This window comes from Lepisosteus platostomus, chromosome 13, assembly GCF_059453375.1.
Source record: "Lepisosteus platostomus isolate fLepPlt1 chromosome 13, fLepPlt1.hap1, whole genome shotgun sequence".
NCBI lineage: Eukaryota > Metazoa > Chordata > Actinopteri > Semionotiformes > Lepisosteidae > Lepisosteus > Lepisosteus platostomus.
In genome coordinates, this window is record NC_142623.1 from 30,899,153 (window position 1) to 30,971,241 (window position 72,089).

Below are 72,089 nucleotides of genomic sequence, written 5' to 3' on the forward strand. Positions count from 1 at the left end.
GAGATAAGCCAGGAGAATGACAGGTCCTGTGAGAGCTCCGAGCAGGGGGGGGCAGTACCTGTGGAAGATTGCCTCCGGGCCCCCTGTCGTCTCTCGTCCGGCCTGGCGGCAGGAGAGTGTGCCCCGGGGAGGCCTCTGTCCTGCCAGATGGCGTTCCTCTCCCCCTCCGGGGGCACGGTGTGACCTGCGAGAGTGGCCGTGGCGTCTGCCCGGGGGCGGAGCGCTGTCGCCCCAGGTCCTGCAGGTCCGAGCAGGCCTTTGTCCCTCGCTGTGCAGTGGGGCCCACCCGCGTCCCCTGGGCTGCCGGCGTCCAGCAGGAAATAAAGCGAGAGCAAGGGCGCAGGGGCTCCATCTGCAGCCTCCGTTCTGCAGATCTGACACGGTTCGAACGGGTTTTTGTTACTTTTGCGGGGTGGGGGTGAAACATCTCCAGCGATCAAGAGAAGGAACCGAATTGCACAGCCCACATCTCTCTTTTTCCATTTGAGTACATCGAATTCTTGAGCTTGTTTTTTTTTCAGGTCTCGATGTGTTCGGCGCATAACGTCGATTCCCCTGGATTTAACAACAGAAATTATCAGAATTCCCAAGGGCCTGTGCTGTGGGCGACTGAAGCAGATTCAAGAACGTTAGTATGGTCACAACTGAGAGAGGAGATCTTTTGGCCTCTCTGGTAATTGATCCAAGGAACTTATCCAACTGTTTCTTGAAAGAAGCCAGCGTATCGGCTTTAAAAACATGGCTAGGCAGCTTGTTCCACACCCCCACTACCCTTTGTGTAAAGATGTATCTCCTGTCCTGATTGAAAAAGCTTATCCTTCTGTTTTTTTAAAATAAGCCAGGTTATCGGCTTCAACAACATGGCTGGAAAGCTTGTTCCACACCCCCACCACCCTTTTTGCAGAAGTGCCTCCTGTTCTACAAAACATGATGGACCGTCACCCCCAAGGAATGCACTGGGGAGTCCTGAAGTTAGTTGAAAACTTCAGCTTTGGTATTAATCCTTGTCAATAAATTCAGGGCTTCCCAGTTCAGGGGTCAAATGGCCTCAGCGTCTGCTAGCTTCTACTCCAATGGAGCTTTAAAAAGGATCTAATTGAGCCCAAGATTTAACTAATCACTAATTAGACCTTTTGGAATTGTTTCTAGTTTTGGAACCATCAGAGATTTAAATTTACCTGTTCATCATCTTAAGCAGCTTAAACACCACTTGTTAGGAGCAGAAAACAATTAGGTCAAATCAAGTTATTAGTTCAGTTAAGAAAACCGAAAGTCCAGCTGAGTCGAAAAGCATTATTGAACAGCAGTCCTGATCGGAATACATGCTAATTGGGAATCTACCTTGAAGAGCCTGAGTCTGAGAGGGCAGAGGATTCCTACATGAATTAAAGAAGTGAGACAAACTTCTCCATCTACAGCTTTTTTCTTCCTTGTTTTTTTTTTCTATACAAGCTGCAATCCAACTTGACAAGTTGAAAGTCCCAGTGTGGAAATCACTCCTTGAACAGAAAGGAAGAGGAGGGGGGCAGTGGTTTTGAGTTTAAAAAAAAAACTCCATTTGTTTGTCTTTTCTTCCCTTTCTTATAAATGACATGGCCCTCTCTGAGGGCTTCATAAATGGTATATGAATTATTGAGCTCTCAGGTTTGAAGCTGTAAATGGCGTTTGGCTGTACTTATGGTTTCTGACATTCTGATCATGATTACATCTTTAATGCATGCATTGCCCCCTAAACACAGGACTCAAGAGCTTGAGCGATCCCACAGCATTTAAAAGCTTTCAAACTTCAGGAAGCCTTTGCAGAAATAAACATGCATGCACACACACACACACATTAATAAAGAATACTGTATGTGCTGTTTAATACGTAGTTGGCCGACACTGTAATCCGGAGCAAAGGTTATAATTTCCTCTTTTGTACGTGCAGATCTGGGCACCGCTACATACAGTACCTTTCTCAGGGCTCCCTACCTGAGATCTGAGTCCATGGGCTCTCTGGTTAGAAGGAATACCCACACTGAAGTACACACTCTTCATTTTTCAACAGCCCACCACAAACTGGAGCTATTTTTTTCCAGCTCAGCCGATCGACCTCGTCTGTGACACAGCCCTCTTGTAATAATAATAATTGCTTACATGCATATACTGTAGCGCTTTTCTGGACACTGCGCTCAAAGCACTTTACAGGTAATGGGGACTCCTCTCCACCAGTGTGTAGCCCCACCCGGATGATGTGAGTGCTCCAGTATGCTCTTCACACACTGAGGAGACCAGAGTGATGAAGCCAGTTCATAGGTGGGGATTAGTAGGAGGCCATGATTGGTAAGGGCCAGGGGGAAATTTGGCCAGGACACTGGGGTAACACCCCTGCTCTTTTGGAGAAACATCCTGGGATTTTTAATGATCACAAAGGTCAGGACCTCAGTTTTACATCTCATGTGAAGGAAGGCACTTTTTTAAAGTAGTGTCCCCGTCACTATACTGGGGCATTAGGGACCCACACAGACCACAGGGTGAGCGACCCCTACTGGTCCCACTGACACCTCTTCCAGCGGCAGCCTTAGTTTTTCCCAGGAGGTCTCCCATCCAGGTACTGACCAGGCTCACACCTGCTGAGCTTCAGTGGGCTGCCAGCTGTGAGTTGCAGGGTGATTATGGACACCAGGGTATAGAGTGAATCACTGCAGGTCCAGCAGCTTCACACGTGGAGGCACATGGTCCTGCTGGTCACTGCAGCACCCGCATCCCCCAGAGGCTGGCCCGTGTGTCCTGCCACTCCAGCCCCTTACAGGAAGGACGCCGGTCCACAATTTCAGTCTTCTCCAGGCTAACCGCAGACCCCCCCAGCCCCCAAGTCATGTCAACCCTGGCCTCCCTGTGCCCCAAGTCTCCTAGACAGGAGGAACATCAGAGACCATCATCCCCTAGCACTGATCTCATTTGAGAGCCTCAAATTGCCATCTTTTCACTCGTCCCTCTCTGAGCGCGTCTACCCTGCCTTCATCACACCCGTCTCCTGCGCCCTGCCCTGTCTTCCTCCCCTCTGCCTCTCCTCTTCACCCCCTGAGGGAGTCCCCACAGACAGACTGAGGCAGCTCCCTGCTCTATCCTCTCATACGCGTCGAGCTGGTGTTTCCACAAGCGCGGGGACTGTTTGAGGGAACAAACATGTCGGAAGTGAAAAGGGCCCACCCTGCAGTATAAATGGAAACAATTCCTTGAAGCGATCGCTGTAGCTTTACTTATTTTTTTCCCCCGAAACAGGAAAGTGAATGATGGCCAAGTGCTTTACGCACACAGTATACACATGGGACCATTAGTTATTCTGTAGCCATGCAAATTAAACAAAGAGAAAAAAAAATGATGTATGATTAATAACCTTCGAAAAGCTCTTAATGTTTAATCAGTCTCTGTGTCACTTTAATATTGAATCTCTTTGGTAACTTCCTGGGTCAAGTCCGGAGGTGAAGACATTGATTTGTAACCAGGAGACACCCATGCCAATTTTTAGGACCCACAGCAAGACCTCTGGAATTGGGGTTACAAGGACTGGCACGTTTGTATTTCGGAAGGATTAAAGGGTTAAAGCTCGCCTGTGCCTGGGTGGGGTCAATTCGGAATTGAAGTTCCACTGTAATGAATGTGCTCATCAGGGAGAGAGAACTGGGCAATGCTGTGTGTCCCAGATCCCAGACTGGGCTGAGGTCCTGTCCTCATGGGAGGACCGTCAGGGACTTTAAACCTGTTTCAGGACAGTGCAGAGGCAGCTGGGGCTGAAACCACCTCCTTCTCTCCCTCCTGCTCCGTCAGGGTCCGTGCGCGAGGATCTGACAGGGGAACAGAGGGGTTTGGGATGTGACTTCACATTAAAATGGGCTGCAACACTGAGCAGATTCACAGCGGAGAACGGGGGTTGCTGGTTTCCAGGAATCCCAGTCTAAAATGCTCTGTTCACTACACAAAACACCACAAGAGGCCTGATGTCTCCATTACACTGTAGAAGCAGCACTCCGGGCTGTTCAGATCTTGTAGAAATAAGATCTAAAGCCCCAGAGTTTCTTCCGCTTGTTGCTAAAACAGCAGTACACACTTTATCCCGGCACCACAAAGGACAATGGTCACACATTCTGATGACATGTTCCTAGAGCCTACCCAGTCCCAGCCCGATGTAACTGTTTAACAGAGACTCCAGGGGCGACAGCTTCCACAGTGCAGCAGCCACCAGGGAGGGGGGCAAAGCAAGGCCGTGTTTCTCAGGCACGAGCATCGCAACAGCTTAGTTCATGACGGAGGCCCTGTGGAGCTCGTTTCACAGAGGAAGTGAAAATCCCAGTGCCGCCCCTCCAGCAGTAGTGCTCTTTTCCCTAACTCAAGCATTGCTCAGTGAAACCGGGAAAACGAAAAACATTGTTCAACAAGCATTTTTCTGGCTTCTATTTTGACCTGGGGAAACCTGTCCACCGGGACTAGTCCTGTCCAGCGCTACACTAAAGGCCCCTGCTGGTGTACAAGCAGAAGTGAGAGAAGAGGTTCAGACTTATCCCCGGTAATGCCTTCTTTCACATTCCTCCAAGTAAAGAAGTTCCCAGCTGCTCTCGTCTGCAGTAAAACCGATGCACTGGCCAAAATATTAGGAGTTGCCCGTCAAAGTGAACACAACAAGCCCCAGATCCCCATGCGTCTGAAGACTGGCGGGATGTGCTGTACCCCTGCTCTCTGCAAGGAGACTGGAGTGGGACCGGGTTGCAAACAGTTCAGAACTGAATTATTGCAGCCCAGCCTTTGAACTACACATGCTTTGTCCTATTTTAGCTGTTTGCAACAAGTTATTGGGTGGAGGTAGGTGGAGTCACCAGTCAAAATATTAGAAAGCACCAACTGTACTGAAAAGAAAAACATTTTAAAAAAAACAAAACATTATAATCTAGACATTCACCAGCTTTGTGCTGCTGTGTGGTTTCTGGTCTAGAAGTGGAGGCAGACTGTTCACCTGTCGCGGGGATCTGACTGATCCCGGGGGTTACTGGATCCACTTCTCAAAACAAAAAGCCAGTTTCCTAAATCAGCGCAAACACTCCGAGGTTCCAGTGTGCAAGCAGGCAGCGCTGATGGTGTGAGAAACCAATGCCACAGCCTTAAGAATGAGGCGGGGAAGACACTTTGCTTCCACTGCCTCAAAGACGTGATGACCTTGAATAGCACAGCGAAAATAAACCCGTTGCAGACAGCATCAGCGCCACAGCAGAGTGGCAGAGGCTACAGCTTCGCCCTGCTCGCCTTCTCTCTGGACAAGACTCAAGTTTGCTTTGGTACTGATCAAATATCCCTTTCTAGAAAATAAGTGACAGATCCAGTGAAGGGCAGGCCAAGCATCCTTGCTCCCACAGACGCTAATGACAGAGCAGGGCATGGGCAGACCTGCCTGCTCCTCTGCCCCAAGTTCTCTGCTCTAAATAAAAGCCAGGCAGAGGAAATAAAAAAAAGAGCACTTAATACGAATTGTCAACTGTTGATCTATTCAGAGCCCGAATTGCATGTGACAGTGACACTTCACAGCACATTGCCCTGGATCTGTGTTAAAGCTGACAGGCCATCGCTAGGCCTACTGGATTATTAATGAACCGCAGTCTCTTAAGCAGATGCATATTCATTAGCTGACCAGCTGGCACAGGTTTGCAGATGTCAGCAGTCAGACAGTTCTGTCTTATCGGCAGCCCAGCCCCAAGAATAAAGATCTTTAACTGCTAAATGAGGCTACGCAACCCCTCCCCCTTCCCCATCTCTCTCTCCCAAAGAACATCAGTGAGATTCGGTGGAAAGGCTCTGCAATCAATATATTAATGAGCATCACGGCAGCAGTTAGAAACACAATATGCCTGTGCAAATATTAGATTGCATTGTCCCTGCCATATTTCCTCAGCCCCTGAAGCCAAGCCAGGAACAGACGGCTTCCACTTTATTTAAAAATCCAAATACTTGCCAAATGGAACTCCTTTGGAGCCTCAGACAGATTTCACCTATTGCAGGGGGTCTCCAGTGCCGATCCCTGGGGTCTCAGTATGTCTGCAGACTTTTCATTGCTACCCAACATGGGCTCAGTCGGAATTAACTTCACTGGACCCACTGAACAAGTGCTCTTCAGGTGCCGTTGCCATGAGGGATGTAGAAAACCCTCAGACACACTGGCACCTCCAAGACAAGGCCTGCAGACCCCCCCCCAAAACGCATTCCGAATGAGAGGACCAGCACAACATCACACAAAGAGAACCACTCAGCAGCATTTGTGAAGAATGACTCAATTCCACGTCTCCACACATCATATTTCCATATCATAGCAGTGTGGCACACAAATCACAGAGTGGGATAATCATGCTGTGAAGTGCCCACGCCAACTGCATGATGATGCCAATCGGAGGAATTATACAATATACATAAATAACCCACAGTTTTCCCCACCTTCTTGGTTGATCTCAAAATAAGCAAAGCTGGGTCTGGTCAAAACTAGGGTGGAAGGTATCCAAGGAAAACTAGGCAAGTGGAGTTGGTGGACCAGGAGGTGGAGCTCTTCCCCCAACTGGACCAGATCTCCAAACCAACATCCCAGCACGTGAGCAGGGACACTGTGCTACAGAAGGTACCATCGTTCAGAATGAGACAATTCAGCTGAATTCCTGAATACCTCGATTGAATATCCCATTGCTTGTAAGAGAAAGGGTGTTACCCCCGGTTTCCTGCCAAATTTGACTCTTTTGGCTTGCCCAGACTGCTCTATCAACAAGTTCCCCTTTTAATTCAGCTGGTGAAGTAATTTCTCACTTCTCCACCCGATCAAGCGGCTCGCGTCACCCAGGTGGGCCTGCACTTCACCGGTGGATGAAGAGGGACAGCACAGCCAGAGCACTGCAACTTGACCAATGCTGTCCGATCTTCCAGAAAAGTAACAACTGACATGGAAAAACCTGAGACTGGCATCAATACAGTAACTGAGACAAAAAAAAAGCCCAACAAAACAGAGCAAAACCCTTCTTAATGAGCTCTGGTTTACTCAGTCCCAAACCAATAGACACTTACAAAGTGTACTGGCACTCAGTAAAACAAAATGTGAATTATTAGCAGTCCACCACCTCGCAGGGACCCTTGGTTTGGATGAGGAAATGGGCAGAACCTTTACAGCCAGGGTTAAGGACTCCTGCAGTCGCTGGCTTGTTTCTCACTCCCCCAGGGCATCCCAAATTCAGCTTCCCAGCCTGGCTTTCCTGCAAACGCTGCTGGCGGAAGATCAACAACCGTCACTTGATCAAACAAAAGTCTACCAACAGCTCGGCAAATTCTTTTTATTTAAATATTACTGATACTTGAACCACAGTCGTCTCATTCTGAAACACATGAATGTAACACAGGAAGAAACCTGGAACTGAGCATGCACAGATTTCCAGATCAAGACGGCAAAGGCTGTCGAAAATGGTTTAGTTCCCCAGAAAGCACCGACTCCCACTTCTCAGCTGGAGTGTGCTGGTGGTGGGGGGAGGCCAGAAGGGCAGTGTATCCGGGCCGGATTAATGTTCAGTACTTCTGGAGGAGGAAAGGCTTTTGATAAGAAATTAAATGCACCCTATTCTTGAAAGATCAAAAACCTTTGGAGCATTAATTACACTGCCTTTCATCCCTGGCTTAACAAATGAAAAGCCTTCATCCCACAACCCACTGTCCCCTCCCTGTAAGCTAATATTGCCTTAATTCGGATCTAATTAGAAACAGTAGAGCCAGGGATGAAAACAGGGAAAGTTGTACTTGGTCATGTCATTGTTCGTGTCACAGTTTTCAATTAACAGAGTTCTGAGAAGCAAGGGACAGCAGTCTGTGACTTGACAGCTCCTATTAAAACTCGCACGTTCCTCTTTCATGAGCCACAATAGAAAGCAGACCCACTATTCAGGACTAATACAACTCAAATAATGAGCCTGCAAACATGTTTTAATTAACTGTTTAATGTTATACATAAAAGATCATTATGATTACAATCAAAACAGACTTGTAATGGATTGAAAAGAAATTTCCATTGTTTAAGAAAGAGGAGGCTCTCGTTTCCTTTTACATTTGCATAACTAATAGTGTTTTATTTTTAGTAACGCTCCCACCCCTAAAAGCACACACCACAGATTTTAAACGTTACAGAACTATCGTGATTGAAAATATTTTAAAAAAATAACTAGCCCCTCTTGAATAATCATATTAAAAAAAATAAACATTTGGTCATTTATTAATGTATAATGCCTTGGAAACTGACGGAAGGCTGGTCTGTCTGTGGCCATGTACACAACAGCGTTTGAAAATGCCTCTGCTCACACGACACACAAGCTTTTATACACTCTGAACAAAAACCAAACAACGTGCAACCTTCTTTGCCCATCAGTGTAGGTCTGATTTCACACACCCCATGGCCCGACAGGTCTCTGTCACACAGCTAAGCTTCCTGTGCCCCCACCCTGTGCTCTGGGTGTCCAGCTGTGCTTGTGCACGGCTCCCTTACTGACAACCTCCACCACCCCTGGGCTCACTCTGTCCGGACAGCCAGAAATCACACACTTCCTTCTTCGGTTACAAAGACTTGCATAATTCATGTTAAAAAAACCCACCCAAACGTAACCTAGTAAACTGAATGAGGATCTGGGGTGTGGAATAAAAATATTTTTGTACATATATACTTTGTGGATGTCAATTATGGCCGGTGATAAATACTGAATGTTGCCTTTCCTTGATGAGGTCGTTTTCGGCAATGTAAAGGCAACTGACTGGCCCTCAGTTCCCCGGTATTAAAGTAAAGACCAATAACCCAGCGTGGGGATACTGCTTCTTCTAAAACTACAGTTATTTGTTATTTGGATGAAAAAATCTGATCATACTTTAAAAAAATAAACCCATCAGAAAGGCCACAGAGAATCCCTGTAGTTAAAACAGCCTTTCAGTTATTCCTTTTTTTTCTCATATTAACAGCCTACTTTTAGAATGCAGGATTACTGTATAAAGTACAAAGATCATTAGGATTAAGCATGGTAAACTAGCAGAAAAAAGGTTTGCCCATGTTAAAAGACTGTCTCTGGTGACAATATCATTAAAGATACTAAGGTTTTTTGTTTGTTAAGTCTGCCATCTGGATCCTGATACGTTTTCAATAATTCTTCAGCAATGCAATAATTTATTCGTTTTCACAACCAAAGAAATATTTACAAAGTTGACCATCATAATTCTTTGATTCACTGTCTGACCGATGGACAATGCGAGGTTATATATGGAATGACATTTCACAGGTTAAAAAAACGAGGGTGGGGACAGGAAACAAAAGGATAAAAGGAAAGAAAAAAAAATCAGAATTACTTGACTTCTCAGTTCTCCTGGACCTCTGCTATGTGTTTTTGTCAGGAGAGTAAAGCTGTCTTCCCCCTGGCTTTCACATGAATCAAACTACTTGCTGCCAATGGGATGACCTAGCAGAGACTGCATTGTAAAGTAATGTACCAGTATATGATCATATACGCATTTTTGCCCCTATACAAAATTAGCCTCCATATATTTCAAAAAAACCAAACGGGTCCTTGGTTATAACCAATTTAAATATACAAAAAAGGAAAAGACGGGTGACGGCATTTGATATTTTTCAAGTACTCTTTGTGTGCAGCTCTTATATTCCTTCATCACTGTATATTCAGAAAACTGCTCATCTGCGCAGACTTTTTTTTTTTTCATTTGCCGAAGTTGGCAAAATTTGCAAAGGCATCTTGCTTGGGCTGCACCATGGCCGGGGTCATGCCAGCTGCCATGCCCACTGCTGGCATGCCCATTCCCATGGAGCCTGGCACCCCCATTCCTGCCAGGGGCATTCCCATGTTCATATTCATCATTCCCTGATTGACTGTACCTACGGGGCCCGGAGCCACGCCCACAGGGCCCATGCCCACAGCCATGCCTGGTCCTGGCATCACAGGGGTTGAGGGCGGCCTGCCGGGCAGCGCCGAGGGCTGCATATTGAGGTTCATGCCCGCAAAGCTCTGGGCAACCACGTTCATGGGCGGCTGCACACCTGTGAGAAAAGACATTCAAAAAACACATTAAAGAACAACTGCAGCTCCTATGTGTTTGGGCCACTGTCACAACCTCGGGAAAGTGTGCTTTGACTGCACAACTGCTTAAAAAATGTTTTGAGTTAATTTCCCATTTCAAGATGTAGGGCTAAAAATAAGAGGGCACTGAACTTGGAAGGGCAAAAAAAAAAACACCCACAGACTGCTCCTCATCACAGTCATACTAATAATGTTTCTCTGATTATGGGCAATTTAAAATAAAAGCCTCGAAAACGCGAAATCGGTTATGCACCGAGACTGAGTGCACTGCTAAATCACATTACAGTCCCTTGCCCCCGCAAAAGACAAAAACAATTCTCAACTCGACGCAGGAAAATGAATCACTAGGAAGATCCCCTGTGCCTGCACAAATATAACCCAGAATCGCCTCAGATTAACTGAAAGAGAATATTTCATGGAGACACAGATACAGAATTCCAGATGGCTTTTACTGTATTTGTTTTGCACAGAAGGTCCCAGAGAGAGGCTAGGCTCGGTTTCCTGCCACTGCGATGAAATCCCTCAGTGGGATGGGCCGAAAGACAGCGCACCAAGGGACTGCCTGGCATCTCTGTTTAGAGACGCAGTTGGAAAACCGCATGCAATGCATTAGATGCCTGAATTCCATCTAGAAAGCCGATGTGAACATTCGACTCGTCCCGAGAGTGCAGACTTAAATCCAGCACGTGCAGCTTGCTCACCCTACACCAGGGGTGTCCCCCGCACACATATGGGTCCGACTAACAACAGGAGGACAAACAAAAACACTCCACTGCTGCCAGCAGACCAATGGAGTAGCTCTACAGGGGGAAGGGGAAAACCACTGAAGTGAATCAATAATCTATACTGATCTGCTAACCTACACAGGTTATACTTCCTATCCAGCAGCTCTCAAGTCACGTCACCAGGCAGCCATACAGCTGTTTTACTGAAACACACTTCCACAAGGTGCAGCGACTGCTGCTGTGTTAGTGTGCAAGGGAGCTGCAGTCTCAAGAACAGGCAAATGTAAGAGCATCCAGGCATCTTGCACTAAAATACGAGCCACGTGGTTTTCAGAGACGCTACCTGGTTGGCTAGATAAACTATCCTCAGTGGGCCAGGGGCTCTTACCCTGCTGCTGCATCATGGTGTTCAGGGATGGCTGGGAGGGCTTGGGGGGCTGCATGCCCGGACACAGGAAGTCCAGGCTGATGTTGACGCTGGGGTCTGACCATGTGGAAGGCAGGGAGGCCTTGGCTCCTGGCTTCTGAGCCCCCTGCATCTGCTGGATTGGGACTGGGCCAGGCTTCTGCAGAGGCCCAGTTAGGTTCTGCAAGGGCTTCACAAGACAAGAGAGGAATAAAAAGGTTTGCAGGTTAGACCGCAGTTTTATCGCAGGGGTTCCATCTGAAAGGACGCCATAGGGCCCATGTTGCACCCTTGGTAGGTTAAGTTGCTGGTTACACAGTTGTTATTAAAGCGGATGCTTTTCCATCCTCCCACAGCCCTCTACATAAAGAATTACCTCCCATTCTTGGTTCTAAATGCATTTCCACAGTTCCCACCTGTGTCTCCTGGTTCATGTCCACTTTGCTGACCTTGTCAATGTCTTTCAGGATTCTGAATACATGAATCAGGTCCACTTCTTAGTGTTCTCTGCTCTAAGACTAAAAAGGCTGCATTCTTCCAGCCTGTCAATGTAGAATGCATGAGGAAATTCTTTCCTGACATCAGCAATCAGGACTTTCAAAGCTTCTCACAAGAAAAATCAGGACCTTAACCAGAGAAAGGCTATATTAATTCTGATACCAGGCATGAAACCTAAACTAAACTGAGTCTTAAACTGGGAAAAGAAGGACGTACAGTATATGTAAGGTCCTTTTATGAATAAAATTCAAGTAAAGTCATGCTCATAGTTAATTTTAAATATATACAATAATCTGTGAAAACTCTTATCAGTATATTTTCTTTATGCCATCCAACACCTAGAGAATGATCAGAAGAACTGAACAAATTCAAAAGCACAATAGATTGAAATTTGATTATTACCCCCCAGGTACTATAGCATACAGAATTGTGGTTTTAGTTCTTTAAAAGTTTCCAAGCCTTTTGTTATGAAGCAAACCTCTCAATAGGGGAATTATAAATATAACTGGAAAAAGCCGAGTGACTGCAGGAAACTGAAAGCATCGAAAATCTACAGCGACATTTTTTTTCACTGTATGGTAAAATTAAGACTGGCTTTCTACTCCTTGTCAAATCCAATCAATTGAGAGAAGACAAAACTTTTCTTTTTGCCACAAACAAAATAAAAAAAACTTGCAATTTAAAACTAGGTCAACCTTATTACATGCAAACAGCATCTTTGCACCAGGTTTTTGTTTCATTTTAATGCTTTTCTGCCTCAGAGTTGTTCCATTTCCTTCTGCCCTCCCTCTGACGGGCGTCCCCGAGGAGGACCATCAGGAATGCTGGGAGAAAACATCTGGCACCACGACGGGACTCGCTGTACATTAACCCTCCATCTTCCTCCCCAAATCCTTCATTCCCTTTCAATTTGCACTGCCAGCTAGGGTTTTCATACGTGGAGAGTGCAGCATGTAAAACATGCGCTGCGTTACAAACCTTTAAAGAATATTAAACCCTGCCAATTTGTAAGAAATGGCCATCTGTTTTCATTTTTTCTTACCAAGTGTACTGGTGCAGTCGTGCTCTGACTGCACTGACAAAATAACTGAACCATTTTTTTTACCGGCGCAAATGACACATTTTAAACCTGTATTTGACAAGTGGAAATACAGGACACTGTTAATAAAGATAAAGTGTTCAGGCCATGCTGCAGTGGCAGAGGAGCCCGTACCTGTGATCTGGACATGGGGAGGTTTGTGCTGGCGCCCACGGTCTGTGTGCTGGACATGGCAAAGTTCATGCTTTGAGAGGAGGTCATGGTGGCTTGAGAGGAGCCCATAAGGTCAAAGAGGTCATTGGATGGGGTGGAGGGCACCGGTGTGGGTGGGGACTGCATGCTGGCAAAAAGATCCCCACCCGTGGAGCTCAGAGGCTGGGGGGCAGATACTGGCTGGCCGGGGGCAAAGGCGTTCCAGTCCCCGAACTCGCCATTCCCACTGGTTGCTGTGCCTGGAAACAAAAAGAAAAGGTGTCCAATAGAAGTGAGAAAGAACGGAAAGGGCCACCCAAGGTTGGAATTATATTAGAGACTTGTTACATCAGGGACTAATCAAAGGAATGTAAAATGACAAAGGCTAGTGCTTAGACTACATACTAAATTTAGTCTTTTCACCTTTAACCAAAAAAGCATGAATGCTTCACTCAGTTAAGCACACAGGTCACTTTTTGTAGCCTGATCATCAGATCTCAGAACATGAGCATGGCCGGGTCTGGTCAGTATTAGGATAGGAGACCTCTAAGAAATGCAGGATACTGCTGCAGGTGGAATCCAAGGGCCAGCAGGTGGCACTGTTTCTTCTGAAGTAGAAATCCCCCCAGACCAAAGCACCAGGATAGTAACCAGGAAAAATGTGCTGTAGTAGTCGGTGTCCTTTGATTGACCCACACCCACCTAAACGACAAGGTTCTCACTACTTAAAAGAAAAATGGCTCTTTCTGAACAAGTAAGGGTGTTAACCCACATGCCCTGACTAAATTCCACTCTGGGCTTGTACTGTCTTCTCAGAAGTTCCTCCTTCATTAAATTGGTGAACCAATCTCTCACGTCTCCATCGGATTTGCTGCATACTGGGGCTGCTGGCTCGGAATGATCATCCAGCTGGTTCTGCACCTTCTGTGGTGAGTGAAGTGGGCCCCCCCGTCCAATACTTAAAAGTGCATTTGAATGAAAAGCACTACATAAATGCAATCAGGAACAAAGCTCCTCTTTTCCCTATATTTGATATTTTTATATCCACTTCAAAAATAAAAATCACTGTAAACCAGTAGGAGAAACCACAGTTTCATGGCTTTTAACAGAAGGTGCTTCAGTACATCATCTCCCGCTGAGTGTCAGAGGTGCATGGCTTATCTGAGGCAGATGCTGGGCAAATAAGGCTTCAGGGAGATGGGACTGAATCCTGAACCGGTCTGACAAAAGACATCTCCTGCTGGTTCTTTGCAGTCTGAACTCTGACCAGGACCGCAGGGCATACCGGAGGCACCTTCACATCTAGAGAAGGAACAGAAGAAAGCCAGCAGCCCGTCCTTTCTAAAAACACAGAGCTGGCGGTGGTGTACAGAACGTGACCAAACCACCAAGCGAATCCCGGGGTTCTGTGAAGAGGCAGCTCGGCAGAGGTTCTGCGAAGCTGGACAAGCACATCGGTCCGGACGGCGTTCTTCCTCGTGCGTCACCTTTCCCGCTGCGGTGCTGTGAAAGGGGTGCCGGGGGGAGACGAGTCGTGTCTAACGGGAGCCGACGCCGTCCATCCTGATTACCGTTGGCAGGTAGAGGCTCCATCTGGACAGCTCCCCCGGCCTCATCCATTTTTCAGGAGTTTCTGCGAGGCCGTGTTGGGAAGACAGGGCTCTTGGAAGGCACAGGGATGACGAAACCATTTTGTGTCGCCAAAAATGGTCTGGTATTTCTGCTAGCAAACTCAGGCATCAATGGCATTTCCATTCAACAACTGGCACTCTTGTGTTTATACACTGGTAAGGAGAGTGTACAGCCAGTCACACAGCCCAGGTAAAACTGAACATAAACAACCGCAGAATTCCAAAGCACCTCTTAAATGGATCACAGGGACACCGCACAGCTTCATTGGAAATCCTCTTCAACCACATTTCCTCGCTGAAAGTGGAACCTCAAGGTCAATGATGTGTCAGTGGTGCATTTCTGCTGTAATGAGGACAAGACTGAACAGCCCAGCGTCAACTGACATCTTTGCTCAGAGATCATCAGCGCTGCCTTTGCACAGGCTTGAAGCATCAGGACCTGGCCAATGCAGGGCTCGTTCACGCGCGTGTAAAACAGCACTGCGGGGCATTTTTCAAAGCCCATGCAGCCTCTCAGACATCCGTGTCACCACATCCTTACAGGCAGGCGTTCAGGCAGTTTTTATCTTCATCACTCACAATGACAATCTTGCACTGAACAAGACCTGCAAATGAAGCATCTTCAGCACTGAATCACTATTACAAGACACTTCCTGTGCTGTCAACCAACACCACCCACCCTTTTCAAAGCCCATGCATTTATGCTATTATCTTCTCTAAGCCTTATCTATTAATCCAGACACCTCTTTTGCAAGAGGGTCAACTCCTTTTCAGTTTGATTATGTTAGAAAACATGTTAATGGGACAGGAGTCTACAACAAAAAATATAGCTTTGGTGCCAGTTGTACTAAAACTACACTGTACCAAACAGTACAGTACTAAAACTGCAGAACAGTATGACAAGGGAAAGCAGGTCTCAACTCATGCTTGACATACCGGTTCCTGAAGGAAAACTAGCAGAAGCCGCTCGTGACGAGAAATCAGCGAACCCTCCGATAAGGTCTGTGTTTCCACCTACAGGAGGAAAAAAAACAGACCCGTGTGAATTGGAACAATTTGGTAACAGCTATGTTTATCATTTCATCTCTGTCTATATTAGGCTTAATTCTACAGTATGTGCTTGCAGCTCACAGGAAAAAAAAAAGGAGATACAGCATTATTGATAAGCTTAGAGGCAGCTGAAGTGTGGGTGTCGTCTGCTTGACGAGCCATTATCGCAAAGGCTGGTCAAGAGATGTGAAAAGTATGTAGGAAAGATGTGATGAGACATAACACATCTGTTTAGCTTGCCGGGGGAAAAACGTCAGTAGGGTGGGACAGCACATCTGTGCAGCACTCCAGCCCCACAAGGGACTGTTTCAACATCTGGTGCTACAGCTAAATGGTCTTACTGCTGCAAGACATTCAGCTCCATCTGTTGCAGTTAGCCTTACTGCCTAGAGACTCTTCTTCCGATGCCTGAGTTATAAAAAAATATATGCAAGCACCCAACAACCAAAAATACAGAACACCAGCGATCCCAACATCATGGGAAGAGATTATCAGGGGTTTTAACCAACCTTTAGAACAAAACCTAAACTCATACATATTTAGGCTTGAACACTTCCAGGTAAAACTGTTACACTGTCTTATTTGTTTCTTTAATTAAGCCAGTTCAAGACTAAAAAAAAATGCAGGATAGCAATGACAGCACCATTTTTTCTTTCAAATTTTTTCTCCAATTTTCAGAAACTGCTGTATTATAAGCGTGCCCAGCATTTGTTGCTTTCGTGGTTTGTAGGTTCACGGACAAACATGAAAAGTTCCAGACGGGAGAGACAGATCCTGCTGATTTGTACCTGCGGGATGTGGCTGACTGGATGGCACGGCGTCCACCATTAAGAAGTCAACCAAGCCAGCGCTGGGGGGCTGGGTGGCAGCTGAGCCTGCTGCTTGAGACTACACAAGAAAAGAAAACACAGGGAGATCTGAGAACACCTCGGATATCAATCAGGGACAACATTTCAGTAACTTTCAGCAGTCACAAGATGGCAGTGTAAGGCTTTCAGGCAGAATTAATGTTTAAGTCTGCATCAGTCAGCACACTCCAATGATTAAGGAGACAGGTAGTTCTCCATCAGCCCACCCCCCAACACCACAACTGTTTGTTCTATTAATTATATAGAAATTACTACACAGATTCTCTTGACTTGATTCTGAAGATAATTCTTATTGAGCCAATTAGTACAGTATGGCAAACGTATTCCGAACTTGATGACTGTAATCAGGCTCTGCGCTGCTACACTGCCTTCCAATCCATCACGCAAACATTACTGAAGTACAGAAGACAGGAGCGAACAATAATGGTCTCAGCCATTAGAAATAAGGGGATGAATAAATAAACGACCCTTTTCAGGACAGCTGTCAGATCGCTGTCTAACGAGACCGCACTGGTGAGGCTGGGGCAATGAGAAATGTACTCGTGAAGTTATCTGAAGGATTATCTCTTTCTGAAAGCTCGGTTTGTTTCCTGGGATCACCTCCCACACTTTACGACATTGGTGAAAGTGTGTGAGAGACTGAAGCATTTTCAGAGCTGAATAGTCTGCAAAGATTCAGTGATGTGGTATAAAAGGGTTTTTCTGCTCCAGTACAGAGGGATTAAAGTGTGGATTAAGTCTTTCTCACAAGGGACAAAGTTCTCATACAAGACTTGGATTGCAGCAATTGCTCTACCATGTTTCCCGTTTCACGCGGCAGTGGCCGGCCTCCCTCTGTACCTTGTTAGCGCTCTGCACCGCCATGTCTGGACTGGGCTTGTCCCCCGTATAGTGCGCAGCCGCCCCCAGGTCCACCGTCTTGGAGGGGACCCCGCCTCGTTTCCGCGTGGTGGTGGTCTCCATGGCCTGCGTGATGTGAATGCTCTTGGTCGTGACCGTTTCCTCCTCGTCCTTGAACTCCGACTTCCCAGGCCGCCCGTTTCGGGACGCCCTGTCGTCCTCGTTGTCACTGTGAAGCGGACACGCAGGAGGGGCGCAACGTGAAAGGTGGGAAGGACCCAGCCGCTGCAGCTGAAGGGCTCGCAGGCCAGTGGGGATGACGACGTCAGGCAATGACACTAAAAGGTGCTCAGACACCGAGCGCGTCGACAAAACAGCAACGGACCTTGGCGTCTAATTTAATCAGAACTGCTCTGTCCGACTTCAGCACGCCCCGCCAGGAACAGAAAAACCCTAATGGAATTAGGAATCCATTGCTGCAGCCTTGCTGTACATTTACAGCACTATATTACGTTTCTGGAGTTTTCATAGCTGGGAGATCTGTTTCCTGCTCTGTTGCTTCAGATCTCCCAGGTCAGCTCCTTCAAATCCTCTCAAATTAAATCTTGATTACATGCTAGCTTTTAATTGCTTAATTTCCTGTATTCATTTCTAAAAGAGACGGCTTAAAACAACTATTCTTCAAAACCTCTCTTGAAGGTACCTGAATCTCTCCGGAGAGTCGTCCCGGTCTTTCTTGCGGAATTTGCTGATGGTGTCGTCGATCGTACTGCCGATCTTGTCGCTGATTTCGCCCAGCTTTTCGCTGAAGGGGAACACGCCCTTGTTTTTGTCCCAGTCCTCATCCCACTTCGACTTGGGCTCGGAGTCATACCGGTCTCCCGCTGCACGGGGACAGAGAACAAAACAAGTGTGTGGGGTGAGGGGGGGGGGGGAACGGAAAAGAAAACAGAAATATGGAATTTGGTTTTTTAAGCCTTTCTACTGTCCTGTAAACTCAACACCCAGTGGTTTTGAGGCCAGCTAAAGCCCCCCGAGCTCTTCTGGATCGAGGACTCTGCACAACAGGTGAAGGACCTAAGAGAGCCACAAGTTAGCCTGCAAGCTCAAGCACAGCAGCCTCGACTTGGGTTCTGTCTTATTCACCAAGGGAGGGGAATCTGCAAAGAGCACTTCAGAAGGAAATCCGAAGGCCAAACGCTCTCGGGGAGCACGCTTTGCTCTCTGTGGCTCTGGCCCACTTGGCTACACCCTGCCCCGTCCCTATCTGACACAGTACCATGGCTGGTCAGAAAATGGACTGTAGGCAGGAGGAGTGAGCTGAATCATTGAATATTTCAGATAGGTGACACTGGGGAACGCGTGTGATCGACCCAAGAGCTCAAAATAAAACTGAACAAGTCAAAAGCCCAGTAGAATTACAGGACAGTGCTGCTATGTTATGCCGAGCGCTAACCTCCGCTTTAAAAGGGTTTCCTGTAGCAAGATTCATTAAACAAGTGCAGAACACGCCAGACCATGAAGAATTTTACCACTAAATCAGAGTATTTTATCAAAGCACATATGATGGCTGATGTAATTCTGCTTTTTAAAAAAAAAAAATAATCAGATTAAAGGACAAATGACAAATCGTGTTTGTGTTAACTCCAGTCTCCGATGTTTCTGATAACTCGGGATCATTCATCTTTTTTTGAGAAGATACGTGCACAACAGATCCGAAAGGCCATAATTTAAAAGATGTCTTGTTACATGCAGGGGGGAAAAAAAGCACATTTCATGAACTTAAACCCTGCAGACGCGGTTGCATGACAAGATAAAAGTGTTAGCACAGAAAATCAAGACAACTGTAATCAAAAGATCAGTCATCTGGATAAGGAAATCTGCAGGGAAAAAGGGAAAAATCAGAAGGACTAAGGAGCGATATGCAAGAACTCATCTGAACCAGCTGCCATCAGATCTGCTGGTGTGTTAGGAGGAAGAGACACCACTGCTTTGCAAATATACATCCAAGTCATTTCTCTTAGCCTGCACAATTCCTTTTTCGTATTTCTTTTTCTGTGTGCACCCACTGCCTCCTGGTTTTGAATGCAGAGTATCCAATACGCATCCCACCTGCTTCAACCCTCCAGCGGACATGGCCGTCTGGACACTCGGCCAGCTCAAATCAACACGCGATGCTGAGTTAGCAAGCGTAGCAAGGGTTTAGCCAGAAACTCTTGGCCTGAGCTTCCATTTATAAAAGGGGTTTGAAAAAAACAAACACTTCTTAGGTTTAAGAAGTTAAGCGAAGTCCAGGTTCTTGATTTCCCAGGTATCCACCTTCCCACTCACTGAAGCGCTAATTACTTACTGTATCTAAACCCGCCCAAACTGTCAGAGGAGACCCCGATATATTTGTCCTTGTTCTTCTTTGCCTTCTTCCTCTCTTCCCGGAGCCTGTCGTCGTCCTGCACAAACTCCACCATCTCTTTTACCTTCTGTCGCACATTGATGCCCTGATCTTTCCCGTTCTCGTCTAGAAAAGAGAGGAGGCCAAAAAATTCAATTAAAGGCATGAAAACTCACCCCCCCCGTGAAAACATTCACAGCTTCTCATTGGAAACCTGATATGATTGCGGAATTAAAAAGAGTTTGGATCAGTACGCTTTTTCTTCTTGGGTCCCCCTTTCCAAGAACTGTCCAGATCCCCCCCCCACACATATGATATGAAACAGAACATAAAACTGTCGCTACAGGGTGCGTTCCAGGCTTGCTTTCACACCATCACAAGAAGCCAGCACCTCCCGCTGTGTCTGTGCTTTAAACTCGCCCATTAATCTTAAGGACGACACTGTAATCAAAACCAGAGACCATCGCATTGCTCCAATGTCACAGCAGGAGGCGAAATAGACTTTGCTCTTCAGCAAACCTTTTTAAAGGCACTGCGATCGTTCCCTTGGCTCAGCCTGTGAAAAGGCATGAGGGATCCCAGACCAGGGGGGGCTTTTACTCCCTCCACTCTGTCAAAACTGCGAGATCACTTAAGAAAAGGCCTTGCAACAGGTACCTGCAGGACCTAACGGCTGGGAGTTAATGCAACTCTCTGGCACACGAAAACAAAACTTGAGGAATATCTACGACCCCCCGTTTTTTATCCCCCACCGATTGTCTTCTGTTTCCGAAGACCACCCTGGCGCTTCTCTTTCCAGGGGGGAGAGGGCCTACTACAACCGCAGAGAGCTGATCTCTCTTGCTACATGCCACGCGGTCCGCTTTGCCGCTGATAAGATACGTGTAACAGAATCGCTTGGCGTTCAGGCGCCCCGACCTTCCTCTCCCTGTGCAATTACAGTTATACCTTTGAAAGTGGGGTCCCCCCCGAGACCCGAGACACGTCGTTCGTGGTACTTCATTTTAAATGGAATAAAAAAAAAAACAGATATATGCGCTGTATAAAGACAATCGTTCAACACTGAGCCAGTGCTTTCCCATTTTCCACGTCCGAGCAGTCGACTTCTTGCCTTCACTAATTAATACTCTAGGGTCCCCCTTCTTAGAATCCGCACACTCCACACAGCTGACAACGAGCACATTCTAATTGGTGCAGGGGATCTGATCAGCGAAAGGCATCGAGAGTGACTGACAACCTGGGCTCCTGCTGTAATTTGCTCTCCAGTTGCCACCCACCCACCTCCCCCCTGTCTTTCCTTTAATGCTTACCTACAAAATGGTAATTTTCCAGCGACCGCAGATCATAGATGTGTTCTCGGGCGCTCGTCACGACTCGCTCTGACCCGTTTCTTATGAGGTATGCCAGCAGCAGTAAGGACTGGGAAGGAGAAGAATAAAAATACACATATACTTTTAAAGAACACTTTTTTTCCAGAGCAAATACCCCCCCCCCCCCCGAATAGCCGAAAGCAGCCAGGATCCATAAGCTTGTTTATTCCAAATATACCCAGAGCGGAGAATGTTAACAATTCTACAGATGTCTTCTCTTTCTTCACTCCTTTCTGCAGTCTAATCAAAACTGACAGCTGCATCATTTGCACCAGCTGCACATAATTTCATAACTAAGTCCGCTGACTAATATGGCCCTCTACTGAGAAGACGCACGCGTTTGAAAGGGCAGGCAGGCCCCGTTGCAAGCCAAGTGTATACAATTAAGGGGCGTCATGAATTTCTGATTAAATTAATCCACAAGGCAGAAGCAGTCTTCGCTGGTATCTGTATAGAGGGTCTTTTGAAAAAGAAAGATGCAGCGCTAGCATGTGAAAGACTGCCTTGCTCATACTTATGCAGTAAGGCAGCGTGTTTAACTTTCAGATCTTTTTTTTTTAAATTAGGGCCACTGAATTTTCGGTAGAACACCGAGCTTCCAGGGATCGTACGACGCACATTTCAAAGTTTATTAAACTGATGCCAATGCTGCAAATCTGCAAGGTTTAAAGGAACAAGGGAACAGCAAAACTAATACAAACAGGAAACTAAATTACACTGTACTATATACCGAGGATGTTTTCAATTAATGTACATGTTCCTGTAGGTAAAATGAAGGTTGACCACCAAATGCTGTGGTAAGCATTTGAAAAATGTAATAAGAAAATAGAAAAAAAAAAGAAACAAGAAAAATTCAGCATTATAGAAATACTCAGGTACCTGCAGTGTCAGTAATACCGTCTACACCTTCACAATAAAGGCTAAAAATTGTGATCAGTTTTTCGAATGTGAGCATTCCTTTATTTACACTAGTTTTCTTTACCGAATGTCCCAGAACATTAAAGTAGCTTTAAGTTAAAAGAAATCACTTTCCTAATTCTGGAAAGCTTGCTTTTACATAAAATTGTTTCACACAAGAGAAACTCTTCTAATTCACTCAATTACCAGTTAGTCACTCTTGCATTCTCTTTCTGAGGACTGGCAGAAAAATAGCAGATCTTCCACAAAATCCATCAATCCAATGAAAAGCTCCAAGACCACAACCACCATCTTTCCACATCACAAGAAAGCTGTCCAGGACATCAGACAAGTAACTACAGACAGGGACATGATGTGTGACTGTTCCATTCAGCCACACAGTGAAAATGGTGCTTAGCACCTTCAGAGCTACACCTCCCAATCTCTGAAAGCATCTTTCACCCGTCTGCATCCAGACTGAACGTCCCTAAACTGCAAAAGCAGTGCAGGCCAACTGAATCCAACGGAGCACAGGAGCAGTGGTTTTCCGAGTAAATTAACAAACGGAATTGTTTGTTTCTGCACTTCAGAATTTTATTGTGCTCAACCAAGTCTTGAGAATTCATTGGGATTTTTGCAGACCTTGTACACTCTTCTCCAGTTCTTCTTGTTGTCTTTCAACATGCGGGTCCACAACATGTTCATCACTTCAGGGAACTGTTCATACATGAAGGTGGATCTGGGGAAGAACAAGAAAAACACTCACAACTGGAAAGCAAGAGGCCGCGCATTAAGACAAAAGGGCTCTGTGGAGTCTGGGACAAGCAGTCCTACCACGCTGATGAAGAGGATACTCCCAAGTGCGTCTAGAAATGGCCCAATGAGATCACTGGGTTGACTCGCCACTGGCAGACAGACAAGTTACTTGAGCAGAACAGCCTCCTCTGATTTGAAACCTTGCTTTAGAGTATCTCACAGTCTCTTCCAAGATACTCAAATCGAAATTCTATGTTTGAATGCTAAAAAATGTAAATAATTTCAAGTTTATCCCATTTTATGTATGCTTTATCAGCATACTATCTAAGATCATTGGATAGACAGGTCACAGCAGTACCGAAGAGACAGTATGAGGTGACTGCCGCAGTGCTGTGTTGGGAGACGTCTATTGCAGTTAGACAGGCAGAGCTGTCTAGTTACTGCTACAAAAACCAGAGAGAGCACTCACCTGGCTATCTCCCCCATCAGCTGCCCAGATGGTCCCCAGGGATCATCGTTGGTAGCTTCTCGAACCTTCGATTCGATCTCTGAATAATTCATCACCACGTTGGTGCTGCCGGAGAAAAATACAGTCACATGTTTTGCAGTGAACGTCTGGACGCACAACCCCACGAAGTATAACCACAATCCTGGTGGGTGGTTTAAATAACCTGTGCGGTGAACAGAACAAGACTACAGGAATCACACAGTCCTATTTAAGCAGTCTGAGCCACGGTTTGATCACTCCTGGGAAAAGACACTGATTGGGGATTATTCTATCAGATCTGTCAGGGGGCCAGCATACAGCTAAACACCCGAGGAGGCCTGGATATTATTCTGACCATGTATTGTGTGGAATCTGTTGATGCAATAAAAGAGATTGTCAATTTCCTGTCAGGCCTCATTGCTTTCAAATTCCCACACGAGAACGTATCAATCCAAACTCAATGCACTAAGAAACAGCTGGATAGAGAGATTTTAACCAAAAGCCTCATTTGATTGAGAATAACAGTTCTTCATTTTCTAGTGAGAAAGATGATCTTTAAAGGTGCAGTTTTACACTTTTAAAGAAAATTCCAACTTTCTTTTCCACCCTGAATAACCTAAAAACCAATTATGCCCTGGTTTCCAAGAAAGGGAATATTCTTAATCTTATTTTTCTGTAGTGACAAAGGTCACTACAGGGAAGTTATTGTATATATATCAGTAGTCCAAAAAATGATTTTCCGAAGGAGGAGAAATCTTTAATTCATTTAAAATCTCTTTAATGAACATCTGTGCTCAGAACAAGCAGTGAAACACAAATTAGAGGGCAGCTAGTGGGAACTCTGAGGAAGTGCACTAAAAACCAACAGGAGGCACTTCTTTACACAAAGGGTTGTGGGAGTATGGAACAGTAAATACAGAATGTTAGCCGAGGCTCCCACAAAGTCCTCCTTAAGTGACAATCTGAATCAAACGTAAAAATAATAAAAACATTCTTAAACAGTCTGCTTTGTGGGAGAACACGTGACCAGAAATTAGTCATCAGAAATGCCAAATTTATTGGCCTATACACACACTTCCTACAGGTAACAGCAAAATAAGTCACAGCACATTTTGCAAAAACTAAATTAAAAAAAAAAAAGTAGAGTTGGCTGCAGACCAGGCTCCTCGTTAATCCTCGTTTTACAACGGATGATTTATTCTTCCTTTCCCATGTTTTCTAACGACCTGCATCGCGCACTCGACCCCACAGATCCTGTACCCTCTGCTGCAGAGCCTAATTTCTCTGTGGCCAGATGTGAGGGGAAATGAGTGCTCGGATTCCAAGACTTCCCGAGACGGATATGAACTCGTGAGCTCAGGACAGTGGCGGAGACCAGGGGGAGCCCTGTGACCAGATTAAATTGGGCTCAATCCAGGGGAGAGATAAAGTGTAAAGAACATTTAACACATCACTAGCCAGAACAACCTGTCAGAGTGAATCTGCCTCCATGCTGTAGAAAAGCAGAAACTGCAAGTAAAGAACAAAAATAAAAGGAGTACAAATCAGAACTGCCCAGTGACAAAATGCTTTTGTGCAGACTCTCATGCTTTTAGTGCCTTGTTTTTTTTGTCTCAAGAAAAGACCTAATGATTTGCGTAACTGGATACTGTATGAAGGCTCGGATGGTTTAGATTCTTGCAAAAGTGGCAGATCTCTGCAGTTCTTCCCCAGCTCTGTCAGAACACCACACACGGTGCTTACAACCAGCCTAGGGCCTTTCCAGCCAAATTCAGTAAACGCACTGCTTTTCCAGGAGAAATAAACACTTTGGTGAAAGAGCGCGTTAAATAGATTAGCAAGTGTAAGACAACATGAATCATTCTGCAAGAGCATTTACTCCTTGCCAAGAAGCATGATGCAATTATTTCACATACATGGAAAAACAGATTTAGTTTAATTTAAAAAAGAAACCTGCAAACTGCACAGCCTAACGTCAAACCAGAACAGAAGGTTATAGCAGTAACTTCGTTCAACAGTTCTTCCACCTTAGTATAGTCGGTTGTCTAGTTTTAAAATAATGTGTAACAAGACTTATGATCCTGACAGAATTTGCCATCACAGAATAAGACTTCATTGCACTCGCCAGGCAGCCAGATGTCTTTAAAACGGAAGGAGATGGGATGACATAACTCACAATGGCCAGGCACACAAGGACTCCTCACTGCTGATAACGCTGGACAGATACGAGGGGTTTCCGAGCTCAAAAGGCAGCTAATCTCACTTCCCCTCCAGCTGCAAAGCATTTCGACAATTATTATTATTTAGACAGGAAAACTGTATGAACTGTAGGAAGCATTCCTCCCCCTTCGCTCAGAAAGACATTTACAAAAAAAAAAGGCTTTCCAGATGTCTGTGGCTTTCCAAGGCACAGTTTTCAAAGTAATAACTTTCTGGAAGTCATTATGCTGAGTTCACAATTAGCTATTGCCATAACCTGCCATAACCTAGAGCCTGACTGGGTTAGATACACAAAAGAAGTGAAGGTGTGTGGTAGAACACTGAGTTTTACCTACACCTGCAGTTGACAAGTCAGAGGCCAGGTGGTGCTAAGTCCTGCATTCCTGTAGGCACTGGACTACTGACTGCACTTCACTGATCGTCCTTAAAACAGGACACTTTTGATACGGAACCACCTATATTTAAATGGTAAAGGTTGGAATGCATTTAACCAGGAGATAAGTACATCCACCGACCAACCAGTTTATCCAGAACAGGGCTCATGGGGGGAGCTGGAGCCTATCCTGGCCAGCAACAGGCACAAGGCAGGATATATCCTGGATGGGATGCCAGTCCAGCGGAGGGCACACACAGACACAGACATGCACACACTCACATCAGGGCTAGTTTTTTCCCCAAAAGACAATTAACCTACTACTATGTCTTTGCACTTTGGGAGGAAGTCAGAGCACCCAGAGGAAACCCATGCAAACACTGGAAGAACATACAGCTTTCACGCAGACAGTGCCCCAGGTCTGGAATTGAACCCAGGACTCCAGCACTGCGAGGCACCAATGCTGACCACTGTGCCACAGTGTATCCCGGAGATAAACATAAATCAAGAAAACAAAGACCAATCACAAGCAAGTGCTTAAAAGCAGAGATCAATTAAAGAAAATTGCCTACATTTCTACATCCATCTTCAAAAAGGCATTTATTAAAATGAGCAATTCTATTAAGGAGAGCATTTTAAGAATCCCACCTGATTCCTGATCAGGTCTGCACCACATTCCCCAAAGCAGAGGGTGCAAAGAGGAATTTCACCCTGGAAGGGAGGTCATTTTGTTGCTGGGCGATCCCATGGCTACAGAGACGCCCTTTAACCCACCCAGAATCATTGATGGGATGGTGAAGCCAGAGACCCCCACCAGACAGGGCAGGACGTGCAAACTCCACACAGAAGGTGCCCGCATGCAAAATTGAACTGGTACCTAAGAATTATGAGGCGGCAGCACCAACTGCTTCTTATACACACAGCTCAGTCGCAGAGGGAAGAAAATCCAAGCCCTACATACAGTCCTGTCCTCATCCACTGCACGCGTTTTTAAGTTAAGGTGACATCAGCACCACACTGTTTGCCGTCTTATCCACCCAGCTCCCTCCCCATCTCATTCGGTGTTCACCCTCCAATCCTTATGGGTATCTGTGCGCTTCATGCCTCATTTCCCTTCTGTTTGCAGGAGGTGTCTGGTTTATGATTACAACCTGCTGTGCAAAGGCATCTGTTCTGGAGGATTTCTCGAGGGTGTTGCAGCAACTACTGCATCCAACGTGCCCTGACCCACGTGTCACAGGGACCAACCTCTGAATGGCAGCTCCCCATCACAAAGCTGCAATTTTCAGCAAAACAAATCGCAGAGTGGATAAAAACGCACTTAAAACCTTCAAGACTGATATTACTAATGTAATATTCAGTGTGCTCTCACTTAGATTCTACAACAAGCAGAAGAAAGTAATTTACTGGAGGATTTTAAAGCACAGTGCGACAAACCACGGGGTGGGGTGCTGTCAAATTTAAAAACAGATTTCTACGAACAATACTAAGAAGATTGGCGATAAAGATCTCCTTGCTTGACTCTTGGCACCTCTTCATCTTGAACGGTTTCGCAGTAAAGCAGCTCGACTGGCACACAGCTGTCTGCGGAAGAGTGAATCTGTTTAGAAGCTTCAGTGGAAGATGGTTGTCTTCATCAGCCTCTTAGCAGGAGGACGGCCGAGAAAGAAGAGAGCTAAGAAACGAGGCAGGGTTGCAGGATTTCAATGTGCCATTGAAACATCTCAATTCCTGGGTTTCTAAGCTGAATTCCCGAAACTTAAGCATGATTTTGCCCATTAGTTGAAAACAATCTGACCTTATATAACCCTAACCACAAAATCCCTTTAGAAAAAAATCACTGACCGTGGCTCCTTCTAAAGACTGACATTAATAACCGAAAAAGCGAATTAGCCTTTATTGAATTAAGGTCAATTGGCTGGCCCACCCACTTTCCTAACATGATCAGCTCTGGTTTGCTTTTAATGTTTTACTTTCTTCTGCTTAAACCAATTTTCATAGCTGGTGTTGCTTTGCGATTACAACTGCACACTTTTAGGTTTTACTGTTGGCGACTGTTTTATTATCATGATGAACTGTAATTTTTTCAGCTAGCTTTTTGTTCAGGCAGAGTGCAGCATCGCAGTCTTCATTAAAAGGTGCTGCATGAGAAAATACGGACCGATCGGACTTCTGTTTTTACAGAGCAGGACCCAGATGGGGGACTTTCAAAGATCCTTTAGTGAGGGCTGTCTGCAGGGTCTTGTGCCCTCTTGTACTGCAGTGAACTGGGACTGCAGGTCTGTGCGTCTGCTGGTCTTATTAGCAACCACACAGATGGTCTGCTGGCTTAAGTGGCTGTAGCACACACAGGACTCACCCTGCTACAAGGCAGAGGTCAAACGCCTTCAGAGAGATGAGCATATGGGACAGGACACCGGCTATGCAGCACATCATGGCAACAGCAGCGCAGAATAAAAATAATAATAATCAATGAGTATTACACAACACAGGCTAAGGATTTTTAACTCCTGGAATTTAAACTTTAAAACCACAGAAAAGGTACACAGCCAAGCCACACTCAATTTATAAGACTGTGCCAAGCCATGGAGGGTGCAGTTCCATTTTCCAACAATACTTGTGTGTCAACTGGCCTCAGAATTGCTGACCAGCTCTGCAGGACAGAAAAGGCCAGATCCCACCACGTCTCTGGGCCAACTCCATTAAGTGTTTAGTGATGATCAGTGCAGAGAGAAGTCCACTTGTTTGTGACAATGATGCCTCAGAATAGCGGTCTGAACCACTGTACTTTGATTCCAGGAGATACTGTATCGGCTCAAGTTTCAAACAAATCAAACAGATGGACATCAGAACATACTGGAACTTTAAGGAATATATCCTGGACTGAGAGGCTGAATCTTTTTAGCCTTTGACAAAGTCAAAGCAACACTGAAACACAAACAGGAGGACCCAAAACATGGGTGTGTGCATTTAAAACTAGGGACCAGAGGCACTTCTGTACACTAAGAGTGGTAGGAGAATGCAACGAGCTAGCAGCCACATAGTTGAAGCCAACCACCTTGGCTTCATTCAAGAACCGGCTGGACGAGATCCTGGGATCAATTAGACACTCATGACTGAACACGCTACAGAGGCTGAAATGCCTTCTTTCGTTTCGTTTCTGCCACAGAGAGACACTACGACACCACCTCTGTCCGGGCTGTCTGAGCTACCTTTTCCTTGTCCCTGACTAACACACTATGTGCCTGATCTAGCTTAACTGCTGGTCCACACTGCAAGAGGCTGTCAAGCACAGCATCCTGCTATCCCAAATACAGTTACAGCCATGCAGGGGCAGAGAGAGGGGCTGTATCAACATCTGGCTGTTTCCTGGTACACCCTGCTGGGAGTTATCCGCTGCTAAATTTAACAACAAACAAAAGTGCCAAGACAGCATAACAAGCATCCTTGGAAAACCTAAAAAAAAATACTCCAACTCTCACGAAGAATAAGATAGCCCAAAATATATTTAATTGCTTGATTTCTGGACCAGAGATTAAGAAACAAAACACTAAAACATAAGCTATACTGCTGGATTGCATACACTACAGGTTTGCACATGCACTTGAGCCACATTTGTAAGCACAGCCAGAGCCCAAGCGATCTACCCTGAATGAGAGCGTCATTAAAGCATTAGTCGCCAGACATTGTCACTCTCTCCTCCCAGGCTGCTACCATAACTCAAACGGTGGCAGCGCCTTATCAGCACAGACTGCTGCCCCTTGATCACACACAGAAAAGGACAGGGGCATTAACGCGCCGTCGGGCTGTAGCACAGAGCAGCTCTCGTCCTCGAGACAACCGGCCAGAGAAAAAGCGAAAAAATTCAGAAGGGTCTGACTGGTGGGGCAGCCGTGTCGCGCAAGAATCAAGAGCTGCGGGAAACCAGAAGAGGACAAATGCAAAGACTGAAGGTGCCTTCCCAGCAGCACAAGAAAAGGGTAGAATTTCTGATGACTATCCCAATGAATAATAAATGGAGGCACTTTTAAAGGAATAGCCCTAATGCTTTAAGCAAATCCTGCAAAACCAGTACACGAGCGCAGAAATACTTCACAATGATAAAGAGAGCAAGCAGCAGGGGACGACAAGCCAACTATAACAGTAACATGCACAAAAAAGCCCTTGTCCTTGTCCTCAAGGGCACCCTGGCTGTGGAACATGAGTGCAGTCTGAAAGAGGTTCTCGTGGCCCCTGATGGAACGCAGGCCTGTTCGCACATTCGCTGAAGGCATCGTCTTGCAAACGCACAGGGACACACTCTGTGAGCAATTTTTAAATCCCCGTTGAGCCTACGTGGAGGAAGAACAAAAAAACTCTAGCAGTTGTACGTGAGTTTCACCATACCGGTCCAGATCAATAGCCCAGCCAGATGAATCTCTATCACATGACAGCCTTGAGAAACAAAACTACTCCAACCGAACACTTTATTAATCCACTCCGTTCATACCGTTACTTGTATATTGCTGCTCTTGTAGTACTTGCTTTTATTTCTCAGCATATATACAGTCGGTGAAAAGGGTAAAAAATAATATTGTAGCATGGGTGCAAATGTGCACATTTTGGCTATTTAAGTGGATCTCGGGGCAGTTTGCTCATTGAATTAGTTCTTAGTTGTTAGCTAATGACAGTGATCCTGGACCGATCCCAGAAAGCGACACTTTTTGAAAGTGGGGTTACGTAGTGAAGGCACCGAGATCCAAAGTCACTCCGAGTAGAGCAATCAATCAGTGTCTTCAGATCACAGTACCTTGAGACTGTTTCAGGACACTGTGCCAATGGGATTCCAGAAGTTCAAACTTACTGATTGATTATTATAATAATAATAATAATAATAATAATAATAATAATAATAATAATAATAATTGCTTACACTTATATAGCGCTTTTCTGGACACTCCACTCAAAGCGCTTTACAGGTAATGGGGACTCCCCTCTACCACCACCAATGTGCAGCCCCACCTGGATGATGCCACAGCTGCCATAGTGCTCCAGTAAGCTCACCACACACCAGCTATCAGTGGGGAGGAGAATCTGATGATGCCAGTTCATAGATGGGGATTATTAGGAGGCCATGATTGGTAAGGGCCAATGGGAAATTTGGTGAGGTTACACCCCTACTTTTTTCGAGAAAAGCCCCGGGATTTTTAAAGACCAAAGAGAGTCAGGACCTCGGTTTTACATCTCATCTGAAGGACGGCGCCTTTTTACAGTATAGCTGCTGGCTATTAGATTAGGTACATTAAAAATTGTTGGTATATCACAGTGCCTCATACACTGCAGTGTTAACAGTAAACACAGATTAGGAATAGCATGAACAAACACTAGTGTTAACTCTGGGGAGGTCAAAGTCTGACATTAAACTGGAGATGTTCAAGCTGGTTCAGCACAAGGTGACAGACTGGCTTCCTGTTTGAGCACAACACGCCAATGTCACAGACGCATGACAGTGCTACTCTAGTGCTTTCAGTGCAACAAAAACAGGCTAACAGCACATTTTACTGTTCAAGAGCTCGGAAGCAAAATGGATCTGATATGCCTGGACGTTATAAAGCGTTATAAAGCAGTTTCCAACAGCAAATGCTAAGTTTTGGTCTTGTGACATCTGCTTTGTTGTACAAGCTTTTAATAAGGTACAGTGATTTGGCTTTCTAATTGTTATGCATATAACACACTTAACTTGAGCAAATAGGTTAATATCCTGTAGGACGTCTGCATACTGCTCGACTTTAAATCACTTAACAACACAGTGATATCCAAGGGCTTCACAATTCCATCAAATGGAAGCCGCTGTCCATGTAAATACGGTCTCGTAACTCAATCGTCTTACCCATTAAAAAAGCCAGCGAGGTAAAATACATAATATTAAACAGTGGTAAAGATGAAAAGAGCCAGAAGTAAGCCAGGGATAATGTGTTATTACTTCCTGTCTTGAGGTCAGAAGCCCAGGTAAGAACAAACCTCAAGTTCCTATTAAGATCTGGGGCACTGCCAGCTTACTGATTGCAGTCTCTCTTTCCACAGCCTCCTAGAGAAGTTTAATTTCTGCTTCGGGTTCAAACTGATCAAGTCACTCACACAACACAGCTCTCCTTTCTACGCTGCAGAAAAGCAGGAGACCTTTAGACCTTTAAAAAGAGGAAAACAAGATAATAGTTTTGGAATTTGACCTTTAGAGGACCGATGGAACTACTGTACAAAAAATGGGTTTTAATACAACTATTTTACAACTGTTTTTCCCACACCAGCAGGCAACTAACAAGAGGATACAAGTGTTTTTAAAGCACTGTTAAACACAATGTTTGATTAAAAGGTTAACTACAGCCTGATTACAATGATTGCAATGGAAAATAACAAAGGGGGATGTTGTAAAAGAATGTAAAAGCCAAATGCAATATAAATATCCACAGCAACCTAAAAACACACCAAAAAATGAGCCAAGAAGATAGGGCCCACTGACGTTAGCGCTGTTGATTGAGGCATTGGGTGTGGACGGGGAAAAAGCTGGAACAAAGGTAATGGAACTCGGCTGGGTTATTCAACAACCAGAAATTCCAAATGGGTTAGACATAAAACAGAAGATTTGGTGATTACAGATCTATTTAAAAGGACAGGAAAGATTTGAAATCAATACCAGGGCACAGGATGAGTCGCGCTGTCTGACACTCACAGATCCCTAATACATAACTGGAGCACAACAATCAACATGGAAACAAAAGCTGAAAATCCATAAGCACATCTCAGTCACTTAACAGTCACAAAGACAGTCCTCACAGCTGGTCCTGCAGAGCTATGGGGCCGTGGAGTGACTTGACAACTAACCCTTGACTTGGAAGAGCTAAATCACTGGTTGACAACCCCAGCCCAATTTGACACCGGACTCATTAGCAGGTGCTGATGATTTAAAGACACCTAGAAAACCTGCTGGATTCTGGCCCTCAAGGACTGTAGTTGTTTTCCTGTGATCTAAAATCAGTGCTTCCCAATAATCCCGGGCCTGGTGATCCACACAGCTGCTGGCTTCCAATCCACCCCTCCTGAATTAGATCAAGCAAGGCTTCAATTAGGAAGTTGCTTCAAGAGAATGCTTGCTTGTGGTTTTTAGCCAAAGGTCTGGGATTTGATTTCACTTTTTAAAAAAAACTACAGTTATTGCTCCAACATGTTTGAGAGCTGAGAACAAACGGTTCAAATTAATCTTATAACTATTAGGTCAGTTAAGGGTGTGATTGTGTAACTGAGGGCTGGGCTGGAACAAAATCCAACAGGTGGGCGGGTCACAAGGGACCAAGATCGGGAACTACTGTTAACTAAAGGGTTTTGATCTCCGGTCCTCATGTCCAGAATCCAACAAGTGTTTCAGGTCTCCCAAAGCTGCCTACAGTTCTTCATCTGACGGGAGTGTTGAACGGACATGACTAAGTTTTAAACTGGTTCAGATATACCTTCCACGCAGAGCTGTTGTTTACCTGAACACGACATGCAAAATTTACTGGATCCTGGACTCCAAGGTCCGGAATTCAAGATCCCCACAGTTTTCAAAGGCTTACACCACTGTCGATCCATATTTCCCTAAAACCCGCAGGGCTGCGGCTCTCCACGACCTGACAAATTGTATTTCGTCTCGTCTTTTTGTCTTGTAACGACGTACAATGTCACTTGGACGTGTCATGAAACTGCCTTGGCTGAAGGCTGAAACTCTGCGTCGCAGACTCGAGTGCTGTAATGCCACCCAAGCTGCGCTCCAAGTTGCACTCTATAGCAGATTTTAAAAAAAACAACAATTGTCTCAATCATTTAGCAATGAAAAAGTCGCAAGGGAAGGAGAGCGAATGCAGGAGGGGAGCTCGGAAGATCAAAGTGAACAGATGTGATTTCCCACTGCAGGGCAGCTGTGCCGGCTGAAGCAGGCGGGCAGAGCGTGCCTGAATTTTAATTCTCTTGTCTAGCAGTCTGTCGAACATCACCTGGCACATCTGGTCCCATTGACAAATGAAAGGTGGGGCAGCTTGATTACAGCTCCACAGAGAGAAGAAAATGATTTTATTTATTTTGTTTATTGCTAACTGTTGCAGTAAAGAGTGCAGCGAAGGGTTAACCCACCACCAACTTAACACACCTGTTCCTTGGATGTCAACTGCTATCAGAAACAGGTTTATCTTCTCTAAACGGTCGCTTTGAAGGAGGATATCGAGGACCCCCAAGAGGAAGGACGGATCAGTCTCCCTTCTGTGCCAGTCTGCCACAAAGCTGGTTAAAAGCCAGACATAAAAGATCTGAAACGCCTTTCGGCTGGAGTAAAGGGGCCTTTCAAGACAGATGATCAAAATCCAGAAAAAACAAAACAGAACAAAAGGTCGACCCCAAAAGCAGAGCTTCCAGCTCAAAGAAGCCACACAAGGAGGACAGCAGAAGTACACTCAGACCTGGGAAGGCTGGCAAGTTTTTTTTTTTTACTTTTTAAACAAGGGCTGCGCAGGTGGCACAAGTGCGCTAAGACACTGCGCTGGGAAATGACTGACTGACTGCTTTTCTGGAATGGCTTAAGGACGAACTCGGATCAATACTAAGCCATGATCCATCAAGCCAGTCAGATGGTCCCGAGTGCTACCGGTATTGTTTGTGACCCTTTGAGCTCTTTTAAGCCAGCAGTCTTTATCCCACACTAAGAAAAAATGATCCATAACAACCAGCCGCCAGGAAAAACCATTACAGCCGTCTTATTGGTCAGCACAGGAGAGGGAACAGAGCCTCGGCGCACAGTCTACTGTGTGTGAAGATTTGAAAGACTTGTCACTGGGAGGTGGGAGGGTTAAAATCGAAAAAGGAAATAAAAATAGAAGAAGAACCCAAGCTGCCATTAAGGTATGTCCCAGTCCATGAAAACCTGTTTACTTGCATCAGACAGGAGTGACACAGGTGCAGCTCAGAAACGTGTTTGTCACTGAGCACAGCATCCAACACGGAGCATAGAGGGCGGTGTCTTGTTTTTTCGGTCTTCTCATTATCTGGGTGGAACAGAGCCGTTTCCTTAAAGGCGCGGAAGGAGAGCGGCTTCACTCTCTCTGTGTGTGTGCGTGTGTGTGTGTGTGTGTGTGTGTGTGTGTGTGTGTGTGTGTGTGTGTGTGTGTGGCAGGGCTCGTTACATCCCAGCCCCCACCACTCTGTCTTGTTTTAATGTGCTTCTGCTGCATGTTCCTCCTTTGCAATCAAAAAAACTGCACAGATTAGATGGTCTGAAAGAAGTTTCAATTGCTCACCCCCTTCCCCGACTTCCAGCATGCCTCTGTACAGAAAAGCCCATTTTAATTTTATCCGATAGATTTGGTTGTACTTTTTGTGTCAAGACAGTTGCTGCTGCACTGTGCCTCAAACCCAGCCCCTTGGATTCCCTCCTGGCCCAGGCCGAGCCACGTCAGCCCACTCTCTACCCAAAAGCTATTTTTCTCCCCTGTCTGTCGCTACACTTCTATATAAACCTCAGAGCTCCACCTTGCAGGGAAGGCAGCTCAGGAGAAAAAAAAAAAGAGGGCTTTCTGACTGGCTACAAATAAAGCAGTGCAGAAATCACTCTCTGCTGTACGTGTGCTGTATAACCAGTCAATCCAGAACTTAAGAGGGGATCCTTATGTCCCGAGATCATAACCGCAGGGCGCAGACCAGGAGAGTTTCATTACAATTTCAAACAAACACCTTACACAACCCAGCTCAACACCAGACCTCTGGGATTATACATCTGTTCACAGAGCGAGAATTCACCCAAAGCGAGGGCTTAAACCTGAGCTCTTAGGAGGAATAAGAGAACAAGCAAAATGAAAAGTGAAACACTGTGATTTTTCCCCTCTTTACATTTAAGAAATTATGTTCTTTACCATCCTAAAGAAAGCATTTACTGAAAATCAGAAGGCATGAATGTTTTTTTTTCTTAATAGCTAGCTTCTGCTCCATGGAAACAAGGGGAATCTAGCCGTGACATTTTTCCTTTTTCTGAGGTGATTCCCCTCCCAAGCTCTCCTGGCCACACGGGGTAGGATCTAGGAATCCTGCTTACTAGGAAGCACTGAAGCGCCAAGCTGATACTGGAGAGGTTTGCTGGGAAGTAAGACTCATAACTCAATTGGCGAGCTTTCGCAAATTCATCTCTCAAATCGAGTTATACCCCAGAACCGATGCACAAATCAAGAGACACTGCTGGGATAACAGCCAACGAGAGCCAGGAAGAGGGATGGATGCCTTTATTTCTCACATCAAATACATCCTAGTCAAGGTCCTGTCAGTGCTCCTGGGTGCTCTTGCACAGGGGCAACACGAACTGGGACAAATCACAGTTAAGCAGTTTTACCGGTCCTTCAAATTCAAAATGCTATGAGCTCCCTGAACCAGTATGATTCAATCTGAAAAAAGGAAACTTATAAATCAAGTTAACTACTGTAGCTAATTTAAAAGTTAAATTGATCAACTTTTAAATTAATTTGAAAAAATAAGTCAACACAGTGGAGTTCTACTACGTACTGGACGTGACAAATAATCCAAAATCAAAATAAGTCTTTCAAACCCAATGCTGTTACCCAATTGAAACCAAGGCTTACGCAACAAGGGGTGAGCTCTGTCACTGTCGGGCAGTGGCCTACATAATGTGCTGTTGCATTTCGTAACACAGCTGCAACATTTCTAAAGAATCTCTGTCAAGGTGTGCAGCGTCGTTTCTCAGGAGAGCCCTGCCCCAGAAGCACAATCTGAAAGGCCAAGTCCTGACTTTCGAACAGAAAACAAGGCCCTTTTGTTTGCCCCCCAAATCCCAGGGGCATTTTTCTTTAAAAGAGTAGGGGTGTAACCCCAGCGTCCTGGCCAAATTCCCCATTGGCCCTTACCAATCGTGGCCTCCTAATAATCCCCATCTCTGAACTGGCTTCATCACTCTGTTCTCCTCCCCACTGAGAGCTGGTGTGTGGGGAGTGTACTGGCGCACTATGGCTGCCGTCGCATCATCCAGGTGGGGCTACACACTGGTAGTGGGGGAGGGGAGTCCCCATGACCTGTAAAACGCTTTGAGTGGAGTGTCCAGGAAAGCGGTATATAAGTGTAAGCAATTATTATTATTATTATTGTTACCTAGGCAAGACAGCCATACCATGCACAAACACGGATGTTACCGGTGTAAACTCCTTTACAGAAACCTGCCCGCCTTCTGCTTATTCCACTTACAGCACTGAAGCAGGGAAGACACTTTTTAAATGTATCCAACAGGAAGTGGTTAGAACACAGCACACAAAGTGAAATGAGTAAGTGATACATTGGAGACTACTGCCAGCAGTCATGGGGAAGGCTTTCATTGCTTCCTATTACAATCTATTGTTGCCAGTTCTTTCTCCCAGGGCGGGCAAGGGTGGGTTAACAAGTTTATCAGGAACTGCGACACTCTCTGGGACAGGATAAGCAAGAACCTAGAAAATGATCGTTGACAAAATAAACAAACAAAAAAAAATTACAGTAATAAAGAAACACCTACAGCCTTTGCGCAATAGAGACTGGACTTTGAAAACACGACCGCGTGAACACAAAAGCAATGATCTCCCCCTTTTTTAGAATCCTGACCAGGATACGTGACCACATTACTCCTATCCTGGAGTCCCTGCACTGGCTTCCTGTCAAATTCCGTGTGGACTTTAAAATCCTCATGCTCACCTACTGTATAAGGCTCCTCAGTACCTGTCTGAACTATTGTCGCCCTACTCCCCACCTCGCAACCTTCGCTTTTCTAATTCTGGTCTCCTAACTGTCCCCCAAGCCCGTCTACATCGAATGGGTGACAGGACCTTTCTTCTATTATGCTCCCAAGCTCTGGAACTCTCTGCCCAAGGATATAAGAGAGTCACCTTTTCTAAACTCCTTCAAACCCAGACTCAAAACCCTCTTCTTTAAAAGAGCCTTTACTGCACTGGTTCCATTCTTTACCCCTCTGCCTTTCTTAGTACCACCATCCACGGTCTCCTCTGTGTATTGTAATTGTATATTATCTTGTGAATTCTTTTTATTTATTGTTGTTGTCATTCTGTAAAGCGCTTTGAGAAGCCACCTTTAAAGGCGCTATATAAAATAACGGTTTTTTATGATTATTATTTTACAGCAACAAGACTGGGTCATGTCTGCTGCTCCCATCCTCCCACCTCACCCCAAGCTCATCAAAGGCAAAACAAAGAATTGTGCTACAGCACAGCAGATCTGGGGACAAAGGCCAGTTAATCACCACCTTTAAACCACATCTAAGAAAGCCACAAAGTCATCAAGACAGTACTGTATGAAAAGGCTATTCAACAGAAGTGCTCATCTGTGAGGTTCGCTTTATAATACAGTGAAAGTAGGCAAACAGACAGAGCCGTTCTTCCTCCACAAGCAGAATACAGAACCACAATAAGGAGACGAAAAACCCTGTACATTTCAGGCATGACTCAGACTCTCTCCACCTTTCCAAGGTCGCTGTCTGTCTCCGACTTTGGTCTCAATGCAAGTGTCGGCAGTGGACGGTTTTCAAATGCAAAAATTAAAAATGACTGAAGCTACAATTCCACCGTGCCCCGCACCCCCCACCCCAACCCTCAGCTGGGCTCAGTGACAGCCTGCCTGCTTTGATCTGCAGCAGAAAAGAAAAACGTGCGATGATCTGAGGGACGAAGACGGCCTTCTTTCCACCCGAGTTGTGTCTGCCTTGATGCTGGTCTGATGTGATACCGCTCCAGAGAAAAGATGAAAACACACTTCTAGAAAGCACGGCTACCGAGGCAAGCTAGCTAAGGATCTTACAGTGTCCACAAAGTGGTTTATACAAGAACACACTCCATAATATTCCCTTCCTTACAGTACCTGGGGAATTCTGCAGTTCCCCAGATGGCTTGATTTGGAGAACAGAGTAGGTAAAACTCTACACTCTACAAATACGCCGCTGTATGGACTTTAAAATCATATGCAACTGAATGATTCAGAAATGATTCTGTCGAAATCTCGCCGAATTCCCTGGGGAGTTTCTTCAGCCGAAGGAGGAAGAGACTGACAGAAGTGGAGGTCACAAGGACAGGGCCGAGGACAGCCCCGCCGTGGCAGTGGAATTCCCACTGACTGCCCAGCGGGACAGAAGACTTGCAGTGTCACAGGTCCACAAGGGCCTCTGCAGAAGAGAGATTCCAGAGAGAGCGAGGGAGAAGAGGGGAAGCCCACAGCTGGTAAACCACCCCCCACCCCTCGCTTTTACCTGTATTGGCTATTGTGTGCAATAGGACAGCAAGGAGAAAGACAGCTCGATCAAGTTAAAAAACACTAATCGTGTGAACAGTGATGTCAAAGTAACACTTTGGAAAATGAGTCAAGTTCCGAGAGGCCTAACAGCACTTGCAGTGGCAAAACCTTCAAAAAATATTTAAAACCGCAAAAAATATTTTCATGACCCCGATAGAAATCTTTTATCAGAAATCCCCTCTTTCTGCTATTTTGTTTTGCAGTCATAAACTTAAAAAAAAAGTTACAATCCCTCTACTATTGACAAGATTCAACAGGAGATACCTGAAGTTTTCCCATAATCACGTTTATAGCTTGCTGGGGTGTAAAATCAGGATTACCAAAAAGGTACGCTTAGAACAGGAAAGAACACATAGCATGGAAGTGGTTTTGAAGATGCAGTTACATTGTCCCTACTCTCTTTAGAATGAGGTCTGGACATCCGGCAATACCAATCACAAGTCTCTTATGGTTCTTGTAATTATCTCTGGCTTTCATGCAAAATGCACAGGACAAATAGTAGAAAATAGGCTGTCAAAGTCTGCCTATTTGCTCTACCTGTGTTCTACAAAAAAAGGGAGAGCCCCAACCCTCTCTGTCTCAGCTCAACCATTGTGCGTGCCATTTAGCTAAATGCAGCTCTGAGCATACTTACACAAGACATTCTGATTCACAGAGAGACTTCCTTTTGGGTTTTTTTATTCTCACAAAGATCAACCTTAAATAATCTAATCTGAAACAGACAAATCTCTGTAAATGACACTTTGGTGTTCTTCCTGTTTAGCAGGAGCTGTGTGACCTATTTAAAAAAGTAATGTATTCAGCAATCTAGTTTGAAGGACATTCCAACTTTTATTGCAGAATAAGAAGCGACAGTATCTGTAACAGGCCTGACAGCTAATGGGAGTTTTAAGGGAACATAAGACCATTTTACTTAAGTTTAACCTTCAATGCTCTTCAGGTAAATGAATGAAACTCCCGCTGCAATGCACAGGTTTTACAAACTTCAGCCTCTATTGCCAGTACCAATGAAACAGTAAAGTAGCATAAAGTAATTCAGTACTTAACATCATAAGCCTGCCTATGGCATGCAAAGTCACTCAAAATAAGGTAAAACTCTTGAAATAAACACCAATCACTGGGAAGCTTATTAAAACTGAAAGTGCAATGCAACAAAAAACTCTTATCGGTTTTCCCACAATGACATTATACACTATAACAGTGACAGTAAACGGTGCAGTGACGCACTCCCAGACCTAAATATTTAAATGAGTAAGAACCCAGATGAGTTTTTCCAAGAGTATCTGCTGCAATGGTTTAATGTTCCGGAAATTGAACAAAATGAGAAAGAGGTTTCATTTAAAACGTTTTAAGAGAAAGTCACAAAGTTCACAATGATGAGCTTTTCCAATGACCTCTCCCCTCCCTAAAGTCCTCGTTATGTGTGGCGGCCGACTGTGTATTAATTTTAAGAAGGAATTAAGACTGAATCCATATGCAGAGTAGGATCCATGGGTTAACCTACTGCATTCAGCTTTAAAATGCAGAACTGATGATTATCACAATAATCCAGGCATTTTCTGCATGCGCATGAGTCAGTGTAGCTCTCTCGGAGTCAGATAAAAGGGTCTTTCCTTTGTCTTACTTGGCTGGCTCTTCCCCTATGCATTAGAAGACGTACACTTTGTGTTACTAAACTGGAGTGCGCTTGCCATCTTACAGAATGAGAAACCTGTGTCCAACAGTGGAATTTCCTTTCTTGTGAAAAGGCAGTGCTGTTGGGAACAGCAGCAGAGTTTGGGGACAACAGCTCTACCACCCTTAACAGAAGTAATGGGAATCCTGGCTAGAGACAGGCAAACGTTGCAGTGACAGGTAAAAAGCTCTGAAGTAACAATGCTTTTAAACGGAGAAGCCCTCTTGGATTAAATATCACTGAAAGTTACAGACAACAAAAGCGCCTAATGCTTCTATTGCTCTATCTTTGTTCTAGAACAGACGTGCCTTCAGTTTCCGCCCCCAAATGATCAAGTTTCCCAAAGTTCCTGCATACGAAATGAAAGGCTCACTGGTCATTTAAAAATGCTCAGCATGTAAAATAAAATTTAAAAAAAAACTTTCAGACTAGTAGCTTTTAAAAGCCAACATGTTTATGTTTAATCACCTTTTCTTTACCTATTTTATTCAGCGCTTTATGACAAAAACAAATCCCAAACACCTAATGTATATTAAATAAATCTAGCTGGGTTTTCACTCTGTTTCTCATCATGGTGTCTCAATGTATTGCATGCTGCTATCGTAGTGTCCATAGAAAAAGACCAGTGCCCATGTCACCATTGTATTAATTGTATTTCTGACAACACGAAAGACTTTCTGAATACGTATTTTCTTATACTGTCTGTACGAAGACGTTTATCAGTATTGTTCACACGAGCCTGTAAACGATGTCTAGCTCATAATACCCCCGAAGGAGGAAGTGGCAGTAAAAACCCATCTTTCCTGACACTTAAAAAGTCAGGTGTAGATCTATTGAGGTCTCTACCATCGTCTGCCTTATTCTTCTTAATAGAAGTGGACTCTCCGTTGCAAAATAATTTTACAGTTCGGTTTCTGACATTACAACCCACATCGGAAGAGACAAAACACATCACATTCAAGGATCAGACACCGAGAAATTAATATTTTTACACCGGATGATTAGGTCGTAGCGTCGTGTTTATCGGGTCATGTACACAGGAAAAGGAAGAACAGAAAGCAGTTTGACAGTTTTTGAAAGCCAGGGCCTAGTTTTTAGCAAATCTGTGAAAGAATGAGGAATGACAGGGAAAGATTTTCGGAATCTGATGTGGCTTTTTTTAAACCAGAAAAGGCGGAAGAACAGGCTAGCTAATGATCCGGGCTCTCGGCAACCCTGGAAGCCATCAGCAGGAGAGTTGATTTACTTTTAGAGAGTGTAGGGGCACGTCTGTGAAGGGATAGCGTGAATGGGGAGGGAAAAAAAAAGAAGCAGGCAGAGAGGAATCGGACATGGCTTGAATTTCCGTGCTTTGAGTCGAAAGAGCAGAGGAAGCCATGATGGGTCAGTATCAGCTGAGAACACGGCGTGACGTCACCGGCTTCATACGTGTCTCTCTCGAACAGGTACAAACCGGGGCCTCACAACAACAAGAAAACACTTCGTCTGGAAAATGTCAAGAATACTCACGCTTTATCCACCAACTCCCTGACTTTCCACATATTCAGCATCTCGGCTCTCTAATGGGGGCTCTCCGCCTCAGTAACCCGGTGTCCAGTCCGTTTAAACCCGCCGATGGACTCGGATTTCTGTCACCGATACCAAAACCCCCAACTGCCTTAAACTCTCCGGCTCTCACAGCGGCAGCAGGGCCGGGCAGGTTACTACGGAGACGTCCTTGAAACGTCACAGACACGCACAGAGGAGCGCAGCGCAAGCCGATTACGGGTTGTAGTCGTGGTGCATGCCGGGGTTTGTAGTTCTGTTGGGGGGAAAACCCAGCGAAAGTGTTTTTTCCCGTTAAACAATCCTCTTTGGGCACATTTCTTGTTGCATCATTACATATAGGTGTATTGTAATTTTTGATACTACTCTCCTTTTCATTAAACATAATTATTGGTGGTTTTAGGATTACTGCACAGTTCTCATGCATTTAAACTGAGAGAATAACACTAAATCCAAAAAATGTGGGGAAACGAGAAGATTTTTTCAGAAAGAAATACTTTTTTTAGGGACCCAAAAGTGTTGTGTGGGGTACCCTGTCAGAGTCCTGAAGACTGTTCAGGATTTTTTTTTGTTTTTTTTTGGATAAAATGAATATGTTTTGCCACCACAAAATTGTTCAGTTTTCCCTTAGTACTCCCACATCGTTTACAGGAGCATTTGCATCAAGCCCTGCGTGATGGTCAAGCCCAGGCTGGCGAGACCTGATGCCTGTTTCTGCTCAGTAATAATTACAACTCCTTACACTTATATAACTTAAACTTTTCTGGACACTCCACTCAAAGCGCTTTACCAATGTGGTGGTGGAGGGGAGTCCAACGCCAATCATGGCCTCCTAATAATCCCCCTCTATGAATTGGCTACATTACTCTGCTCTCCTCCCCACTGATAGCTGGTGTGTGGTGAGCGTTCTGGCGCACTATGGCTGCTGTCGCATCATCCAGGTGGGCTGCACATTGGTGGTGGTGGAGGGGAGTCCCCATTACCTGTAAAGCACTTTGAGTGGAGTGTCCAGAAAAGCGCTATATAAGTGTAAGCAATTATTATTATTATTATTATTATTATAATGTGCAGTCCCCACCTGGATGATGCTCCAGTACCCTCACCACACACCAGCTCTCAGTGGGGAGGAGAACAGAGTGATGAAGCCAGTTCAGAGATGGGGATTATTAAGAGGCCATGATTGGTAAAGGCCAGGGGGGAATTTGGCCAGGACACCCCTACACTTTTCAAGAAACACCCTGGGATTTCTTAATGAGAGTCAGGACCGTTGTTTTAAATCTCATCTGAAAGACTTAAAGACTTTTTTTTTTTACAGTATAGCATCCCCGTCACTATACTGGGGCATTAGGACCCACAGAGACTGCAGGGTGAGCGCCCCCTACTGGCCCCACTAACACCTCTTCCAGCAGCAGCCTTAGCTTTCCAAGGAGGTCTCCCATCCCAGTACTGACCAGGCTCACACCTGCTGGGCATTAGTGGGATGTCATTTGGGAGTTGCAGGGTGATACAGCCGCTGGCTGCTTGGTTGCTGTTGTATAATCTCTAATCAGAGTGGGTCATATGTTTGTACTACCACTGCGAGTCAACATAGAAGTGTAATACATAAACATTCCAGTAATTGGAAAAATATGGTGGCTCAGAGTTAAATAAAATCACAAAGGAAAATTCAATTCACTTTTTATGGAGTAATAGATGGGTGCTTGCTGGCATGGAACAGAGGTTAATGTTCTGGACGGGTTGTAGGTTAAAATCTCACGGGAGATACTGTTATTGTACCTTTAAGCAAAGCATTTCACCTGAATCATTCCATGGCAGAAACGGCACATATCCGCTCACTTGTTTTCTAACCACTTCATTCAATAGCGGGGCGCGGGGGAGCTGGAGTTCTCTGTAGATAAAGGCGTCGGCCAAATAAATTTGCGGTAGATCAACAAGCAGACAAGGACATTGGGAAACTTACAAACTAGTTTCGCCGCCGGGTGGGGCACATCAGTTCAGTTCAGACATGCCTTGATTACTGTACTTTAAACCTGGTCTGTACAGTAGTTCCTACTGCCTCGTGGTCCCGGGCACTCGTGCGACACATTGTGCCACAACTTCCTAGGCCGTCTCTCATTACGGAACAAAAAAAGGTTTATTCCCTGCTAAGAGACGAAAAGAAACACAGCGTTTCGGCTGTGGAGCCTTCTTCGGGTGTCTCACCGAAGCCGAAAAAGCCAAAACGTTGTGTTTCTTTTTTTCTCCTTTCAGCATGGTATAACCTTTACTTGATCCTTTGCAGCTTACGCATGCTGACGCGTCTACACATCTGAACCGTTTCTCATTACTGTGTGAGGGATGCGCCAATGTAACACCTCCACCTGCGATATTTTGTGAAAGATGCAAGCAATTTTTGAAAACTCTGTTGCATGTACAGTATGTATGATCCCCGTTTCTAAAAGGATACGCCTGTGGCATTTTATCCCAGTTTGAACAATCACCCCGTCATAATACCTAATGCAAGAAAAATTAAGATCGTGTTTGGTGTCGTTTTTGCTAGTTTATGCGGCACATTCAAACTGACCTGCGTCTACACAGTCCTCTGTTAGAGCAGACCTTACATCTGCCACTACAGCAATTCGTGTCGCTAGGGCACCATGACTGTACTGCTGTACTTTACGGCCAGAATGCTGTTAGAGTGTGACATTCCCTGTGTTGAAATACCTAGACCACTTTTTTAAAATTGTCCAACAGGAAACATTTGCTGACGAATACAGTTCGTACAACTCAAACAAAATAAACGGATATGAAATAAAAAAAAATGTATTTTTCCTGGAAAATCAATAAACAAATTCAACATCAGAAAATATTTGTGTGACGTCGATGTTGATGGACTCTCTTCTCGGCAGAGGCAGTAGTTCAGTTGCCTGATGTACGCTCTCCTGAGACTTACTTGAGTGAAAAAGTGCCGCACGTTTCCTTATAATGCCCTCCTTTCAGGACGCTGAAGTCAAACTAAAATTAGGAGACAAAGAAACAAAACCAAACAAAAAAAAAGACACGCACACAAAAAACCACGGGCTCAAGTGTCTTTCAAAAATCAATCACAGCAGCCAAACACGTCCTGCCCTTCGGAAGATGTTCATAATAGCACACTTTGTCATCGCCAATAAATCACACGTGTTTCAAAGCGGAGTGGCAGCATCTGCGCTGGATGTCAGGGGGGACGGGAGTCCGTCAGCTCAGATTCCCGGTCCATTTCTCACCAGCTCCAGCGCGCTCAGAAAAACACGGCGCGGATCTCGCAGGGAGCACGTGATACACCCCGAGGGGAAACCCGCAGCGCCCGGCGAAAACAGGCGAGCCCAGAAATAAATGAATAAATAAAAAATCGTAATAAACAGGAAAGCACAAACGACAAAAAAGGGCAATTTGAGTGAGTGTATACCATGACAAGAGACAGCACTTACAGTCACCCACTGCACTACACTCAAGGGAGACAACTCAATTATAGTTGCACGTCCAATTAACTAGCCATGGATAAAGAGGGCGCTGACAAGGTGAGATGGAGGGGGGGCACCATTTGGTTATCAGATCCTTCAGAAACGATTTGGCTTTTATGCTACTTCAGCGATGACAGTGATTGACGTGCACTCCCGTACAAAACTGTTCCCGGTTTCCAATAAAGTATTCAGAAGTGCTGAGACGCCAAGAGGGTTTTTAAGTAGTAAACGATGTCTTTCAAATACACTTAGTCAACAGAGCGCTGAACACCGCTAAGACACACAAGCTGAAGGTGAGCTCCTCCCAGACAGTCCCAGAGACCGACGGGACTCTTCTCAGGTAACTGATTCACAGGAGCTGATCCTGCTTGCTTTTGGAAAGGAAACGTTTGATCTAGCCGAAATCAAATCAAGTGTGACTCGCAAAATCAGGCTATCAAAAGATTTTTCATATGTCTGACACGGTATATATATATATTTTGTAATGAAATGCAATAAGAACGAAAATATTTTGGTGGATTGATGTGTCCTGTATTAATAAAAAAACTACAGGCATGGTGACAGAAAGGAAATTAAATTCTAAAACTTGTCATACTGCGAGATACGTGCTCTTCATGAGCATCATTCTGTAAAAACGTGTCAAGGAAATTTGCATCTTCTGTGTTCGGTTTTTAATTGACATTGACTACCATAGGACTACCATAAAGGATGATCCTTTTTTTTCTGACTCAGGATGAAGACCCATATCTAAAGATAAAGAAAACAGTAGCAAAGTTCAGATTTCTTTGAAAAAGGTCAAGTCTGGGTTCAAAGGGAAATTGGCACCGGGAATGTTTTGACATAGAAAAGCTTTAAATGGTTAAAGCACTTTTAAAGTGCTGATATGTTCACCAAACGAATGTTTATCAGGACTTCCAGCTCCCTGATTTGACATTCAATCTGTCCCTAATATCAGCAGTCCCTAATATTAACAGTCCTGAATAACAGCAGTTCATAAAAACAACAATCCTTAATATCAATCCTTTTTTAAAAACTTTTAATGCATTCCTCACTGGCTGACTTACTCTATTGTATTGTGTATCATTGTATAATTTTGTTACACTGTTGACTGTGTTGACTGTGCCAAGCTGCTGTTGCACGGCAATTTCCCTCACGGGATCAATAAAGTATCTATCAACAGTCCTTAATAACAATAGTCTTTATTAACAACAGTACTTAATAACAACAGCTCTTAAAAACAGTCCTTTATAACAACAGCCCTTAATAATAATATAATAATAATAACAGTCCTTGATAACAATGATCCTGAATAACAACAATCTTTAATAACAGGAGCCCTCAATAACAGCAGTCCTTGATGACAACAGGTTTTAATAACAACAGTCCTTAATATCAGCAGTCCTGAACAACACCAGCCTTTGATAACAAGAGTCTTCATTAACAACAGTACTTAATAACAACAGCCCTTAAAAAGCACACTCCTCGATAACAATAGCCCTGAATGACAAGTCTTTAAATAAAACTGTCCTCAATAACAACAGTCTTTAATAACAGGACTTATCAACACTCCTCAAAAACAATAGTCCTTCATGACAACAGCCTTTAAGAACAACAGTCCTTAACATCAAGAGCCCTCCTCACTAACAATAGTCCTGAACATCAGCAATCTGACTAAGAGGAAACTGCTCTCAAACAATAACAAGAAACCATGACATTTGTATCACATACTACTGTATCAGCTGGGTCTGCTATTATCTTCTGCGATGCCCCTGAGACACCAATTGTTGCTTTTTGTGAGGTTATGTACCTTGACCTTCTTCTGAGGTAATGGCCTGGTCTGCTACTACTTTACAGTCCTGAGGAATGAACAGACCAAAATCAAAAGTCTGCTTTTCCTCGGGTCATTTCCACCATGATTGGACAAGACGAGGCACTGCTGTAGAATATACTGTTCCATTCTGCAATAGGTTGGTAGGGTGCATATATACACTTAGATGTAATTGATTAAAAAAATGTCCTTTTAAACAATATTTCTTTTCTGAATGTTAAGTCAGAGAGAATAATTGAATCATTCAGATGAAGAACCATGTCAGTGCTCTTTATACCGTTTTTATTTTATCTTATTCTGACAAATACCCTAGGGGTTAAGACTCCACACTTTTACAACGGAGTCAACAACAATTAAATACCAGTCAAACATAAACGTAGAATTATGGTTCATTGAATGATCTCTTTCACCGTCACATGGGGCTAGTTTAATTTCTAAAAATTTCTATTCCTCGTCACCTGATGTTTTTATTTAAATAGGAAACGCACGCAGCGATTTTATCATATCTCAACAGCTAAACAAAATTGGGCCCGGGTCAACACCTGGAACTGACGAACTCTTAATGAAGAGAAGAGGTTCCTGTTGTAAGCGGCCTCAATTCAGTCCGTGAAGAAAGAGCATTTCTCCAGCCGGTCCACCCTTATGAGGTGAAACTTTGAGGTGAAACACCCTGTGTAATTGCAATTAATCCTTATGTACATTATATTCTTTCTGTCAAAATAGGTCCGCATTTTCTCTGATATTCCTGCTTTGACTGAATCAGTAAGGGTCGCAGTTTGAATTCCTGTTGTTGCAGCGAGAGCGCAGGCTAACGTGCAGTACGCTGATCAGACAGTCTACTACCTTAAACGTCTTCACTGTCATAAACATCTGCTCTGTGCCTGCTTGTGTCGCAGTATCTTTGACAAAATATCAAAATATTACATTTCCAAAGAGAAATAACCACACAAAAAAAGACCTGAAATGAAGTAGCAGGCACACACAAGTGACAGCGACTTGAGATCTCGAGCGACACTCTTCTGCCGAAGGCTGTTTCACTATCGCCCTCTACAGGGAAGACGTGGTACCTGCAGAAACCGCACGGACTGGATGCGGGAACTCCGCTCCAAGCTGCTGCAGAGGTTACATTGTCAGTGGGTAGCATCTTTAATGCAGGTCCTCTAAGACTTGGTTTCCTATCTGTCTCAGAACATCGTATTCAATTCAAAGTTTTAGGTCTCATTGCTAGCTTTCTCTCTTGTGGGGCAAATAAATTAAGAATCCGATTCTGTCCTGTTACACTGTAACTAGTTCTACAGCAATGTGGCTTTTCCGACCTAAACACAAACAAATCCCCACTACAATAAAAATGTAACCGATTTTCCTTTTTTTTTTGGCATATTATGTGTTGCATTTTGTTGTGTTCCTGATCAAAAGTGATAAAGAGACTGCTATCTACATCGACATCAAAGACTGGAAAGAAACATCGAAACATATTGCCCTCAAAGTCTCACTAGCGTTGCCTCTAGTATAAATATTACATCATATTTCACATTTGTTCTTCAAAATAAGCAATGTAAATGAATAAATAAAAATGCAGGGGGAAGCGGCTGATTTTTAGTTGTTATGGATTCACTATGACAACCAAAATCTACAACCGTAGTTAGGGTGGAAAACCTATTTCTTCAACTTCCCTTCAACTCGTTTTTGTTCTTTGCCCTGCTGCCCAACAGGAGTGTGAGTTCTGTAGCTAGTCAGCCGCATGGAGAAGCGGTCAAGACTCCAGACTTGTGCCTGGAAGGCTGTGAGCTCCAATCCCCAGTGAGGGCACTGTAATTTTACCCTTGAGTAAAAGACAGGTACTGAACCGTGATTGCGCCAGGAAAAAAACAAACAAACAAACAAACAAACAAACAAACAAAACAGTAGTAACGACAGATACAATCGCAAGGTGATTTGGCTCGATAAATGAATTCTTTAGCAGTGCACGGCAGCGCGCTCACCAGGGACTTGGGGGAGCAGGTTTACAGACTCGAGTTTCGCTTCTTCCTTCAGCACAGTGACAGTTACCAGTGGTGTCAACAGGGGGAGCTGTGAGCCTGCGTAACTCCCGCTTGCATTTCAGGTTTAGTAGGTGAAGCCTTTGCACTGTTCAGGATCATTCCGTCTTCCTCTCCTTTAGTCTTCCTTTGCGGAAGCCTGCTTTTGAATAGTTGCTTTGTATTTTACATGTTTAGCCTCACGCATGCTGAGCATTTATTTCGCATTACCACGCCCTCCCACAGTTTATTCCATGTTTATACCTCATCTCTCCTTTGTTCCAAATGCCTTACCGTAACTCCACTATGCTTCCTGTTACTCTGGTTCTACTGTGATGTGCCAGAGTTAGCACTCAGAGGGGCTTCCGTGCTCTGTCTTCACTCGGGCATTGCTTAGTATTGCTTGAGACAGTCCAGCCCCACAATACAGGTGGGAGGAATGATGAAACAGTGAGACACTACAGCACAGCGCAGCACGGAGGGCAACACACAGACACCGCCATTTGCCATTGCAGTTAATTGACTCTGGTTGCCACACCCAAAGGGTGTTGTCTAGCTATGGTCAGAGGGCTGAACTATAACTGCAACTGGACCTGGTCAGGGCTGGGATGGGAGACCTCCAGGTGGTGCTGGTCGACCAGTAGGTGACGCTCTTTTCCAATCCAGTGCCCCAGTATGGTTGATCAGGGACATGGTGGTGTAGCAGCAGCACATCCCTCAGATAAGATATTAAACCGACGTCCTGACTACATGGTCATTAGAGATTCCATAACACTGTTTATAAGAGTAGGGGTGCTAACCCCAGTCTGGTGAATAAAGACTTGCTTTGAGAGGTGGCATTGGTTCCGTATACAGCATGTGACGCTCATTGCGATCCCTTGACATGAAACATAAGGAATCGAAGCTCACGTTTGTTTTTTACCTTTTAAATCTAAGGGATTTACTCACCATTTTTTTATTTCTTCTTCGCGCTATCCGCAAAAATAAACCCGAGTTGTGCAGCAGAGTCCCAGTGGGAATTCAGTCCCATGGAATTTCTCCGCTGTCGCTGTCCGTTCGTCAGTATTTCCACCGCGGATTTGATATCTTTTTTTTGTTTGTTTTAAAGCGTCTCTGCCGATTCACTTTGCAACTTTTTTTTGTTGTTGCAGCGCTGTGAAGCTGCAGGCAGGGGGTGAGGAGATGTAGGACATGTGGGTGGTTATCTCGCTTGGGAAAAGGACCTTTCAGTCTGATTATGGTTTGTTCCCGGCCAACAATAACATCCTTAAATAAAACGGCACCGAAAGAGGAACCTGGGGCCAGTTGTGTGATTGCGGACCTGAGAACTGAGCCGTGGGCACGGAGCTGAAGGGCAGTAAAATCAAGGCTAATATTCCAAACAAAGCACATTGTTTTCTAATAGCATTGTAAAAATAACCAACCCTGCATCGTTTCTCCAAATTGGAAACACATGCGGGGAGGGAATAATAATACATTCTAATGTTGTTGTTTTTTTGTTCTGTGAAGAAAATTGGAACTCGTCCCTGACCGCAAATGATGATCTGACCGCATTTGTCATGGGAAATTCATCTGGATAAACAGGGTCACTCCATTAGCAGACACGGAAACTGGAAATTTATTCACTTTGGTCCGGGTTTTTTCTCAGCTCTCTATCAGTCTCCAGTCTCCCCCTTACCAAGTGAAGGAAACCCCCCAGAACGGCGTCCCATCTGGCCTGTGTGACTCGTTATTCCCGCGGAAGCAGAACGATCAGGAAGGTGTGCTCCTCCACGTTGCCTGGCAGGTGTTGGGAACTGTCCAGGAAGTCGCTAGACTCCCTCGTTATTCGCAAGCAAATCACAGAGCTTCGATGTCCGATGCACAGACTCAAGTGGTAGCTCAAACAGAGCTGGGGCACTGGGGTTAGAAATAAAAACGAGAAGGGTGATAAGGGGAAAACGGGTTGAGGGGTGTTTTGGCAGCTAGCGCTTCTTCCTCGTGGCTTTAGAGTGCTGGGTTTCTCGCAAGCATGGACTGGGGAACCTTCTGTGCGGAGCGTGCATGTTCTCCTCTGTTCTCCTGTGGGTCGTCTGGTTTCTTCTCACCTCCCACGGGTGGCTGTCTTGTAGGTTAACTGACGTCTCCACCAATTAATTGTCCCAGTGTGTGCGTGCGTGCTCAGCACTGATCCATCCTGGGTGTAGCCCGACACTTTTGGGAGAGACTGTGGGCTGCCATGGTCTATTTATAATACATGGTCGGACAGAGAAGGAGAGAACAGAGAAGGATACAAAAAGAAGAAATTGGCCCTGGAGACAGCACACCTCTGCATAACCCCTAACTCTGGGAAGACTTCTAATATTCCAGCCACTTGAGGTTAAATATCCTCAGCCAAGATATTTGTGACAAGCTCTCCTCTCACTGTAGAACAAGACCTGAGCTGTGTCCTAGTGCATTTCCCACTGAAACCCACAGCAAACCTCTATATTTAAAAAGTGCCTTTGTGAGTCCTGCTTGCTGGTATTTACTGAGGCAGTCTTTTTGCTTTGAAAAGTGCCTTTCTGGGTTCAAGTATAGTTCTTTTGTGTTTTTGTGAACATAAACACCTTTTTATATAATTAAAGTTCTCTCCATTTTTTTTTACTGTGTAATTTTCATTTCCTGTCAGAATTGGCAGCTCCCCCCTCCCACCACTTCACGCAACTGACATTAGGTGGTATTTTTTGAAGCAATATAAAATCTAAATTTTCTCCAGCTGCCTAGTTTTTTTTAAAAAACAATGTTAAATTGGCCGAAAAAAGAATGTTCCCGCTTTTAAAGAAATGTCACAAAGCCACAAAAAGGAGCAGGGCAGGTCAGGGCCCTGCCTTGAAGTCAATATCAACTCCCCACAATTTCGTTGCTGCAGTTACAGTACATGTCGATCCCCGGTTTCTCTGTCTGTGACATTTGCTCTCACCCTCCGTGTAAGAACCCTAATCAAACCCTTATTTTATTTGCAGCACAAGTGGGAAGACAAAACATTTGGTGTATTACAAAAAAAAAAACATCAAATGAAAACCAAAGGCCGAAGCTCTGCCTTGTGAGAAGCAGTGTCACGCAGCTGTGTCTTGAAGCCACTTGGGGACAAATGGAGGAATTAGGAGCCGACAAGCAGCAGAAGCGATGGCAAGGTTTGCTTCTTCGAGCATTCGAGCTGTAGGCCAGGGAGACGGGTGGGACGGCCTAGAAGAAGTGGACCGAACCAGAAGAAAACTTTAAATGTAAGATGTCTCTCTGCCTATGGATTAACTCCACAGTGAATTGAATAACTATATACTATATACAACAGAGGACAACAGATTTACTTCTGAATGGAGGTTAGTTTCCAAATACGTCCCTTATAAAGATCATGTTCTGCACATGGTAAATACCCCAGGTTCCAAGTATCTTGGAGAAGGTGTCACTATTCTACTATATACAGGAAACTCCAGACCAGGGAGGGGCCCAGTGGTTTTGCATTTCCATTTGATAAAATTCTGCTCTACACTCTGGTATTTAGAAGAATCAACGTTTCTTCAAGGCTAAAGGAGTTTCTATGTGTCCAGCCAGTCTTATAGAATCTGAGAGGCTCTGCCTTCTGCTATACAGTAAGAGTCAGTGTGGGGATACGTGCAGTGACACAATCAGCTTCCCTCTCCCACTGGACCAAGAGCCTTCACTGTTCTGAAGAATTTGCTGATTTACTGCCAAATTCTTATAACAATTTAATAATAACTATCCCCTACATTCGTACAGCACTTTTCATTTCAAAGGATGTCAAAGGGTACAGAAGGGAACTTACTTCATCCCCCTACTCATGTGCAGGCCCACAACACACTTGATCAGGGGAGGAGAGAGAAACTGTACAAGACCAGAGTGGGGTTCAGTCCTTCCGCAGCCCCACAGCACACAGATCAGGGGAAGAGAGAGAAACTGTACAAGACCAGAGTGGGGTTCAGTCCTCCTGCAGCCCCACGACACACAGATCAGGGGAGGAGAGAGAAACTGCTTCACCAGCTGATTTAAGTGGAGACTTTGGAGAAGACAGGCTGTCCAAGTTTAACGTGGAGTTCACTCATGACACCGAGGTTTTCATCTCTACTCTAACAGTGAACTGGGATCTCAGATCTTTAATAACCCAAAGTAGTCAAGACTTCAGTTTAACCTGTCATACAAAAATACCTCCTGCAGCAGCGTCCCCTGTCACTGTACTGTGGCATAGGTTTGAAAATTCAAACCTAGAGCACAACATGTATGACTGTTTCTGCATCTGTCAGACACGTTGCTGTAAATTGCGACTGTCCCAGGGTCGACATGAAAAGCAGAACAGCAGGGAATCAAAGACTAATGTATTCACGGATTTCTTATTTTCTATTCATTTTTGTGGAAAAGAAGAGAGTCATAAAACTGCTCAAGCATTTTGAACTTTTTTTCAAATCTATAGCAGACCCCCCCCCTTCCCCCCATCGGAAAAAAAAGAAAGACTCAAGCCCATCTCCCTGTTCCCACAGAGAGCAATGAGAAACCGCTGTCAGCTGGTGGTTTTGTTGGTTTCCCTTAGAATTTATTGCAATGCCAAAAATTAATTTGTGGATAACAACAAACACAACATCATGTAAAGTTTCATGTGAAAAATGCAAGAATGTCCTAATTGCTCTGGCAAAGCAACGCAGAGAAAAAAAAAGAGATTTGCCAATAGCAAAAACTTGGGTATATACAGTAAATATATTGCCAAGAGCTAAATCTGGAGTTGGTTTTCCAATAATCTGCACAAAGAACAGGATTGTGAAGGAGGTTTTTCAGTTCAGACCATGTTGAGCAATAGTCAAAGGTTTCTGGAGAGCAAGCGAAGGAGAGAAAATAGTCCTTTTCCCCACATGTGTGGGTTTCCTTTTTCTTCCTGCCTTGTCTTCTCAGTCACTGTGGGGCTCAGACCTGAGGAGTACCTTTCCTTTCTACTTTCTCTCCGTCCCATCTAAATTACACAGATGGTAATATGCACCTCATAAGGAAAGCACAGCCCTTGGCTCTTTATGGCCATTTTAAATGGGTGGTGAAACTCTGTGTCAGGAAGCATCTGGACCAAATATTGAGGTCTGCGTTCATGCTGCAGCTGGGGAACAGGACAGGTTAGCAGGTTGTAACTGCGTTCCTTTCAGCCGAAAACTTCAACGTCTGCCCCCAGTGAGTGGCTGTATGTGCTATGGTATATGTTCACAGACAAACACAGACGTGCCGACAGATACCAACTCATTACGGTGAAATCGTGTTGCGTTTCTCCTGTCCGGGGCACATCGGCTTACTGGGCCAGAACTTATCCCGGTTCCTATGGTGTGAAATAAACAAAAGAACATATGAACCCCTCACCCAGTCTCTGGACAGGACCCCGGTCCATTGTAAGAAATATGCCTCACTCCAGGTACAATATTAGTGACTGCAGTTGGAACTCGAACCCACAACCCACCAGCTTTGAGACCAGAGACCATGCTGCACTGCCCCCACGAACTACTGTGCTACAGACATGACAGTCGGAAAACAGGGTCCACACAGCACCATTCTGTTCTGAATATTTGCCCAGGCAGGGCCAGACATAGTGTTAACTTCTGATATTCCGGAAGGAGAAATCAAGGAACTCATAAGGAAACTGGATGGGATATAGAGTTCTAAAGAGAACATGGTGCACAAGTACATATTGAAGCCTGAAATGACACTGATCAAACATGTGGAAAAAGTACAGAATATATGAGCATATTCTTTCAAAGAGCATTACTGTATATCCTAGATATATTTCTGTACTTGGCTGTAGATGTTGTTCAAAAACCACAGTGTGAGTCATACGAAATAATGAAGCACAGAGGTAGCTACGTCATTCCTGGACGGCAATAGTGCCTTGCCCGACAACTCATGTGAAAAGCATTCCTCAACATTCTGCACACTTTCCTCTGCAAAGCCTTCTGCCACAGCTAAAATCTATCCTTTCTAAGATCTCACTCAGGAAAGGGTCTCTCATAAGGTGGTGAGAATATTTCACTGTTCGTGCCCCCAGACAGAAAACTCTAGCTGCCAGATTTCTGGGGCAACCAAAACAAACAATCGGCCGGGCTCCTTCCAAAAAAACACATGGGGTGCGGCTAATCAGGAATAACAAACGATTCCTGCAGGAGAACTGTGCTGGAATCCATGAAAAGTCTAGTACTGAAAACTAGCAGGATGTCAAATGTCCTCGTCTCATTTACAATCTTTCCTATTCTGTTGATAGCAACAAGCACGACCTTACACAAAGGGTGGTGGGAGTGTGGAACAAGACACGCATCCATGTTGTTAAAGAAAACAAATGAAAGATGGGATTGTCTGATGAGTCAGCTGGTAGATACCAAAGTGTGAATGGGCTGAATGGCTGAATCCCATTTGAAATCCTTCTGATGTTCTAATGAACATGCAGGAGTGGTGCAGCATCCTTCTTAGTTGTGCAGGAGGGAACACAATACACACTCATTCAGGGGAATGCTTTGCTCGTTTGTTTTGTTAGCCACATACAAACGTTGAAATTTCAATGTGTTTTTTTGTTTTTAAAAATAAAATCTGTGCCTCCTTCCTGATGCTACTGTAGGTTATAACAGTTGGAATACAAACGCAGTTCTTAAGACTTATTATTAAGATTAATTATTATTTTTTTATCTGTATTTTAAACCCCATGCACTTAAGTTTTGTGCGTGATCACTTCCCTGAGTACAAATATGAGTAACAGCTGAAGAGAGCCTAAAATACCTCTCTGTATTGCCTCAGTAGAAAAAATACACAATTACATTTTCTAAAGTACTTTTTCCCATCAAAAGAACAACTCTTAAGGAAAAATTATTAAAATTAAGAAAATAGCAGAGTGGATTAACATTAAACACCAGAAAGTGTTAGACACTACTGAGACACAGCTGTTGTAGGAAAGTGCTGTCAAGACCCCAGAAAATGTTTCAGGAAACTTTAAGATGATAAAAGTCCTGGGAGAGACAGAGGAGCCATGGGAGACGTCTATCCTCTTGACAGACTGGGAGTAATGCATCACATCTGGGCTTCCTGAGAAACAATCTATCTGGCTAAACACACTGTCAGCATGGTACAGCACAGGAAATCATGATACAACACAGAAAATCACGATACCGCGCAGTACATCATGGTAAAGCAAAGGAAATCAAAATACTGTATAGCACAGGACATCAAGATACAGTACATGAGATCATGGTAATCATGGACATCATGATACAGAAAAACACAGGGAATCATGATAACATGCAGGAAATCATGGTGCAGCACAGGAAATCATGGTACAGGTAAAGAAATCTTGGTGCAGCTCACAAAAGCACATTTGTGAGCAGGAAAATCCCAACACAGTGCACGGAATTGCAGGCGCAACAAAATCAAGGTGCAATTGATGACATCATGGTCCTGGGCAGACGACCATGATATATTGCTGTGGAGGATAGGGATGTACAGAGGAAGGGTGCAGAGTAGGGAAAAACACAGACTGTGTGGCAGAATGTAACAGGAACACACATAACTGTTACAGCTCTTACACACATAACAGCTCGGAGACTAAAGCCTGATAATGTAATACATGGTGAACCACACAACGCAGACGGAGAGTCAGAGACGAGCTGGAAAGCACAGGGGACTGTGGCAAAGAAAAGCCAGTGAGCGCGTCCTCGAGCCTGGCGAACAACAGCTTGGAGAATAACGGCAGACCACAGATCGCCCTGTGAAATCACAGACGAGTGTGGCAACAGATTAGGAAAGCACAGTACAGCAGTGGGGCACACACTGACCCATGGTCAACCACTTCCACTCCAATAGAGCCTTTTATGGCACTGTGGCGACGTACAGTACAACAGCTTACCAACAGCAAGCAAGCCCCTGAGGCGTGCCTTCAGGAGGGCACCCCGGACTGGCACTGCCCAGACGTCACCCAGACCTTGCTGTGCTGTGCGCAGGGTTTGCCTGCGTCTTCAGCTTGGTTTGGAGGGCCCTGACATGCGGGGCCTGTGTCGACTTTGGCGTGTTGAGCCCCCTTTCCTTAACTGTAATCCTAGCCAGGGCCGGATTTTGATGTTCGTAGGCAAAAAGAGGGGTAAACACCATTTGAATTCCGTCGATTGACACGATGCCCTTTAAAACTATTGTAATGACCGGGGGATTCACACAGAATGAAAGTCGCACACCCCTGATGTGCCGGCAACAACACATTTATTTACCTCCGCCCTGTTGGCGTTTGACAGAGATTGAAACTCCTGGAAGGAGTAACCCACACACAGGGTAAGGATTATTGAGGGGTACTTCAGCTTATTGTAGGTTAGTAGGACAAAGCAGCAAACACTGACAACTATTTACAATGGCTCCTCATAAACTCTTTAAAATATGCTTCTTTTTAGTTTATTACTAGTGTTTCCCTACTTTGTAGGCCATAAATATTTCGTAGGCCCTTGGCACTGGGCCCACAGTGCCTAATGGGAAATCCGGCACTGATCCTAGCCCCAGCCAGAGCCCTGATCCTAAAACTAAACCTCTGCCGAGGGGCTGAATAGGAAAACCTGTCAGCTACACATCCACTTCCCTTTCAGAGGAGAGCTTTCAAAGAAGAGGAGGCCGGTTAGTAGCGAACTGATCTGCAGTGTTTCTGAAGGCAGCCAGGGTATCGCCTTCAACAACACGGGTAGGTTTCTTATTTCCACACTCCCACAACCCTTTGCATAAAGAATCACCTCCTGTTTCAATGTACTTAGTAATACAAGTTTATCCTGAGGTTCCTGTTTTACTGTCAATTTCTGGGGGATTTTGAAGACTTTTGTCAGGTTCTCTCGTCGTCTTCTCTGTTCAAGACTAAAGAGACTCGGTTACTCAGGCCTTCAACGCAGCTGTAGCTATTCTAGAATGCAGAGACCAAAATCTGCCATGTAATTCTAACTTCAACCTCTGTAACTTGCCTGATCCCAGGCACGAGGCACAGGGCAGGATCTGCTTTTATAGAACTTGTCTCTCTCTAGCTCTACGGATTGCTGGGAGATTTCACAACAAATCAGAGAGGCGCCTCCCGGACAGGCCCGTCTGAGCCGCGGAACGTGGTGGAGAAGCAGCCGCCGCCCCCTCTGCGGGTTTTCAAGTTTCACAACAGTCCAGCGGGATTGCAGCACTGATGATATTCTCCAGGAGTTCTAGGCACAGACAGCCTCAGCCAGTGAATGTTTGTTTTCTGTTTTTGTTATTGGAAAAGATGAAGGGCAGCACAGTGGCAGAGTGGTTTTAATTCCTGGTGCACTGTCTGGGTGGAGTTTGCACGTTCTCCTCGTGTTCACACCCGTTTCCTCCCACAGTCTAAAGGCAGACTGGTAGTTTAATCAGCCTCTGGGAAAACTGGACCTGGTGTGAATGTGTGCATGCCTGTGTCTGATGGACTGGCTATCCAGGGGGTGTTCTCTGCTTGTGCTTGCTGGGATAGGCCCCAGCTCCCCCATGACTCTGTATTGGATAAATGTTAGAAAATGGATAGATAGGATGATGGAAAACATGTCAACTACACAGATAGGTCTTACTTCCATTCCAGTATCTAAGCTTACAGAGACAATAAATAGAAATCGACCAGGAAGATCGTCATTTGATAACAGTGTTCTAGGGAACAGTCAAGGGTTAAGAAAAGGTCTGTTTTGTTTTAATAATTGCACTGCAATTTCCCTCACGGGATCAATAAAGGATCTATCTATCTAATAAAATAGTAGAGTTCTTTGAACAAGAGATAGCAAAAATGTGGATTCAACCAGAACATTCACATTTAGATTTTCAGAATGGTTTTGATTGAGTTCCACACAGTAGATTAGTTATTACATTGAAAGAAAAAGCACAGGTTGAGTGTAGCCAAATACAACATCAAGGCCCCATAAGGAGTGAGGCCCATGCCAAACTAGGGATTAGAGTTCAATAAGCACTGTACAGTGATCCATACAATGCACAGAGCCAGAGAGACTCAGAGCACAGGGGTCTGGTGAAGCAAAAGCAGTGATGTGCTGTAAAAGTAAGTAAGTGTGCCTGAGAAGATCAGTGCTTAAAATAGAAGCCCACAGGCATACAGAATAATTCAAGTGTTTTGATTGAGAACTAATGGACTGGAAACAGAGAGTACATATATAGTAAAGTGGTGATGGAGCAAAATGGGAGATGATGGAGTGCCACAGGTACCTGAATTAGAACCACAACCCTTTTTAATTTGTATTCATGTTTGAGATAGTGGTATAAATATCAAACAAGTCACATTCACAGAGATTTAACAAACTATAGAAGATGAAAACAAATTAAATAAAATCTTAGGTCTGGGTAAGCACCCAGCGGATGACTTGTAATACCGATAAGTGCACTGTGTTACAAACTGCAGATGTGTAACCAAGACGAGAATTGCCAAGTGGGAAAAAGTTTATGAAAAAGATTTGCAGATTTTTTTGTTGACACATCATTTTCTTCCTCCAGATGATGTGGGAAAGCAATAAAAATCGAAGCAAACGAAATCATCTCTGTGCTGTCACCTCTTTACAAAAAAAAAAAAGTTACTGCTGTTCTGGAATCAATCCAGGCAAGAGCAATCAGCCATAATCCTGGAATCAAAGGGATGTCTTGCGTTGACAGGCTAGGGGGACTGAATCTGTTTAGTCCTGATCAAAGAATAGGCCCTGCTTCCAGTAAGGTACTGACAAAGGCATCCAGTGGTGTCTGAGATCGATATAATAAACCACAAGCCAGAGAATACCAGTGAAAAATGTGAAAACAGCATTTAAAAGTGAGAAGAGGAGGCACTTCCTTACACAAAGGATTGTGTGAGTATGGAACAAGCCAACCAGCTGTGGAAGATGATACCCACGCTTTCTTCAAGATATGGCTGGACGTGATCCCCTGGTCCTGAGATGCTAGCAGCCAAGCCTTTTGGTAGTAACCCTTTTTATGTACCATTTATTTGAAACAATGCAAGGCTTACATGATGCTTGACCTGTATCTGTCCAGTCATTGGTTTTGCAGTGAAGAGGACTTTCTTAGACATGCACGAGGGGCACATTTTGCTAATTGTTTTATGGAAACTGCTGAGCGCAAGTGCAGCTCATCTGTGCTGTGATTGCATAGTTCAACCACCAGGTTGTGCTCTGCTCTTTGAAAAAAAGTTAAAAGCCAGTAGAGCTCGCAATTACAAAGTCTGCACAACAGAGTGCACTACCTACATGATACTTTCTCCTCTCAAGTCTCTGTCCCTAAAGAATATGCACTGATGCTATCACTAAACTATTGCTTTATTTAACCTCCTACGTTACGATTCTCATGTAACCTCAGCCGCTTAGATTGTATTATGTCTCGCAATAGGAAGCACAGACGCAGCTTGGATCTTGCTTGCGTTTGTAGTTAGGGATGTGCATGTAGGTGGGGGTTCTTTGCACCTTGATCTCTGCAAGGAATGTCGGCAGAGGAGCTTCACAGTACTGCTAGCTGGTATCGCAGCTGGCTGCAGGGCCGACCTGCGTGCAGAACAGCCAGCTGCAGGACGGGCCTGTAGGCACTGATGCTGGCAGCAGGGCCGACCTGCGTGCAGAACAGCCAGCTGCAGGACGGGCCTGTAGGCACTGATGCTGGCCGCAGGACCTAAGTTGAATGCAGAGTAGCCAACTGCTGGGGCTGCAGCTGTAAGCCTCTCCAGTTTGGTCCTTTGAAAGGACGGGAGATGGCCAATCTGAGAAGCCCACTAGTCTGGGAGTATCAGGCCCGGCAGAGAGAAGGGGGTGAGAGGGAAAGTGCCCACACAGCTCTCCCCCATGCCTGGCTAAGCTGAGGGGCCGCTCCCCTTGTTTAAGGGGAAAAGGAAACAGCGGGGGTGGGGGAGGAAAAGGGGATGGGATTGCCCTCAGAGCGCGCAGTGGGAATAACGACCGAGAAGGGAGTGCATCGAATTGAAAAAGGGAACAAATTGTGTGTGTGTGTTTGTGTGTGTGTGTGTGTGTGGCAGGGGGGAAGACAGGTTCATACTGGAGGGAGATCCCACTTCAGAAAGGCTAATGTTCCCAAGCTGTGTGGAAATCCCGGCGGGATGGTGCCCGTGCGGGCTGGAATTTGGGAATCGCGCTCCTCTCTCTCGCTCCCTGGCAGGGCACAGCTCCGCTGGGAACGGCTTTTCCACTCCGCGCTCTCTGATCTTGATTGCCAGCGACAGTTCTCCCCCCCCCCCCCCTCCCTCCAAACAAACTTTGACACAGCGGATAGGAAACAGTTGAAAATTGGATAATGCCTCCAGGCCAAACATTAAAACCACTATCCTGGTTGTTCACCTGCCACGCGGCATCAGCACCGCGCCGCGCGGGGGCTCTCTGGCACGGCCGAGTGCCCTGCTGCACTGCGGGGGCCGGGAGTCCTTGGTGGGCGACCCTGGCAGCAGTTGGCGCCAGCTCCTGGGTACCTGCCCCTGTCTGGACAGGTGCCCCCGCTGCTGAGGTCGGCCCATCCACTCGGGTGGGCGTCAGTCAAGGCTGGTGCCCGTTTAGCTTCCCAGCTGAAAGCCATTAAGCTTCGCTGCAGAATAGAAGAAGCACTGGGTTTTGACCTGGCTAATGTGCACAGCGCTGTGCTCTGATTGCTGTGAGGGAGAGTTCTGTTAAAACGTCCTCCTCAACACCCTCCAACAAGAGAAGCATAATCAAGAAACGTTAGCGCTCCCAAAACCAGGCCGACAAAGAGAGACAAAGACAGAACAGCAAGCGTCTACAGAGAAAAGAAGAAGGCTAAAATGCCGAATGACATTTCAAACGCGCCTAGGAAGATTTGTTATGCACGAGGAAAGTTGGTGTAAATGAAAAAAAGGCCAAGAGTGTGCATCGGCCTCCCAAGTCCCCTCTGCGTGTTATCTGAATGGCTATAGTGTAATTTTTTAAATGCAACCTAGTTATTTTTTGTAGCGCTCCTAATCAAAATCTCCTCCATCAAGCGCCACGCTCGCTTACACTGCGAAATGTTCCTAATGCTGCGTAATGTTTTTTTTTTTCTTAAAGTCCCATAAAATCATATTCGGAGCTGCTCTGGGCTTGCTTATTTAATCATGTTTGAAGAGAAAATATTATTATTAATTCATATGCTTATTACTGTGATTATGTTGTCTGAGGAGGGGAGCGGGCCTGGGTTTCGGCCTTCGTTTTCTGCAGTCAAAAAGCGAAAAAGGCAGAAAGAAAAAAGACAAGACCTCAGAAGGAATAATAAAAAGGAGATTAAATCGTTAGCTGGATCCAGCCACAGTATCTATCACACAGCATTAACCAAACAGGGGAAATATAAAACGTAGCTAAGTTTGGTGTTTCCAAGTGGTCTGCCCTTACAGTACTGTGTTATGTGTTATACTTCAGAACGTATCATTTTTGATTCAGATTGTTATTCTGGTGAAGAAAGTCTGCGGTAAAGATTGAACAATATTTATGACAATTCTGAATAAAAAGGGAAGTTCTATTCTTGTTTTAAATGAAGTTTTATTTTTCGCACACTTTCACAACAGAAAACAAAAAAACAAAACAACAGTGGCTAATCGTCTCTTGAGGGCTTTATTCATACAAATCTTGAAAATTCAGTTCAATTCAATTCAATTCAATTTATTTTGATAAAGTGCCTTTCACAACAAGGTTGCCCCAAGGGGCTTCACAAAGCAAGTGGCCATACATGTTGTGAAGACAGAACACAAAAAAACAGGAGACAACGGAGGAGAGGAACCACAAACTCCTCAGTAAGGAAAAAAAAACCTCTAGGGGTCCAAGGTCAACTGGCTGCCCAACCCCTTTGGGCAAACTGCACGGCAATGAATGGGAATCAGAGTTTAGCCCTGGTGAAGATTAGCCAGAGTATTGATCCCTGAATACCGCCAGTTATTACACTAACTGATTTCACTGAAGGGGCGGTTGACATTAGACCAAAATGTATGTTTCACAGACTGATACAGAGAGAGACCGAGTGGAAGAGGGATGGATGTCCTGAATCTCACCTGTTTGATAAACTGTGAAAGGAACAGACTTGTGGTTAAGACTATTGACTTTGCCTTCATTAGTGTATCAATTAAGATCTCAGGTTCTTTATTAAAACCAAGGCCCCTTAAACCCAGCCACTCTGGTGTGTCACTTAGTTCAAAGTGTTGCAACAAATGACTGCATTTGTTCCACATAGGATTGTCAATTGAAATGTCTCTGGTATGAAAGGATCTTTGATAAAGAGGATTCACAGCATCAACAACAAAGGGAGTTAACAGCCGAGACCTGACATTGCTGTCTCTCTTGTTCTACCAGGAAGTATACATGCATTGTTTTCTCTCTGTACAGCATGTACAGTATATATACAGTATATGTGTTTGTGTGTGTGGCACTATATTGTGATTGTATGCAATCCTGTGTGCAATTTACACAAATCAAAATGCCAAGATGTTCAATTAATCATCTTGATAAATACAGAACTTGATCTAGATTTCTAAGAATAGAAGAATTTAAGGGATAGGTAATTAAAATTTTGCAAAAGATAAAGATGAAAATAGAAAAGGAAATGTAATTATGCCAAATAGAGCAAAATAATATAATATACAAATAAAGCAAGTTAATATTCATCACGGGAAACCTGTATTGCAACATTAGTGCAAATGGAAGGAATACTAAAAATATGTCTAATAATATTTAGAATAAGGAATGCTTAACAGAAATATTAAATGCTGAAATCAAGGATAAACAAAAACACAGATCGATTCATTATAATTGCACAGTAAAAGGTGTTTATCAGCTTTTCTCATGGAAATTAAACAGAAATATGTGACTCCAAGCTGTACTAATCTTGTTTCAGTAGTTCAGTCACATTCTAATTTCTGAATTCAAGAAATTCGAGACAATAGTAGGAATAAAAAGAGATAGCATACATTAATGTTTTAATACTTGGCATTAACTCTCCTGGCTGAGGAAATAACAGTCCCAGCTATTAGGTCAAGGCTGAGAAAATGAGAAAACCCATCACACTTGTAAGGAATGAGGCAGGGAGGCAGCCTCAAGGCTCAGCAGGCGAATAGTTCTACACAAGAAAGCAGATGTGCAAGGTTACATTCTGGCCTAGTCCCAAACGGCTATTTGACAAATCTATATTGTGAATGACGCCCCTGGCATCCCACCTCCTAGTCCGGGTATTAGGAGACAGATAGAAAGTAGCTCACGTTAGGTGTTTGTAAATCAAGCCCTTACACTAAACCTGCTCAGTAATTCTGCAGTTTCTCCATGCTCAAGTCTTGTCATGTTTTTAATTGTCTTTGTCAGTGTCCCCAGACTTGTCAGGCGTTTACCATGATTTTACTCTGTGCCTTCATGCACTTTAACTATGTGCTCATGGCGTGCCACCACAGTAAGCATTTACAAGTGACGCACATGGATTTTTTAAGCACTGACCTCAGGGAATCCAGTGTAAAGAAACGTAGGTGACAATGCCTGCGATTGCAAGGGGAAGTGAAATACTACAAAAACTGTGCAGCACACCTGACAGAAGCGGAGGCAGAGCTGCGGGGATTCTACAGTTTATGTTGAACCATTTTTCGTTGGATCACACGGCTATGATACACAGTATGCTGTGCTAGAGGGTAAGTATATAGCCAAGCTCTGACATTGCATATTGCAAAGTAAATAAGAATGGGGGAAATTGCTTGCATTTTTTCCAATGCACGCAGCCAGCTTGTCACAGCAAGCCCGTTATAATCCTTATACAGTGCAGAGTGTTTATCCCGCGTGTAGAGAGAAGAGAGAGTTGTCGTGCTTCGATTTCTTCTATTATCTCCTTCTCAACACGTTTCATATCAGGAAAAAAGGACACAATTCAAAGAGAAGGGAGACATCTCGGCTTGCTAAGCGGGCACTGTCAATCTTCCTCCCGTTGAGCGGAAATCTTTCAGTTTCCCTGCACAACACAACCCACATATATTCCCCCCTCTTCGGTTAACGCTCGGTTTTGAAAAACCTGATTCCTCGATTCCAGCTCCCTGCCCTGGCTCTTCAAGTGCATTGGGAGGCACCAGGGAGCATACAGTACACAGCTGTAACCTTTGGAAGCGGAGCACGTCAAGCGACAATGAGAAACTAAAAAAAGCATTAAATATGCTAAACACAGACAGTTTCGGAGCCGAACAAAAAAGGGGGAAAAAAAGATAAAATACTCCAACGAGAACAAAAACCTTTGAAATCGTTTACTGAGCCTTCTGCTTTGCTACGGCCTTTTTAAAACAAGAAGTCAGAGAAACGGGGAGAGCACGAAAGCCCCAAACCCCAGAACATAAATCTTTTATTCCACGTCTGCATCGACTGTCACAGGCGATCACCGGGCTCGGAGATGACAGAGTACCGTCGGCCCCGGAGCTACGCTTGCGAGGTGCATCGGTCTCGCGGGGGATCTGCCACCAGAAGCGTCATCAGCGGTAATTACAGCTAATTAACAGAAGAAAACTTATCACAGAAAATGTGCTGTGAAGCCAGCTGCAGCCACGCGTGGGCAGATGGGATCTTTTCTTCCCCCCCCTGCTTTCGAACATCACCCACCCCACAGAGCAAAATCAAAAATCGCGGCGGACGGAGAAGCTGCAAAGCCTTGGTCACGCGTGTGAGGGCGCAGGCGGGGTCCCCCTGCAAATCGGAGGAAGGGGCTCGCAGGCCGAGGGCCCTTTACTGGCAGTCGTCTGCAGACGAGCTGGGGGCAGGGGGGAGCCTTCCTGTGAGGTAGCTGCACAGTTCTCCCACGAGAAGGTGGGACAAGGAAGAGGGGAGGAGGGGTGGTGATGTGGGGGAGAAGGAGGACAGGGAATGGGTGAGGGTGTTCTAACAGTGTCGCACGGGTGGAAAACGACAGCCAAGGGCCGAAGTGCACCGAACCCCCTTTCCCCCGCGACTGGGGGTTGGATGGGAAATTAAGCAATACAGTTCCCACTGCCTCCTCTCTGAGGGACAAGCTTCAGGTTTCTGGGGTTTGATTTTTTTGCTTGTGTGACTGTCGCGGTCCGCTCCACCCCGCCGGTTCGCCCCGCAACGCCTGGGCACGAACCCGGGCGTCCGGCGTAACGCAACAGGGAACCAGCCGAGTGAGCTAAAGGAGACCTCCCCCAGCCCGGGTGGCTGAGGTCCCTGCTGCACCCAGGGAGGGTGATGACGTCACCGTGCCCAAACAGTAGGACCTACTCGCTGGTCCGCCGTGCACCAGGGAGCTGTGAAGGTGTGGGAATTTGTGCAAGGCGGTCCAATAAGGAAAGGCTGCTCAGCTTGGCATCTTAACTTCGGTTGATTTGGCATGAAGCATGATTGCTATACTGGCAAGTTAAATCCCTCAGGGATTCACAAAACTCTGATACAGCGGGCACTGGTGAGGCTTAAGGCGCTGAACAACGCCAGAAGGGCCCCACGAACGCTGTCCGAAGACCGTAACGCAACACTCTCAGGATGTGGCCCGCTCTGCCCAACACATTTCCAACACGAGGGCATTCAGCTTTTGGAACTCGTGGTCCAGTAAGAAAAACCAGAGTATGTACTGCCAGCAGCCGTATCGCCCTGCAACTCTCAGCTGGCAGCCTGCTGAAGCTCAGCAGGTGTGAGCCTGGCCAGTACCTGGATGGGAGACCTCCTGGGAAAGCTAAGGTTGCTGCTGGAAGAGGTGTTAGTGGGGCCAGTGGGGGGGCTCACCCTGTGGTCTGTGTGGGTCCTGATGCCCCAGTAGAGTGATGGGGACTGTACTGTTAAAAAGGCGCCGTCCTTCAGGAGAGACGTAAGACCGAGGTCCTGACTCTCTGTGGTCATTAAAAATCCCAGGGTGTTTTTTGAAAAGAGTAGGGGTGTAACCCAGCGTCCTGGCCGAATTCCCTCCTGGCCTTTACCAATCATGGCCTCCTAATAATCCCCATCTCTGAACTGGCTTCCTCCCTACTGAGAGCTGGTGTGTGGTGAGGGTACTGGTGCACTCTGGCTGCCGTCACGTCATCCAGGTGGGGCTGCACACTGGTGGTGGAGGGGGGTCCCCATTACCTGTAAAGCGCTTTGAGTGGAGTGTCCAGAAAAATGCTCTAAGAAGTGTAAGGAGTTATTAATGATTATTATGAGATGAAAACTCTCATAGAGACCATTTGGAAACCCCTTGCAAGAAGATCATTTGCTTGTGCCCTGGTTGGTGAGCGACAAGTGTACCAGCTGCACTGTGACAGCCGCCTTCTCTTCAGGGCAGGCTAATTTAAGGTCTCTTTCAGCAGGTCCTAATGGTGGCACTTTGGAGGGGTCGAGCATTCTGGTGTTCACTTGACACTGCACTGTAACCACCCGCATGTGACCAAGAGCATAAATACTCAGAGAGGAAGTATACAAATACTTAGAAGTTTGTATCTCCCCCCCCCCCCCCCCCCAGAGACACGTGATTTTTCTCAGCACTGGAAATAAAATGATTTATATGTGACACACGAGGACAAGGGGGTGGCACAGTGTCACAGTGGTTAGCATAGCTGCCTCACAGCGCTAGGGCTCTAGTGCAATTCCAGGGGTGCTGTCTGTGTGGAGTCTGTATGTGCTGTCTGTGTTCTCGTGGGTTTCCTGTGGGGACTCCGTTTTCATCCCACAGTCCAAAGACATGCTGGTTGGTTATTTGGCTTCGGGGAAACTTGTCCCTGATGTGACTGTGTGTGTCCGTGTCTGTGTCTGTGTGTGCCCTGTATTGGACTGGCATCCTGTCCGGGGTGTATCCTGCCTTGCGCCTGTTGCTTGCTGGGTTAGGGTCTAGCTCCCCTGCAACCCTGAATTGGTAGAAGTGGTGAGGAAATGGCTGGATGGACATGAGGAAAACACATGCACAGAGCCACTGTATACTTTCTTTTGGGATCCCCTGTCTTGTGTAAAGATAACTTAAACTTTCATTTCTGTGGTAGCGGTTACATTGCTCTGCTCCCTAGCCTGCTAAACGTTGGATGTTTTCTGTGCGTGAAATACACAGAGAAACCACAATGAACACACACAGCCAAGTGCTTCCTTTTTCTCCATTCCATAATGACTGAAAGGCCTGCAGTCCCTGCCTATTTCGTCAAGTATCCTGGAAAGTTACAGAGTGCATGCGCAGTTTGGAAAAGATCTACAGATTTGGAGGTGGATACAGATTTCCAGGGGATACTGAATTGGATGAGACACTGGCACTGAAGGGAGCTGCCGACATCTTCGTGTTAGGAGAAATAGATTACCTTGCAAAACATCTGCAGCGCCCATATTGTCTGTGCCTACGCCTGATGGCAAACAATCTGTCTGAAGGAGCAGAGTGAGACTTCACTCCCCAGCTATAACTGTCACAAGTGGTAGTGCTCATCCACACAACCTACATAGCTGTGTATCGCTAAATTCACGTGGTTTGTATTATGTGATGAGAAAATCTGTTCTGCAAGAGCATGTACTCTTTGGTTGTTTTGTATTTAATCTCTTGGTCAGCTAAAATCCGGGGCCCATCAAATGAATCACGCAGCAGAAACCAATATTCACCGATTTAATTGCCTTCACAGTATATCAAATATGTCTTTGGAGATTTGTCTTTGTATCTTTGTTAGGAGTGTGCTGTAAAGAGTTGGAGGATAGATTTCCTTTTGGCTTTTTTTCTGGAGAGGTGATGTGACTGCAGTGCACGTTTTTATTTCCACTGAAAATAGGAAAAGTGTCAGCTGCCAGCAGGATATTGCGCAGCCTTTCTTAATTAATGTAAACGCGCAACGAGTTTTTGACATCAATGAAAAAGGACAAGACCTGAATGATGCTCTCATTTCTATTCCCTCCTGAAAATGGGTAAAGACCTCAATCCAGAAGTAATTACAAACAGAACTGTGTCAGGGGGAATTTCCAAACTACTTTCATTTTACTCTCCTTAATGATGGACTAATGGGCTTGATGCCTGTTTATTGTTATCAGGAACAATCATCCAGGATGAACGTCTTGAAATTTATATTTCAATTTTAAAAGTCGGAGTAGATTGCAAGTGGTAATAAACTCTTGGAGCTGTAATTATTTTATCCTCATGCTGCATGTTAGATTCAAGCTCCCATTTGTGCAGATTTGTGAACATTTAAGCAATAATGTACTGAGCGTAGTGGATTGACATCATAAAGTCTGTATAACACTGTGTAGGGTAAGAAGTGGTGATTAATGCTTCTCTTGAAAGCCAAAGGTGAAAGAATAGTGAGGGAAGCAGGATTAAGATTCCAGGTTAATCTTGGAATATAGGTTCTTACCTATAGGCTTTGTTGTATGAGACTTCATTGCAATTATTAACCACAAGTTGCTCCAAGTACCTTGATATTAGGCCAATCTTAAAAATCTGTTTATTATCTAACTTCAATTATAAGATACAGCTTCTTACAACAAACATTTTTAGACTCTTGCACATTTTTCACATTGTATTGCTTTAACGCGTGTAGTCATGACGCGTTGAAGTAATAATGTTTGTTACACACACAACCTACTCCTCACCTTCAAATCATAAAAAAGAAAAGAAAGGAGGAAATAATTAATATGAGACAAACAACGAAAATGTCTTGATTACATAAGTATTTCAACCCTTTGCTGCGCAAACCTAAATTAATTTAGTTTCACAAAATGACCTTAACGAGCGACAAAGTCAGTTGAGTGAGAGGCGTATAAGGTCCCTCGGACAGGTAGTGAATTTCAAGCAAAGATTCAACTATGAAGTCCAAGCAGCATTCCAGACAACTCAATGACAAAGTTACATAAGAGGGCAGATCACGAGAATTGTATGGAGACATTTCAAAGACTATTAACATCTACCTGAGTGTGGTAAAGTCAATCTTTAAGAAGTAGAAGGCACCCAGACACTATCGAGATGCAGCTGAGATGGGAGAAAGTGCCCATGAGTCAAAAATACCCGTCACTCCACAAAGTAGGCTTGTAAGGAACTGAAATAAATCATCTCAAATCCCACATGGGGTTTGCAACCAGGCATCTAAGTGATACTGCAAAAATGTCAACACCGTCCCAACTTTCAAGCACTGTGTTAAAGTTCTGCTAAATACTGGCAAATCTTAGTGGAAGACCTTACTCAGACCTAAAACTGGGGAAAACATTCACCTTTCAGCAGGACAAGGATCCAAAACACCACACTGGAGTGGCTTAAGAATTTATGTGGATGTGAAGAGTCACTGTCCTCACTTGTATCCTATTGAGAAGCTATGGAAAAAATGTGAAAACTGGTGTTCATAAGGGCCAAACAGCTGGAGAACCCTTGGGCAAATTTGCCAAGAAGAATGCAAAAACTGTACAAGCTCATGTGAAAAGCTGGTAGTGACTGACCCAAAAGGAGCTGTGACTGTAATTGCTACCAAAAGTGCTTCCACCAAATATTGAGCTCATGGCTCTGAATATCTATGAGTCAACACATTTCAGTGTTTCTTCTATTTGGTTTTGGTTTCTGCTGAAATTTAGTGCAATATATTTTACTCTTTGAATTCTTCAGTCTGAGCATTGAGGTTTCAAATAAGATGTGTAGGCACCATTTTATAATGGGACACCATAGGAAGACTCTGAATGATTCTACAAGGCCCTGTATTAGCTATTGCTTTGGTGGAGTCTAATAGATTGTAAATGCAAAAAACCGAGAGCTTACCCCAAAAACTTGAAAAGGGGACTAATTAAACACGCAGAGGGGAGAAAAAGCGTCAGACCATACTGTCTTTTTTCAAACGAACTTCTCTTCTCTTGTGATAGGGCTGCCATTTTCCAGGAACTGCTCTGTTCGTCAATAAGTTGAGTCACCCTGTCGATACAGTTTATGTTCAGGTTTTTTTAGTTTCTCTCTTTCGGAGATGGGATGAAGTAAAGCATCCAGAGAAACCAGGAGCGCTGTCCCTCTGTCCATCTTCCGTCACCTGTTCACACAGCACCTGTGACCTCTCTGCTCTTCGCCACCTTCAAACCTCTTACACTCTAAGACACTGATATCTGAATTCTCAGTGTGATCGCCAGGTGTCTCCACCCAGCTGCTCATGCCTATTTCCAGCCTCTCATTTCCTCCTACATGTACATACCTCCTCTCACTCTCTCCACCCTATCTCTTCCACCAGATTATCTTTCCCCCTCCTCTCCGTTGTCCATTTCCAGAGCCTGATCATTCTGCATCCTCTCTCTGCAAAGGAGGAATAAATGACCTCCTGCAGCCGGGACTGCTCAGACCCTGAGCAGAATCACAGGTCACGCAGTGACCTCTCAGCTCTTCACCACCTCCTTCCGGAACCTGTGTACTCTTGTTTTTCATCCCTATACTCCCTATAAGTGAGT

The 72,089-nt window shown here is 44.9% G+C and overlaps 1 protein-coding gene across 2 annotated transcripts; it reads right to left on the reverse strand.

The window, feature by feature from the left end:
• Positions 1 to 7,972: 7,972 nt before the first annotated feature.
• clint1a (clathrin interactor 1a) lies at positions 7,973 to 42,580 on the reverse strand. 2 transcript variants are annotated; one of them, XM_088604118.1, is made up of 12 exons: positions 42,374 to 42,580; positions 23,250 to 23,354; positions 22,667 to 22,763; positions 21,068 to 21,176; positions 19,719 to 19,883; positions 18,072 to 18,252; positions 17,369 to 17,597; positions 16,448 to 16,547; positions 15,546 to 15,623; positions 12,961 to 13,232; positions 11,232 to 11,439; positions 7,973 to 10,078 (listed from the first exon to the last, which is right to left on the reverse strand). In XM_088604118.1, exons 1-12 carry the CDS (start codon positions 42,412 to 42,414, stop codon positions 9,741 to 9,743), a joined length of 1,923 nt encoding a protein of 640 aa, XP_088460244.1. In that variant the 5' UTR covers positions 42,415 to 42,580; the 3' UTR covers positions 7,973 to 9,740. The 2 variants fall into 2 exon arrangements, with proteins under 2 accessions (XP_088460244.1, XP_088460243.1); XM_088604117.1 differs by having other exon boundaries at positions 12,961 to 13,238; positions 42,374 to 42,579.
• Between the last annotated feature and the right edge of the window lie 29,509 nt (positions 42,581 to 72,089).

Bases quoted from the DNA above. Each gene is read 5' to 3' on its own strand.
- clint1a (XM_088604117.1), bottom strand. From the start codon at position 42,414: ATGCTGAATATGTGGAAAGTCAGGGAGTTGGTGGATAAAGC. The intron at 16,548-17,368 runs GTACAGAGGGAG...TTTCTTGTGTAG, and splicing joins CGGTGCAGAGCGCTAACAAG to TCTCAAGCAGCAGGCTCAGC. The intron at 15,624-16,447 runs GTACAAATCAGC...TTCCTCCTGTAG, and splicing joins CAGTCAGCCACATCCCGCAG to GTGGAAACACAGACCTTATC.